Source organism: Tachypleus tridentatus, chromosome 12, assembly GCF_004210375.1.
Source record: "Tachypleus tridentatus isolate NWPU-2018 chromosome 12, ASM421037v1, whole genome shotgun sequence".
NCBI classification, from domain to species: domain Eukaryota; kingdom Metazoa; phylum Arthropoda; class Merostomata; order Xiphosura; family Limulidae; genus Tachypleus; species Tachypleus tridentatus.
Genome location: NC_134836.1, coordinates 98,972,526 through 99,044,614, shown reverse-complemented (window position 1 = coordinate 99,044,614; position 72,089 = coordinate 98,972,526). Strand labels below are relative to the sequence as shown.

Genomic DNA, 72,089 nt, shown 5'->3' with positions numbered 1-72,089 from the left:
AGGCTTCAATAGTATTGTTTCCACATGTTTAAGAGAAAAAACAACACTATATCATGCAATTATTGGAATAGCAAGCCAACATGTTCTTATTACACGTGAATTAAATAAACAGTAGACTCGGAAACTACTGGGACTATTAACAAATCATGATGAACTGATACTTACAGTAAATGTTTATTGCTCATAATATGATATCTTAGTTTTGAACGGGAATGATGATAATGAAACTAAAAGCGTTTTGTGTTTTTTGTAAAAATATGCTGACCGTAATAATGAAACACTATCAAATCTACTTTGAACGATAGTAGCAGAAAGCGTGGCCCTGTTTAATTTATCGTCTTAATGGAATTTCATAATGTTTTCTTTTATTGTAATTCCGTTTTGTACTAGCTTGAAGTCGGCTGTCAGATAAAGTAACTTCACTGATTCGTACTAATAGAACTAATAGCTAAAAATAACTATGCGCAAAGCTACACGAGAGCTATCTGCGCTAGCCGTCCCTAATTTAACAGCGTAAGACCAGAGGGAAGGCAGCCAGTCATCACCACCCACCGCAAACTATTGAGCTACCATTTTTCCAACGAATAGTGGGATTTACTGCACATTATAACACCCCCACGGCTGAAGGATCAAGCATGTTTGGTGTGACGGGGATTCGAACCCGCAACTCTCAAATTACGAGTCGCACGCCTTAACCCACCTGGCCATGCTGGGTCTGAAAACAGTAATGTAAGAATGTATACGCTATTAAATTATCCAAAGTAATTTATTATTCATTAATAATAAACAAAATTATTCTCATTAAACTTAACTCAGCCACATTTGAAATACGTTTACTGACATACATTACACATTTTTGGTAAAATTCTTATCTGACAAACCACTATTTTCGACATCGATCTTAGAGTCTGGATACCTCAAGGAAACGTTATTTCCAACAAAATAATGTGCTTTATTATAATTTATTGCTCTATAATCTCAGCTGGGTAGTAGTAGTTCAGAAATTACACATAACTGAACGTTATAATTTGATGATCAAACAAGTTCATTGACCAGACTCTTGGTCACACATGTTTCAGCACATGAGACCAACATTAGAAGTGCAAGTAACAGTGTTTGAACTCAGTAATGTAGCACATGAAACCAACATTAGAAGAGCAAGTAACTATATTTGATACTGATCAAATTCTTTGTTACTTGTATCAACAACACTGACTTTGGAACCAATATTGGAAGTATAACTACCAAGTGAACTCTACGTCACTAGATGAGACTGTCGTTACACTTTGTTGCGATAGGGATATAACTTTGTTAATTGCTACACCTTCGTGTTGTCTACATGCTTTAAAAGACTAGTTTGGGATTTTCCTAAATAAATATTCGTAAGATAAAAAACACAATTATCGACAACGAAAACCACTCTTAGAAACTAACAAACAATTTCAAGAGGAATAAATACTAAATTATTTACTAATTTATTTTGTAAATATATTTTGTTTGATGACGTGCAGAAATATACCGACCAAAATTTATTTGTTTTGTAATTTTACTTTATAATATCATTGGGTTAACCTATTATTCTGAGAACTTAGATTTAAAATATTTTTTATGGAACTTATTTTTCATTTTCGCATATTCGCGGGTTCGAATCCCTGTCGTACCAAACATGCTTGCCCTATCAGCCGTGGGGGCATTAAAATGTGACGGTCCATCCCACTATTCGTTGGTAAAAGTAGCCTAAGAGTTGGCGGTGGGTGGTAATGACTATCTGCCTTCCCTCTAGTCTTACACTGCTAAAGTAAGGACAACTAGCGCAGATAGCCCTCGTGTAGCTCTGTGCGAAATTCAAAACAAATCAAATACTATTTGCAAAAACAACCTTAAAGGATATCCATTTTTTTAAGTTATTTATAAGAATGCACTTTCTTAGAAAATAAGGAAATTATTAGCCTACCCTGACCTCGTGTGTGTTTTTCATACAGCAAAGCCACATTGGGCTATCTCCTGAGTCTACCGAGAGGAATGAAACCCCTGATTTTTAGGTTGTAAATCCGTGGACTTATCCTGAGCTCATATCATGTTTTAATTCATTTACTCAAAAGTTGTATTCCTACAGCATATGGCGTAAATATGAGTATCTCTCGTTAGTTTTTTTTGGCAAACACAATATATGAGATTCTGACAAATAGAGCTGAAATACCATTTGTTCGCAAAGGTAACATAAAACAGTCAACGATATTAGGTATTATTTCGTAGATTTTCATGGATATTCTAAATTTGTGCGCCACCATTAAAGTAATACCTACTATTCTATTAGAATATTCCGTTTTTCGTTTTGTATGAACCATTCAAAGCTATTTTTGGCCCAGCATGGCCAGGTGTGTAGGGCGTTCGACTTACAATCTGAGGGTTGCGGGTTCAAATCCCCATCACATCAAACATGCTCGCCCTTTCAGCGATGTAGGCGTTATACATGACGGACAATCCCATTATTAGTTAATAAAAGAGTAGCACAAGAGTTGGCGGTGGATGGTGATGACTAGACACCTTCCCTCTAGTCATACACTGCTAAATTAGGGACGGCTAGCGCAGATAGCCCTAGTGAAGCTTTGCGTGAAATGTAAAAAAAAAAAAACAAGCTGTTTCTGATTTCTAACTATATATTATTGGAAAGTTTTTGAAAGCGCGATAGATTCTAAATACTACAATAAAAATTGTATATAGTGAAGAACAGTGTATGATACAGCATCAACTCGATCATTTTCACTAGAATAATGAAACCATTGTAATACAAAATGCAAAATACCTCAAATCACATAGAATTAACTTTGGAAGCATAAGCGCATACTTCTATAAACATTAGAAATATTATTTGTTAATATCCTTAATTATGTCTTTTCCTTCGATCCAAAATTACGTCACGTGAAATGAATTCTAAAAACAAAACAAAAAACCCATTAAACTTTAATTTTACGTATTCATCCTTTACGGTGTAAGTATGTTGAAATAAATTACAGTTATGGAACCTAATTGCATATTCTTTCTAATTGAAGAAGTTTTATTTATTTTTTAACTTAATTGGAAATTGTATTACCAATAATTAACATATATTGAGTTTTTTTTGTAAGAATCATCAAGTGATAACTGACTGATAAATCTTTGACAATATATTTCTTGATACATTTTTATGTCCTTAATGGCAGCCTTAAGGCAAGACAAGTAAAGTAGTTATCTAGAATGTTCGCTATGGTGAAACTTCATAGACTTTTTTTACGAGCGTTTCATAAGATATAGCTGCAAAAAGAATAAACGTGCGATTATCACAATGGCGAACATACCACATTTTATGTTGCACTTTTTTATTTATTTTTTATTGCCGAGTACTGTGAGGGCGCTGCACTTTGTATCTTCCAAGGGCCTAGTGTTAGTTCGTAGTTAAACTTCTTTTTTAACAGCAAGTCATAGCTTAAAAAAATCGAATTTATGAAAAAAGAAAGATATATGTACTATTTTTGTCACTATGGCATGAAGAATCAAATATTGACAGCATATAAAATAGTAAATATAAAACACTATTAGTGTACGTCAGTAATATTATATAAGTGCTAAATAAATAAACATTTTACACAGAAACAAAATTAAATTAAGATCTGTTGTTAATGAAGCACTCTCGAGCTCATTGATTTCCTTTAGAGTATCTAACTGGGGTACCGGTACCGTGGATGTAAGTTATGCAACTTCATGATTAATTAAAGTTTATCTTAGAGCATGAAAATTTGTTTCCTTTATATATAATTTTGAAACAAACAAAACGCCCATTAAAAATAGCAAAATATAAAATGTGAAATAGAAAGCTTCATGTATCTCCTAATAAGCCCAAACAACCTTCATGCCAAATTTGTTAAAGATCCATCAACAGGAGCAAAGTAGTTGTAAAAAAACAAACCAAAATGCAAAATTAAAAATTCGTGTGTATTTACCCATAGATCTGATGAACTTCCATACCAGTTGTGAAGATCCATCCACTCCCTGCAAAGTATTTACATGAACATACAACAGACAGTACTATTATGTTTATATAGATGGCGCGAGTGCATCACATCCGCGTGTGACGTATTAAAGATGTCATATCTAAATCATGAGAATGGAGATAAAAAATAGCTTTCTCCATGACGTAAAACGATGGGAAAACGAGAAAATCTAACCTCTATTACAAGTTTACATGTACAGAGGATAAACATTTCGCGATGTTAGGCGTTGCAAATCGCGTAACAGAAGAGTTTTTCCAATATCATATAAACAAGAGTTTTATTATTGTATGATTAAGTAGGCATCGCTTAATAACAGGACGCTCGCAAGAAAAGTGCTTTGCGGAATGAAGATTTAAGTTCTTTGACTTCAAAAGAGAAACTGGACACAAAGTAAATACTACTCCCGTGACTTATCACTCTTACTTAGAAAAAGGATTCTATATCCTTCGAGTATTACCTGTATTACAAGAGAAAAAGACCATTGTCTATTTCCATACAGTATGTTCTACATAACAGAAGTATTTCCCATAAGAAAGTGCATGTAGAACCCTAGTGGATGTTGTTGTTTTGTTGTTTTGAATTAAGCACAAAGCTACACAATGGGCTATCTGTGCTCTGCCCACCACGGTTATCGAAACCCGATTTTTAGCGTTGTGAGTCCGCAGACATACCGCTGAGTTACTGGGGGGCACCCTAGTGGAATGACATAGCTCTGTAAGTAGCTAAGGCGAGGGGAACATAGCCGCTCCCTTGACAGTCATTCTACATGCACAATACGTATAAAAATTTTGAAGAACACTTATTAAATGGGGACAAGAAACACGTTATTTTTGCATACATAATAAAAACTTTAAAACGCAATAAACTATAATGCAAGTTATGGATAAGAAAACTAACATAGTGTTACAATTACATTTTATTTTCGAAAAAGCTGTACTTTAAGCTTCACAGAACTTTTTATAAAAAAATTAATTTTTTCAAACATTCTTAATACAACTTTAAAAATGTACCTGAACTTTAAGCATAGATGCAGAAGTGTCAGCTATTTAATATATATATACATGTTTTAACCAAAAGAAACTGTAAACAAACTAAGCATAAATATACAAAAACAAAACAGAGCTAATTAACAATAAGGCCCGGTGTGTTAAGACGTTCGACTCTTAATGGGAGGGTCGTGGTTTCGAATCCCGTCGTACCAAACATGATCGCTCTTTTATCCCCGGCATTTTAATAATTTCAAAGAGATTATTTTCTTAAGACAAGAATGAAGGTAAAGATAGACAGTAAATCAGTGGATTTTCTTTTAGAGATATTCTTGTGCAAATGAGAATTTATTACAATGTAAGCAATTTGTTTTGGACATCTGTGCTCTAACCAAAACAAATACTGAAAAACAAATGTTAAATTTAGAAACTCTCAGGCTTACCATTAAGCTACCAGCGGGTTATATTTAGTTGGTTTTTTGTTGTTGTTGTTTTTTTCCCTTCAAGGACAGTAACTACGTATAGATGACTTGAATGTTAAGCCTGCTAAAAAATTTGGTTTTCTATAACAATAGATCAAATCTGAAGTTATTATACTATAAAAGTAAATATGTGTTCAAGCGTATTTGATGCGAATTTCCACATGGTTTGAAACAAAGATTGAATCTCTGTAAAGCCTACAGCGATTCAAAAATACACTATCTGACATACAAGATTCTGCCCGTTATTTATCTTAGCCATCACCAAGATATTTCACAGTCACTGTTAAATTCCCTTTTCTCAAAAATTGGTTATAAGTAAAGACTCGTGCTTATCCGCTGGAGTCTAGACAATGGGTGAATTTGGCATTCAGTCGTATGAAGCTGCTTGCACAATTCACCAGGATTTAAAAAATTACAGATTCTAACGGAACATGATGACATCCACAAAAATGAGTTGAATACATAACTAATGAGATTATGCCAGTTCATATGGAAGCCTAACTTTGTTCAATAGTTCAAGAACAGCGAGCAGTATGAAAAGAAATTCTAAAAATGAAAATCAAAGTGGAGTAGGTCATGCTATTTCTGCGTCCCTGATTAGCTACCTACACTAGTTCACGCAATGAACTTTAACACAATTTTAGTTTAAAAATTACCACAAAGCACCAGCTAACATCTTCACGGCCTGGCATGGCCAAGCGCGTAAGGCGTGTGACTCGTAATCCGAGGGTCGCGGGTTCGCGCCCGCGTCGTGCTAAACATGCTCGCCCTCCCAGCCGTGAGGGCGTATAATGTGACGGTCAATCCCACTATTCGTTGGTAAAAGAGTAGCCCAAGAATTGGCGGTGGGTGGTGATGACTAGCTGCCTTCCCTCTAGTCTTACACTGCTAAATTAGGGACGGCTAACACAGATAGCCCTCGAGTAGCTTTGTGCGAAATTCCAAAAAAACAAACAAACATCTTCACTGCGCTCGACTATTTTATTAGCAAATATCACAGTGAAATTAACATTGTTTATTACAGTTATCATGTGCATTAATAATATTGGACCAATGAAGTAAGTACAAAATAGTTAGACATTATGGTCTACGAGACAAGGTTTGAACCATTATAATAAAGCGTACAAAATCTGACAAAATGAACTCATGGTTTATCTCACAAATTAAATGCTTTTCATAAAGGTTATAACGTTTACTCTATAAACATTAGTTAAGAAGGCGCCCCAAGTGGCTCAGTGGTAAGTATAAAGGCTTTTAACTATAAAAACCGGGTTTCGATACTTGTAGTGGGCACAGCACAGCACAGACAGACCATTGTGTAGCTTTATGCTTAACAGTAAATAAACTCATAGTTGAAGACACATATCTGTATTTATTAGCATTTAATTTTTATGTCATTTTTTGGGTAAGAAATTGAAATGTTACAGTTTATTTAAGTAGACACAAAGGTGTGTTTTAAAGTTCTAATTGCAGGAAGCAAGAATATAGAATATAGTAAGTATTTTATGCAATTAAAATTGCTACATATCATCCTATAGAAACAGAAAGATTCAAATAATATATCACTAACAGATATCACATATTCAAAGAGATTGTGATATTAATTTTAATCACACAGGTAATTTGTCATACCTGAACAATCTAGTACTGTTCACAAAACTAAGTGACTGTAAATAAGGAACAAAATATTCACTAGTAGTATGTAAACACAGCTTTAAAAGTTAATCGAACTATTTAGTTTTGTTTGTTTATTTTGAAATTAAGCTGCAAAGCCACTGTGCCACTTGGGCGCATAATCGAAATTACAGCAGCATCAACAGTACAATTAAAATTTACAGTAAAAAGTAATATTTAAATGTCTCTTGCGACACATTAATGGTAGCTTTCGTGTCAAGTTATAGATGTTTGTGTATAATTTGATGAATGGACCCGTACCTCAATGAATCCACATAACGACTAAGTGACACCACATCCCACAGATTTCTTTATCAATAAGCATCATCTGAACACAGAGAAACCATTGAAGATATTATTAACTAAGTCACTGAGGCACTACTTTAGCATCCTCATAAAACAATACCAGATTCTTATTAATAAACAGAATTGTTTAACTTTTACTCCAAATCCACAAATTGGACAATGTTCCTCAGTTACAGTGCTCTCTCACCATTAGAACGCCACTTGTTCAGAAGCTATTGATTCAAACTACATAAATCAGTTATGTTTTGCAAGTCCTTGCTAGTTTCATGAATGATATCGATTATTTACCACTAGCTACTACATCTTTGTACACTCTCATATTCCTAATGAAGGTTGAATTGCAGTGAGCTATTTCGTTAACAAACATCCAATTCTAGAATATCCTATAAAATGGAACACTGTTCAATATTACTAAACTTGTATTAAAATTCAGTAAATGTTGCTCCATTGTCTCGTTTTACTGATTGGGGTGTTTTTACAGGAGTAAAACTGGATTATAATAATTTTCTTAATTTGTTTGTTTGTATTAGAAATTATACTAGGTCATAGTGTTCTGTTTTGTTTTTTATAGAATTGCTGTATTCAAGCCTACCATGTGTTTTATATCCCTGTTAATATATAAACCTTTCAAGATTTCTGTATACATTGAACATGGAAGTCAGTAAAGAGGTCCAATAAGTTAATCTTTTCCTACTTACTCATGGAACTAGGTCATACAATTAACGTAGCACAAGTATGCACTGTTATGGTGGGAAGGCTGCAGTAGCATAACAAATACAGCGTAGAAAGCAACAGTGATATTTTTCATTGGTAAGTCAGGTAATGATGTCCAAGGGATGCAACATCCCTTGTTTTATTATGAGAGTGACTATTAGTAAAAATGGCTGATTCCGACATCCTAAAAAAAAATGGCATTGCTTTTCTTCCAATATAATGTCATACTTTGTTAATATCGAACAAGATAAATGAGAGAAATTTTTCTTTAATCATTACAAATACTAGTAAAGTCGAAGAATACACTCAAGTAAAGGTGCAAATATACAATTGCTCTTAAAAGCTTTAACTGCTACTTGTAAATGTTAAAAATAAAGATTGTTTCAATGTGTGACACACTGTGTCCAGTTTATTTTTTTGCTTCAGATTCTTTCGAGGTTAAGATAATTCATATTTCCCTCTGCAAGACGTTTTCTGACGAACTACCAATTATTCTGTGACTCCTATCTGATTACTAACATGGAAATCAGCGAACCTGATAGTACCACAAAATAAATCGAGAACAAAAATCCTTTTCCAAGTACCAGGGTGGACCGTCTTTATTTTATAAGCGTTGTATAGATAATGTAATTGGCGTTGGTAAGTATATACATAATGATTTATTTTATCAAGTTTTTGCCCTATCCAAAGTTCATAAGTAATCTTTATACCATTCTCTGAATTTCCCCTACATTAGTGTTTCGATTAATAGACAAATAATAAATCCATCGATACCCACAACTCCCTAAAATCTACCTCCAAACATTCAATCTTTGTAGAACTTGATGGTCCAAAGTCAGAGTTTATGCACAAAAGAAACACGGAACTGATTACGACTCGAAACTAAATACACAGAAATCTATTTCTGTTCCCATGGTTACCTGTACATACTTGAGATCGCCAGGCAGACTACTACCTGTACTTCTCAAGCTCCAAATTCATAAAAAAATATCTTACTTAGAATACCCCTCGTCATCATAAAGTATTGAAACTCTTAACAATGTTGGAGAATTTTTACATTCTTCAACATAATCAGACGCTAAAACATCTTCCTGTTGTCTTATATAAGCGTGCCATCAAACACTAGAATTTATTGGTACATTGGTACACAGTGGTCTCTAACAACCAATATCCAAGAAACTATGAAAACTAACTGCAAAAAAAGAAAAATGCTTCACTCTTCCCACAATCAAAATAAAAAACTAGAGAACATCCCAGATACGTTAAAACTTCTATTTCTGTTAAACCTGGTGCAAAACATTTTAACACCCATTAACACATTTGAGAGCACTTTAAGATCTTAACAATTTTCACGCTTTCATCAATAGAACCAAAGAAGGAACTCCTACAAAACAGTGTTTCAAACTGGTCACCATGAACCCTAATGGCTTCGATAAGCTGCCTAGTTTTATATGATATACTTAAACAACGCGCACACCGTTTTCATTAACAGCCATTCTTAGTCAATCCCTTTTTTCCCCTACAGTTTTATACTCACTATAAGAAAATAACGGTTCTAATTTAAAATACAATAACTTTCCCGTGCTATATTTTTCTTTGCACAATGATCTGTTGTGTTATAATGAATTTTTATTCGAATCAAATATTTGTTTTCCTTTTTATAAGTCGCACATTATAACAATAGATTTGACGTTTAGAAATTGGCTTTATTTCTGTTTTTTAAACACTTTGTAAAATTATTCAGTTAATAATTATTTATATTTCACCTCCCAGTTTCAGTTTCCTTGCCCCTATTCTATTTTTTTCTTTTCTGCTTTACTGGTTGTTTATATTGCTTATTTTTGGTCTTTACAATCTTTTAAAGCACTTCTACTATCAGGTCCTTTTTAAACATTGTCTTAATGTAAGTCTGTACAAATTCATGAAGAATGTTCATTCAAAATATTATAAAATATTTCTTTTAAACAGTGGTTAAATATATTATTATTATTTAATCAAATAAGCCTTGAAAGTATACAGTTTAGGCACGAAGAAAGTATAAAAATACTCAATAAGCTAGGTTGGTTGGTTGATTGGAATTAAGCACAAAGCCACACAAGGTATACAAATGCAGTTTGAGACTGCAGACATCCCACTGTGCCACTAATAAACTAAGTGCAACTTGTGTGCATGTTGAAGCACGAAGTCACTTTTGTTACGTTAAATTAGTACTATTACTTACCATAATTTATCTCGGACGAATCTCCGATTTATTATGTTACATACGTTAAAGTACTACGATTTCAAATAGCCAAAAATTTTAATTTATAAGTTAATTGAATGTTGATATATCAAATTTATGATATTTGCCAACAAAACTGATACACACAATTTTCCTCTTTAATACAAATGTATTTTTATATATAAACAACAACACAATTTATAATAACGGTTATTACAAATAATGATTTATATATAATTTTTTTACAAACTTACAAACAATACCAGGTCTGTAACTGAATATTTTATCGACGGTTCACGATGAGCGAATTAATTCAATGTTGATACACAGTTACATTTCACTTGACGGCTACTCTCACGCCGTTTACAAGCTGACTTTTCTCCGACGAATATATCAAATATCCTCGTAAAAATACTAACATATGATGTTAATTCAATGAAGTCAAACAGTTTGTAATGTTCAAAATCTATAAACGTTTCTGGTAAAATATCTGTAGTTTTCCGATTAATAAGAGTTTATCACAGTTATAGCTTCCAAGGTTTATAGTATACTTAGTGTAGAAAACCAACAAGAATATTATGAAAACTGTCCCTTGGCGAGTCAATTTATAAACTTCAGGCGAGGTTCTCGAAAGCTCAGTTGCAAAATATATATTCTTACTCTGGAGAATACTCTACAAATTTATATAACAGACAAGATTTTCGCAATCCGTGTTTAACAACATAAATTACATGCATTTCTAAATATATATTAAACTGAGAAAAACACAGATATTAATATAAATATATGGTTCAAATATATTACAAGTACATATCTACATAGTGAACTCTTACGAAAATCATGTGTTGTCATGGTGGTAATGGAAGTTGGTGAAAAACTGAAAAGAGTCATTATTAAGTTAATTCAGACCTGCTGAGCATTATTAAATTACAAACTTATATGTGTTTAGGAAAATAAAGTTATATTTACAAACCAACAACTTAAGAAAGTTAAAATTTTGGTTGTGTAGAACTGTAAACTGATGATTTTATGGATATTTACAACCAGTGTAAATTCAAATAATCCAAATTCTAGGTCTCAGAGAAAGGCTTCAAAAATCAAAACTGTATGATCTTCCTTATCTCGAAGGTCGTTTATTTATACCATTACACGTAAAAAGATCTCTCAGCAAGTTATCTATTCATAGAACCAACATTAGTGTCAGGTTCCTTACATCCAAACGTTCCAGTACAACAGACTGTACTTATTTAAAACGTTATCGTATTTCTCATTGTATTATACCTAAATCGAGTGTGCAGCTTCGGCGACTGTCAACTGATACGAGTAACTTGCCTATAGTTCTGTAATAGGAAGCATATAAAGTAATCACGTTCAACCTAATTACTGTACTCTAATATGACCACTAAACTTTGTCACTGGCTACTAGTTATATTGTGGTCAACCATGTGGACAGCTGGAACTACAAACTGGTACTTCCAACATGTAAAAACAATGTTTTTCTTATTTAATTTTCAAACTTTAAACATCCATATATACGTGTGTGTGAGCCATCATAAGCTAACTTATGTTAACACAACAAAATTACATAGTAACTTGTCAGCAGCACCACATGTTCCTATCAAAGAACTTGCTAAAACCTGTTGAATCATAACGCATATATTAACACAATTTATAATACTTTATTTTTAATGACGAATTTGGTAAACTAATGGGTTATGTGTGAGTATTATATCACCATTCAGCGTAAAATTCACAGAAATTTCGTAAATGGCAAACACTAACTTTAAATTAAAATTAGAGACATTTAGAAAAGAAAAAAAATGATATACTTTATTTTCAAATTTTGCACACGTGAATTCACAAAGTAGGTTGAGTTTTCCACTTTTAACAACCTTCTTTTCCGATTTCTTTATTAGAAAGTTGTAGGACGCAAATTAAAAGTAGGGGGCCCAAGGTTTGTTTGACCGAGCGAAACCATAGCATGTGCACTACAGACACGCCCATTTTCGGCCCGGCATGGCCAAGTGTGTTAAGGCGTTCGACTCGTAAACATGCTCGCCCTTTAAGCCGTGTGGGCGTTACAACGTGACGGTCAATCCCACTATTCGTTGGTAAAAGAGTAGCCCAAGAGTTGGCGGTGGGTGGTGATGACTAGCTGCCTTCCCTTAAGTCTTACACTGCTAAATTAGGGACGGCTAGCGCAGATAGCCCTCGAGTAGCTTTGCGCAAAATTCAAAACAAACATACAAACACGCTCATTTTGTCCGAAGTCTATGGCTTCATTTAGGGCTTTGAAAGCTCTTGGGTTCTGAATTGAATGTTATTCATTCTCCTGCATTTCTTGAGAGTGATTTTCCAAATTTGGCACATTTTTACTGGGGCACATTGATAAATGGGGTCTGCTTCCAACGTTACTGAGTAGGGTATATATCAGATCTTACAGGGAAAGCTTCAGACACGCACGAGTTAAGTCCCTGATTTGAGAGTATATACCTTGATCAAACAAGAATAGTTGAAGTACAGTAAAATTATCTTAAACCACACTATTTGGACATTTTATACAGTTTAAATAAATATTAACGACAAAAAACAAACCTGATCACAGGAAGAAAATTTTATTTTCTAATAGCTAATTAATCTCCAGACACAATTATCTGTATGTATATATATATACGTAAAAATTCGGGCAACGTACGTTAAATCTGAAGCAATATAAATATGTAAAAACTCAGACAAAAACACATTAAACCTGAAACGATATAGACATGCAATAACTTTGACAATATATAGACCTGAAACTATCTTTGTGTTAAAACACAGACAACGTACGTTAAACAAAGAACAGTTTGTATGTCAAAGCGTAATACATGTCAGACCGGAAACAATATGTAAAACAAAAACTTAGTAAATCTCTCTCTTTGTGTGTTGTGTATACGTGTTTGTGTTTTCTTATAACAAAGCCACATCGAGCTATCTGCTGAGTCCACTGAGAGGAATTAAACCCCTGATTTTAGCGTTTTAAATCCCAAAACTTACCGCTGTACCAAGTGTGTATGTGTGTACGTTAGCATGTAAACCACATAAGGTGCTTCACACGAAAAACATGCTACAAAAAGTGGAAATTGTTTAGTTTTCCTCCTGCTTTAAAATTGACTACTGTTTCTGACCTTACGAAATATACGTTTATTCGACTTTGATTTAATTGTAAAAAATAACATTTAATATAAGATTTTTTACACATTGTTCGTACTTTTTCATAGGTAAAAGAAAAACCTTTAATTAAAAAGTGTTTCTAACACTCAGAACTTAATCGAAGAAAAGAGCCCTTAAAGACAGAAAGTAATTGTCTCAAGAGTACATAACTTTTATCTTCCCAAGGCTCAACAACAGTATTCCAAAGTCGTTTTCGTCAGCTTCATCATAAAATGTAATAGAATTCAGTCTATGGGAAAAGGTGGACGATTGAGATAGGACATTAAGTAAACTGGGAAAGTTTTATGGAGGGCACTTTATCAGGATAAGAAAGATCCATGAGAAAAGCGACCCCAATGAATCGGTTTAAACTGGTCTTCGTGAAAACAGCTTACGTCTATTTAAAGTTTGATACTCTTGGTATCATAGCTTGAAAATACCGAACCTAGAATACTTGCCTGTGTATCTGATTGTCAACAATTTTGAAGTGTTTACAGTTCTAGCTAATTCTTAGTAAAAGTTGGATTAATTTGAAAAAGAAACTTGTACATTAATGACTGCGACTGTACGTAACAAACTCTGAGAAACTTAATACTATTTAAATCGATTCGCCTAAAAAGAAACTTGTACATTAATGACTGCGACTGTACGTAACAAACTCTGAGAAACTTAATACTATTTAAATCGATTCGCCTAAAAAGAAACTTGTACATTAATGACTGCGACTGTACGTAACAAACTCTGAGAAACTTAATACTATTTAAATCGATTCGCCTAAAGAAACTTGTTAATTAATGACTGCGACTGTACGTAACAAACTCTGAGAAACTTAATACTATTTAAATCGATTCGCCTCAAGAAACTTGTACATTAATGACTGCGACTGTACGTAACAAACTCTGAGAAACTTAATACTATTTAAATCGATTCGCCTAAAGAAACTTGTACATTAATAACTGCGACTGTACGTAACAAACTCTGAGAAACAATACTATTTAAATCGATTCGCCTAAAGAAACTTGTACATTAATGACTGCGACTGTACGTAACAAACTCTGAGAAACAATACTATTTAAATCGATTCGCCTAAAGAAACTTGTACATTAATGACTGCGACTGTACGTAACAAACTCTGAGAAACTTAATACTATTTAAATCGATTCGCCTAAAGAAACTTGTTAATTAATGACTGCGACTGTACGTAACAAACTCTGAGAAACAATACTATTTAAATCGATTCGCCTAAAGAAACTTGTACATTAATGACTGCGACTGTACGTAACAAACTCTGAGAAACTTAATACTATTTAAATCGATTCGCCTAAAGAAACTTGTACATTAATGACTGCGACTGTACGTAACAAACTCTGAGAAACTTAATACTATTTAAATCGATTCGCCTAAAGAAACTTGTACATTAATGACTGCGACTGTACGTAACAAACTCTGAGAAACTTAATACTATTTAAATCGATTCGCCTAAAGAAACTTGTACATTAATGACTGCGACTGTACGTAACAAACTCTGAGAAACTTAATACTATTTAAATCGATTCGCCTAAAGAAGCTTGTACATTAATGACTGCGACTGTACGTAACAAAGTCTGAGAAACTTTATACTATTTAAATCGATTCGCCTAAAGAAACTAAAACTTTAGTTTCTTGTTGGGTAAACTTTCTAATAACGTTATTTCCGACCGTAATTTAAACTACATCCTCAAACTAATAGTTTTATTCAGAGTTTACTTACTGATAATGTATATTTTATTGCAACTTACAGCTTTAATGAGCATATGAATGAAAACATAGTTTTTGTGAAAAGAACGTCACAGTCATAGAACATAACAGAATTAAAATTAGAAAATATTTATTAATAAAATCAATCCTATAATTAACAAATACCAAGGCTCACATACATATATATATATAAATTTAATTTCCCAAACATTCCTAAACTTATGCAAAAATATTGCGTAAAATATTTCTATTTTTTAAATATTTATTTGTCTTTGTACTGTGTTTTGTTCAGCCTTACACAAATAGTCTGTAATGTTCATGCGGATTGATATTTACATGAAAAAGTCACGACATTAAATTCTAGAATTTAAATTCACTGTTGGGTTTTAAATGTTGATTTAAATACTAAAACCTTCATTAGTGTAAAACTTGTGAACCAGACAATGATCATACCAGTGATCCAAACGTTGTACTTGTTCTAAAAACTAATATGTAAATTGTAATTAAATATACTCCCTAACATTCAGTGACAAAGTAATCGTAGATTAGTCCTAACTACATCGTCTAATTCAACAGTGCAAATAATCTTTGTTACGTAATATGATAAATATACTGTGGTACCTCAGTTCTCGAACTTAATCCGATTTGTTCGAAAACCGATTCAATTTTTCCCATAAGAAATGCTGTAAATTAAATTAATCCGTTACAGACCTCTAAAAATTACGCATTATGAAGCATTTTAAGTATAAATATTGCTTATTTATACCTGTATAATAATTCTTGCATGCATAAAGTCAACCACAAAAACTATAAACACAATAAAAAAACAATAAATGAAACTTTAACTGCACTTTACCTGTGCTGAGGAGAGCTGAGGGCGTAAGTGAAAGGTGGTGAGGAACGTGGAGAGTAGGAGGCATTGTCATTGAAAAGGTTTATGCTGTGGTTTGCTACAGCTTTGTCAGGGTGAATTTTTTCACAAAACTTTGTAACTCTCTCCATTTTCCACACATTTCCTTGATTAGTGAACTGGGACCATCCTCCCTTCCCTCCTCCTCATCTGAAGACACTTCCTCAGTTGCCTTCTGTTGCTGCTCCTTCTGAAGGTATTGGAGTTCTTCCGTGGTGAGCTCAGTGTTGTGGTCTTCCACCAACTCCTCCACATCATCACTACTCACATTCAAGCCTATACACTTGCCTAGTAAAACAATATCCTCGACAACAGCCTCAGCCACAAAGTCTCTATCTGCTACTGAGTCTGGCCACAATTTCTTCCAGGATGAGTTCATGATTCTAAAGACACTTCCCTCCAAACTTTGTCTATGATCCTCAAGCAATGAATGATATTAAAGTAATTTTTCCAGAACTCTCTGAGGGTTAACTCTGTGTCAGAGGTCACTTCAAAGCACCTTTGAAACAATGCTTTGGTGTAGAGTTTCTTAAAGTTCGATATGACCTGTTGGTCCATGAGCTGAATGAGAGGAGTCGTGTTAGAGGGCAAGAGTTTTGCCGTAACAAAACTGTACTCCTCCACCAACCCGTCCTCCACGCCTGGTGGGTGAACAGGTGCGTTGTCCATCACAAGAAGGGCCTTGAGTGGCAACTGTTTTTCCGTGAGGTAATTCTTTACACTTTGGGCAAACACTCCATGGACCCACTCCATAAAAAATTGCCTGGTTACCCATGCTTTACTATTAGCCCTCCACATGACATTTAGTTTACTTTTCAGGACATTATTTTTCTTAAAAACCCTCGGGTTCTCAGAATGGTACACAAGCAAAGGCTTAAGTTTTAAGTCCCCACTTGCATTACGAGATAACAATAGAGTTAGCCTGTCCTTCATTGGCTTGTGTCCAAGCAGTGACTTCTCCTCCTTTGTAATGTAGGTCCTCTTTGGCATTTTCTTCTAAAAGAAGCCTGTCTCATCACGGTTGAACACTTGTTGGGGAATAAAACCCTCAGCTTCTACATAGTCCTTAAATTCCCTAATAAATTTATCAGCAGCGTATTTGTTAGAACTGGCACCCTCCCCATGTCTCACCAAACTATGTATGCCACTTCTCTTTCTAAATTTTTCAAACCACCCCCTACTAGCCATAAAGGCATCACTTGTATCAGCACTCGTTCCAGGGGTGTTTTTCAGGAGGTCAGCATGCAACTGCTTTGCTTTCTCACAAATGATGGTCTCAGAAATGCTATCACCAGCTAACTGTTTTTCGTTTACCCAAATCAACAACAGTTTTTCTACCTCTTCCATTGTTTGTGTTCTTTGTTTCGTAAGCACTTTCACTCCTGTTGCAACATCAGCTCCTCTGATGACCTCTTTATTTTTCAGTATGGTGCAGACTGTAGACTTCGCCATACCAAACTGTGTAGCAAGGTCAGACACGTGAATACCACTCTCATACTTCGATATGAAATATTTTTTCACATCTGTTGTAGCTCTAACAACTTTTCTTTTGGTTTGCTGCTTTCATTATCCTTCTTTGACCACATGGTTGCTTATATAATCAGAATATTTAGAAAAAAAAAAGAAAAACGAGAACGTTCACAGCAGATTTTAGCGGGGGTGTGGACTGAGTGACAGGTGCGGGTAAAATGTTTTGGGCAAGCTTGGTGTGGGCCAAAAATGGTCGAAATGTCGTTCGGGTCATCAGTCGGGTTATTTCAGGGGTTCGGACCACGACAGCTTGGTTCGGGAACCAAGTTTATGTTCGACAACCGAGACATTTTTTTCTCAAACAATATGTTCGAAAACCGAATTGTTCGTTGGTAAAAGAGTAGCCCAAGAGTTGGTGGTGGGTGGTGATGACTAGCTGCCTTCCCTCTAGTGACTAGTCTTAACACTGCTAAATTAGGGACGGCTAGCACAGATAGCCCTCGAGTAGCTTTGTGCGAAATTCAAAAAACAAACAATAAAACTAATAATAAATAAGATTATAAAAGGTTACTATTTATAAAACACTAATTATTTGCTATTCATATCTCTGCAGCTTACCAATACAAAAAAACTACGAAAAATTACTCTAATGTACAACCAGAAATTTCTAATATTCATAACAAAAGAACCTGAGTTGAATGTCTGGAGATTTATACTGTAATGTTGCGTCATTGTTTTCATAGAAAAACGCGACTATTAAAGTATTTATGAAAATTATAATATATCTAGGTCTCGTAAAGGATGATTTAAATAGATTTCTTGACACTAACTATGTAATTTTGATTAGTCTGAGATAAAAACAAATGAATACCAGCATATTTTACTGTTTGGCTTGTTTGTTTGTTTGTTTTGGAATTTCGCACAAAGCTACACGAGGGCTATCTGTGCTGGCCGTCCCTAATTTAGCAGTGTAAGACTAGAGGGAAGGCAGCTAGTCATCACCACCCACCGCCAACTCTTGGGCTACTCTTTTACCAACGAATAGTGGGATTGACCGTCACATTATACACCCCCACGGCTGGGAGGGCGAGCATATTTAGCACGACGCGGGCGCAAACCCGCGACCCTCGGATTACGAGTCGCACGCCTTACGCGCTTGGCCATGCCAGGCCTATACTGTTTGGCAGTATATTCAGCAGCAAGAGAATGCACAACGTTAGGCTTAACAAACTGTGCGAGATAAATTATTTTTTTATTATTTATACTTATGGCCATGTTTATCATTTCCTTCTACCATTTAGTTTATCTATGAATTTTTAATCGCATTAAAACGCTAACTCTTCTTCTAGTTAACCATTTGTATTTTGAGTAAACATATATGTATGATGAAACTGACACTATCTTTCCCAGCAGTGACGTACATATACTATTAATACAGCAGAAGATTATGTAAATTTATGATCACGAAGAAACTTTCGTGACCTACTCAGTGAATAAATACCTTGCTAAAAGCTTCACTAAGAGAGAGTCACGAGATCGATAGTGAAACGATACAGTTAGTGAATTATTATTGTATATTACTCGACATTTTATTAATATTAAAAGATTTTTGGGAAGGGGGGAATTAGGTTTTTTTCTTTATAGTTCGTTTTCCCAATTTTATTATTTGAAATAATATTGATATTTATGAGATATTGTGTCAAGTCCTGGCCAGGCACGTGTATATTAACTGTGTTTTGGGAATTATCGATTTATTTTTAGGTATTGTTATAGTTGAATAAACTTGTGTGTGTGTTGTTCCTGTTGTAATTATTGAACCCTGACTGTAGCAGCATGTTTACTTTAGACCATTACAGTTGATAATAAAAAGTGTTCATTAGTACACGCACATATATAAAGTAACAAGAGAAAATTAATTCAAAGTTTCCAGTAAAATACCATCACCCCAACTAATGTAAATAATGCACAGGTATAGATTACAAAAGTAATTTAAAGCTAGGAGCAGCAGTAAGGGGTCTTACTGGGGCTAAAGCTACCCAAAATGCGTCTCGGCTTCCCTTGTAGTCCAACACCCAACGAACTGCTGAAGTTTGTTAATTTTCTAAATAGTGCAGTATACGTGCACACTAATAAATATACATCCGACCCCATTCTTGCTCTACTTCATTTTAGACCCCTCACTAGGTTTGTTCTGTCTTAAATTTTGCGCAAAGCTACACGAGAGCTACCTGCACTAGCTGTCCCTAACTTAGCAGAGGTAAACTAAAATGAAGACAAGTAGTCAACACCATCTAACACCAATTCTTGGGCTACTTTTTTCCAACGAATAGTGGGATTGACCGAAACATTATAACGCTTTCAAGGCTGAAAGGGACCAGTCTATTTAGTACGACGGATTTTCGAGCCTGTGACCTACAAATTACTACTAACCCACCTCAGTCATCTGGAAGAGAGTAGTCTCCCTTGCTTATAGATTTTTTTATTTTTTGGGTTTCACATTGAGCTACACGAGAGCTATCTGGGTTCCTAATTTTGAACTAATAGACTATAGTGAAAACAACTGGCCAAAATCTTTCGATGTTCTTATGACGCCGAAATTTGGGATTTAGCCCCAGCTCTTATAAAAAAAACCCATAGCTGAAATGTGCAGAGCGCAATTTTTGTTTACTGGTTAGTTGGTGAGAAACAAACCACATAACCTAAAGTCAGTTGCTTCTATACTAATCACTGGGTTTGTTAGCCCTTACTTATATAGTGGTGTTACCGAAACGTAAAATAAGTAAAACTACTTTCCATAAACAATCAATACAAAAAGTCAAACCTTCAGAAATTGCTGAGAAGAATATATAAAGAAAAATAAGATATTGCATTAATAAGATAATTAAATAACTAACAATACAAGAACAATAGTGAATAAAACGACTACTAGTACTTCAAAATACTAATCTAATTAAACTGAGGCAAACTGCACTAAATAATCAGTTGTTCCTTAACTTACACCAACTAGTTAAAGGTAACACTCTCGTTCCCCGTCATGTTAAAATCTATATAAATATAACAGTAATGCCCATGCAGTTATTTAGTTATCAGGGCGTGGATGGATATTCACCAAATTTGGTATGGACTTTTATTAGGTTTAAGGGAATAAATACAAATATTCCATTTCGCTAGTTGTTGTTGTTGTTGTTGTTTTACCACTACTTCCACCCTTTTGATGTATCTTAGCCAACTTTGGCAGGAAAGTTTGTTGGGTCCATGGGAAGATGGACACAAATTTACGGTTTCACATTTTGTGTTTCGCAGTTTTTATAGACATTTTTGCGATATTTTACAATTACATATAGGGGAAACCACTTTTCATGTCATAAGATAAATTTTCATTAATTACGAATTTATATAACTTTCTTTCAGAGGAGAGGTACTTCATCTTGTAGTTAAATAAACTGCGGATTACCGACAGTAGCCTCCAGTGGTTCAGCGGCAAGTCTGCTAACTTATAACGCTAAAACCTGGTTTCGCTGCTCGTGGAGAGCACAGAACAGACAGCCACATTGTTTAACTTTGTTCTTAACTAGAAACATAATAAACAACATACCTCAGTGTTTAGTCATGACAGTTGCAAAGATTCGTTGTTACTTTGTGAAAATTTTAATCCCACAAACGACAAGAAAAGAGTCGGGCTTACCACACTTGGAGAGAAATCTGTTCATTTTTTTTAGACTTCGCGCAAAGTTACACGAAGGCTATTTACGCTAACTGTCCCTAATTTAACACTGTAAGACCAGAGGGAAGGTAGCTAGTCATCACCACCCGCCGCCAACTCTTGGGCTACTCTTTTACCAAAGGGATTAACCATCATATTATAACGCTCCCATGGTCGAAGGCGTATATTTAGTGTGACGAGTATTCGAACCTACAACCCTCAGATAACGAGTCAAGCACCCTAACCACCTGGCCATGCCATGCCATACCAGGTCCAAATCTGTTTGTAACAAATACAAATATAGGCCATGGACTCCTAGAATGTTTGATCAATTATATTGTGTCTAACGTGTGTGAGGAATAAGAATAAAAGTTTATTTATGTGAGAGAAAAAAACCGAAATCAAAACGCTTTGTTATACCTGTCAATGCCGACAAAATTTGTTTCGCAACTTGATGTATCTCATCACTAAACTAATCAAATCACTGTCGCTAGTGTCAAGTTTCTTGGATGTTGGTTCAACGCGAAACTAATTTCAAACGGTTATTTGCGTTTATAAAGCTTTTAACTTGTCCGTGGCTGTTTTAGTTCAAAACAAATTCAAATATTTATATCTCAGACGTAAAATAATATATATATATTTCATCCACAAATAAATTTTCATTCATTGTCATAACATGGCTCTTCAAAAACAACATTCCATTCAAGTATTATACAGCAGTTGTAGTTATTAATATCAAAACGAGATAGGAACGTTTTGTCATTTTGTTACAAAACACTGTTGCAACGCTCTCTACCATTGAGCGGATTTTTTCGTTATTTGGTAAAAAAAAATAACGCAAACTCTAATTACTTAGTGGAAGAAAAACGTTGCACATTTAACAATAACCAAATCATATAGTACGCTTCACAAACGTATAACGCAATTCACTCAGTCCCTAATTTCCTAACTCAAACTATCACAAACTCAATAATCAATCAGATATTACCACTAGTATTTTATACTAGTTGATATTTTTTATAGTTCTCATAGTTTCTCATACTCTCAAAATTATAATAACTGAATTATTACTTAAACGTATAGCGTTAAAATCCATCTTACTAATGTCTAAAATTAGAGTACTAAAACAACAGGCTATAATAACACCCTCCTCCCTGGAATGGGGAACCCTTTGAACAATCCTATTAACATAACATAATGCTAAGGGATAACAAGGGGCCTGTTAGTCCATCTAGGCTGTCCCATTCTCCAAGCCAAACTAACACTATTAAATAAATAAATTTAATAAAATAATAATAATTTAAAGCCAGCTCTATCATTCATATATCTTTTAATATTTCTTTTAAACTCACTCAAATTTACTGCCTCCACAACATCTGAAGGCAACCCATTCTATCTGAAGACTACCTTGCCTGAATCTAATATTTGTGTCCCCTGTTTCTACAGTTCTCACTGGTATGAAAACAGGGTTGATGCATCAATATTATCTATGTAATCTTATTATCTTAAACACCTCAGTCAGATCCCTTTTTTTTTTTCAAGATAAGACAGTTTTAAGGATCTTAATCTCTCCTCATATGACAACCCCTCCACCCCAGGTACCCTTATTAACCCTCTGCTGAACTCTTTCAGAGAATTGAATGTCTTTCCTAAGGTAAGGAGCCCAAGCCTGAACACAATATTCCAAACGTGGTCCAACCAGTAACCTGTATAATGAAATCATAGCCTTTTAACATTTGCATTCAGAATTTCTGTATATATAATCTAAATTCATATTCATCCAACCACTAGCAATAACACATTGGTTGAATGGCTTAAAAGACTGACCAACCATTACACCAAGATCCTTTTCTTTCATCACACCGTTAAGGTTATTCCCATCCCAATTATACTTATAATTCAACTTGTGATAACCCACATGCAATATCTTGCATTTATCATAATCAAAACCTGACTCCTATTTATTTCCCCAACTCATTAAATGATCTAAATCCTTTTGTAAAGCAGCAGTATCCTCTTCACTGTCAGCAACACCCAAGACATTCATATCATCAGCAAATGTAATTTATTGTCTCTTCTATCCAGCTAGTTAACTTATCCCCCACGTATATATTATAGAGACAAGTTTCTTTACAAGCCTTTTATGAGGCAATCTGTCAAATACTTTTTGAAAATCCAGAAACACCAAATACTTTCCCATCATCTATAAATGCAGTAACATTGTCAAAGCATTTCAAAAGCAAGAATTTCCCTTAGTGAAACCACAGTGACTATCCAATAAAATTCTAAACTTTGTTAAATTACTTTGCAAAGTATCTTTTACCAGACTTCCCAAAACTTTTCCCACAATTGATGAAAAATTAATAGGTCTATAATTATTGGGACAACCTCTATTACCTCCCTTGAAGATAGGAGTAGCACTGGCTAATTTCTAATCTGTTGGTACTTGCCCACTATTCAAGAACTTACAAAAAAAAAAAAATTGTGGCAAGTGGCTCACATATCCAATCCTTGACTACCTTTAAAACCATTTAGGAAATATTATCTTGCTCAGGAGCCTTATCATTCTATAAACTTCCCTGTTTTAACAAGATTAGAATTTGTACAATTGTCTTGTTCAATTTTGTTTTCATCTATTAATTGTTCAAGATGAAGAATACTGCTTGAGCCTTCATTAGTAAAACCTGAAGAAAAATCAGAATAACCTAACTATTTCATAATCATCAGATAAAAGCCATCATTTACTATCCCTCATGGGTCCCATTATCATCCATCCATTTTGTTTACCACAATTGTGATTTAAAAATCCCTACTCTTAAATTTTATGGTTTCAGTCAAATTTCTTCATATATCCTTTTGGATGTTCTCATTTCCTGTTTGACCCATTTTCATCTGTAATCTTTTATAGTACCACACAATTTAAATTTCTTAAATTTGTGATGTTTCATCTCTTACACCTTTTCTGATTAAACCTGGTTTTTTAGTTGCAGCTGCCTTTTTCTTTATGTAAGCAATATATTATGTTTTAAATACTGGAAAATATTTCTCAAAACATTTTCCATATTTGCTTAGTATTTCCAAATAACTCAGCTGCCCAATTCACAACAAATAAATCTTGTTGCATTCCCTTAAATTTTGCTTTTTGAAATTTGGAATCAGAATATCATTATTCCTGATTTCCACAGGCAGTAAAACATTAAACCTAATACAACAATGATAACTTGTGCCTAGGTGTTCCCCAGTTTCTACAATTTCAACCATTTCTATATTAGAAGTTACCAGTATATCTAAAATAGCATTATTTCTAATAGATTCCTTTACCAACTGGTGAAAAATTCATCCTTGACAGTTTTCAGAAACCTTTCTCCCTTATAGTTTGACTCTAGAATTTCCCAATCAATGTCTAAAATTAAAACCTCTCATAAATACACAAGGAAAATAATGATACATTAAACACAAGTTTTCATAATTAAAAATAAAGTAGTTTTTATCAATTAACAACTTTTGTATTTGTGAACATAGGAATTGCAATAATTACATCATATATGAAAAAAAATTTCAATAAATGTTGTTTAAACAAATTGTTTTTGTATATGCTTATTATCCAATCATCAAGTTGCTTTGATGGTTTTTGTAGACAATGAGATGGCATTTTCCCTATCAAAATTTGCTGGATCGTCACTGAGAGTCTCTTCAGGTAGATGCAATCCACTAGTGGCTCCATTTTTGAGAATACTCAGAAGATATCTTGACAAGAACTTTAGGTCTTGGGCAAAACTGCTTACCATCTTCTCTAAAGCTAACCAATCAGGTAATCTCTTGTCAATGTACTTCCAGAGACAATCATCAAGGATAACCTTTGGCTTGTATTATCCATCCTTCTGAATTCTATAAACCACATCACTGATCCTTTTTACTACAGCATAGGACCTTTCCCAAAATTGATATCCTTTCTTGTACAGCCATACCATTTCACCACAATAATAGTCAATCTTATCAGCATTTACAGACTTTTCATCTTATCATTAGCAGATTAAGTCTTTTAGAGGAAAACATATATGACATCATTGATGTTCCTTAGATTCTCTGCATACTCGTTATAAAACTGCTGAGTGATGATCCTCAGGATGTAAGTGCAGAAGGTCCAGTAGCACTTTGCATCCTCATCTAGTAACAGTGATGCATGTTTGTTATCTGTAGATTCATACATTTTTGTTCAATAAATCATCAGTAGAAGAGAAAATTTTTGATCCCATAATTCCTGGTATTCATCAACATATATTGCTAAACTAATTTAAAAGTTTACTGTTATATCTCTGCCATTCCAACAGAAGATGGATAAAGGGTTATTGTTCTGTTTATTTCATTGTAAAGAATTTGATACGTCTTCATAAAGTTCTGTCTCTGATCTGAGTGAAGCTCCATTAACATTCCAAATCTTAAAATAAATTCACTGAAAAGCTAATTTTATAGTTTCTGGTTAGATACCAACATTGTTTCCTTCATGGATATTTTTGCTCACAGCAAGTTCACAAGATTTACATCAATCTTCTACAGAGTTCTAACATTCAACCCAATAAAAATGTCCTCTTATCTTCCCCACTGTTTTATTAACACTTAAATGTTTAGTGTCCAACTATTTGGAAGGTTGTGAAATTGACAGAGTGCTTCCAATTGAAGTGACTGTAAAAGTACCAACTGAAGCAATAATTTCTCTCCATTTGCATCTTCACATTTTCTACATAAAAAGCCTTTTTGTAGACATACAATTTCCCATTGCACAAAGTAGATCTTTGTCTTTAGACTGTTTCAAACTACTGTATTTCATAAGTATTGTTCAACACTATTCCTAATCTGCTGAATAAGTGGCATCAAACTCATTGAGATATCAAAACAACAGAGAAATGTACCAAAATTATCAATATCAGTAGTACTGCCATTCAATGGAAAAATACAAGTAAAATAACAAATACACAAACTCTTTCTTAGAGAAGTCTTCAACAGACCTTAGTTATTTTCAAACCTGAATGTATTGCTTTCTTTTTTCCCAAATTTAAAATGGTAGATTTCTGCACAAAGAACATCTAATGTTGTTTACGAACTTATCCTAGTTGTATTGTTGGGTATATTTACCACAACATGGCTAGAATCTCAAGTGTGTGAACAAGCAAATCTGCCAATTGGCAACAAATCTACTATAAAAGATAATGTGATATGTAAATGGATAAGTAAAGAATGATCATTTCATGATTACAGCAAAAAGTAACAACAAAACAAATATTTGTTTTAAAAACTCAATTAAAAAGTGGCTAAAATCCCCAATCATAAAAGGTAATGATTAACAACCCAATTATTTCAATAATATTTATTTTTCAACTACTTTATTTATTTATTATTATTAATACTTTTATTTGAATTAACTGTCATTGAGAACTCATAAACCAACAAGCTACACTTTTTTTCTAGCCACATGACCTTAAAATTCCCTCTACTAGTAAAAACACCTTTATTACAAATTAAATGCTGTCATGATTATTATTGATAACGGTGGTTTGAGTCATGATCTAGGTTAATCCAGTACTGAAGCTTTAAAAAGAAGACACATTAACCATAAAATTATTGACTGTCTCATATATCATTCACTACTGTCAGGGTCCACATATTGCATCATACTAAATAATTTTGCTTTGTATGTTACAGCAATAAGCAAAAAACATACAGAAAGAAATGTATTCTCAAGATGACTGGTAAGGGTATTAAAACTTCAATTAAAATATAGCACAGAACAGCATTTTAACCTTTTTAGGTCATCTTCAGGTTAACAAAGAAAGTTTTCAAATTAATATACAATAAAATTTAATATTCTTCTGATATTTGAATATTTTACTCTAGCATTTATTTAAAAACAGTTTTAATTTCAGATTAATATTGATGTTATTAATGAATTTAAATACTATAATTACATTTTAGATGATCATACTAAAGAACACACAATTTTATGAAATAAACGAGTTTTAATTTCAGATTAATACTGATGTTAGTAATGAATTTAAGTGTTACAATTACACTTTAGATGATTATAGTAAAAAACACAAGATTTTATGAACTAAACAATTTTAATTTTACATTAATATTGATGTTATTAATGAATTTAAATACTATAATTACATTTTAGATTATTATAGTAAAGAACATGATTTCACGAAATAAATGACACTGGAGAATCCCAAACTGCAAGACATGCAACAAATTTCTCAAATTTTTGAAAAACCAGTTGTAAAACCTGTTTAAAGTTAAAATATAACCTCATGTTTTTGAATACCAGTTAATTGTTTGTAAAATAAATTGTTTTCATATTATGAAAGCATTTCTAAACATTTGATTCCACAACAAAATACTTAAAAACTTACAATTAATTAATTGTTATTCTGTAATCTGAAATACAGCAGATTGATACTGTATTTATAGTTATGATGATGCATTACATCAAGTTATTATCACTTACAAAACAGTTGAAAGCCCTTTTTACGTAGAGGAACGAACAACGTTTCGACCTTCTTCTGTCAACCCAAACCAGCCGTTTTTACATATATATTTTTCTCTACAAGTGGTTTTTCTCGACATCACTGAGTTGAAAGCTCTCGTGCATGGATAAAACTTTAGTATGAATGGGAAGATAAAGAAGCATTTCACATACACATCTTGATACAAGATATTGGCAACAGCAAATTTTGGATGAAAACAGTTTGAAAAACTATCACACCAAAGAGCTTCAATATTCAATTTTATCTTCATCTTAAAACACTTCACCAATAAAAAAAAAAGAAAAAATTGCTTCAGCTCACATAGTAGGTAATGCTTCTTAACCAGAGCAAAATAAAGCCACTTTACATTTCATCACCTTATTCATGTGCTGCAAAATTGAATGCACATCCAGCTTAACTCCTAATTCAACACATTTTGTTCAGTTTGACTCAGTGATGATTCTTTGGTGAATTAGTTTACTTTAGAATAAAAAATAAACACAGCTGGTGAACAAAGTTATAGAAACCTCTTCTAGAGGTGCTTGATGTTCAGGATAAAGTGAAACAGTTGCCATTCTTAATTCTTGAGAAAAATAATGCAAAGCACGCACTGTGTGAACAGGAAAGACTGCATTAGTTTTGGTTCTTTTTATCTAGTTGCATAGCTACTGTTTTGTTTGATAAGCATACAAAATATTGAGCATTTTTTGTGTTGCACTACACTACAATCTATCTTCATAGAAATCTGTGGTATTTAACTAGCCTTCACTATGATCATCAGTTAGCAATGGGTGAGTGAACTTTTTAAAATATTCAATCAAAATTCATATTTTTCATTTTTTGTGCTATGCAGTACACATTTTTCTACAACAAAGTGTAACACTTTCATTATTAAATGGTAAAGGAAAATGAGTGAAATTTAAATAGAGAAAAAGTTTCACAAATTCAGACTTCATTTTGAGTGCCAGGTTCTAAACAGTTTTATTTTTGAACTATACATCTAATGATGGCAACACAATTTCAGTTTGACAAAAATGCAAAAAATAAAAATTACTACAACAGAAAAAAACAAATTTTATTAAAATGTTTCATTCAATTTTCACCTGTGATTATATAAAAATTCACAAACTTACCTTTTTCTTAAATAACTTACGGTTTGCAAGCTGACATTCTGATTTTCAAACATATTACACATCACTAGATGTTTCAGTCACCTAAGGTAATTTCACACTAAAATCTGAGTGCATTATACACATACACATGCAACACATTAAAGTATACATATTTTTGTTCATAAATTCAAGTTTCATTTTCAGTGTCAGGTTCTATATGAATTTTTTTTTTCATTTTTAAAATATATATAACAAACAAATGTAACACAATTTCAGATTGGCAGATATGCTGAAAATGAGTATTACTACGACAGAGTAGACAAACTATGTTTTATGTCATTTGGTGTTCATAAAAAGTTCACAAACTAAACCATCTTGCAAAGAATTTACAGGCCCATGCTCTATTTTAATTTATATTATAGAATACTAGATGTTTCAGTGACAAAGTAATTTAATGCTAAACAAATCTATGTTAAAGTTCAACAGACTACAAGTTACTTTTCTTTAAGTAATTATGTATATCTAAAAATATTTAACAAATTTCAATTTTCATTTGAAACAGTTAACAAAGTAAATGTTTGTTTTTTTTATGACATGAGAAGAGACTTTCCAAAAAACTAATTTATTACATATCAGTGGAATTACATTTCATTACTAATAGTTTTACATCCATAAACATATAACTAAATGTATCTTATCTAGAATTTTATTTAGTAGTCTTATATTAGGTATGGAAATAACCACTTCAGCTTTAGACTTCTCATTTGTAATAAAAATTGTAGTTTTATTGAACAGTTATAATTTCAAAGAAAAAAAGATTTCATTCATTACAAAACTAAAGATTTATCCCTTCAATTGAAAATAGGCAAAAATATGTATATGTACAAGATTCAATACCCTCTGAAAACATGCATCCAATAACTGGGATTATAAACCGTAATATTAGCAGTGAGGTCATGATAATTTAGGTTTGTTAAAACATTTTATTGAAACTTTTATTAATCTCATCTTCAAATCTTAAAAACTAGGATATCTTCTTCAACACAGATAACCCTGGTCTTCAATTAACCACCACAGAAAAAGTACTGTCACACTAAAATTCTATTTTGGCAAGGACAAAAAACAAACTAAATAAACTGAAAAATAAAACATACAAAAAACGCTGAATCTCTAAGTGCTAAAATTTTCAACTAAACAAATAAATCTATGAAACAATACTTCTAATCTTACACTAAAAGTCTTGAAAGAAAAATTGGCATAAGAAACCAAAAAAAGTATCATGATGGAAGCTTGAGATTCTATTTTTTTGTTAAATTTTGCATTTTTTTAGCAATCTAGTCTCTATTATTCAGTAAAATTAGATAAAAAAATACTCTTTACTGTATGTTGCATTGCTTGTGGTTATTCTTGATTTTGAGGGAATATTTCGGACGGTACTTCTTCAAGTATGTGAGCTGTTTGGAATTAATAGCCCCTCGTCTCTTCCTTGAATAAAAGAAGCACATTACTTAGATCAAAGAAATAAAAAAGAAAGTTTCATATGAAACTGTATCACACAGCTCTGCATTTCTGTGGTGTTAATCATTATTACGTTCAAATTTCTCTGTGGTTTTAGTTGAGCTATCTCTAACCATTATCCACAATACCAATTCACACCCAGTGTTAGTTATATTAACTGCAACACAACTCTAACTCTGAGATAAATGAACATTGAGTGACAGTGAGGTCTTTGTCATAGTGCCTATAGTCATATTAATTATTTGATTCACTTAAATATGTAAAGGAGAAATGTTGCCTAAATGACTGCTTTTGACACCTGCACCTTCTGACTGATCTCAGTCAAATGTGGCATACAGTCCTAGTTCCTCCCTGAGAGTATCATGGGGAGAGAGAGAGTTACACAGGGCCCAGGTGTGTTTCTCATTCTACTTATCTCCACCAAACTCTTAACATACCTTTAAAAGAACTGGTATTTGGATACAATCCACCATTACTTCAGTTTGAAAACCTTGTCTGTGTACATGTGCATTTATCATTATGTCTTTATCTTTGAACCAATCTTATCCTAACTTAGCACAAATTTACCCTATGTAAACAAGACTGATTAAACATTTTATCAATAGCAAGTAATTATCTTATGCAGAGTTTAATCTTATCTGGTAACAAGCAATAAGAGTATGTATACAAAACATAAAATATAACTGACAGTTGTATACACCAGATGCTCAAGAACATAGATGAGGTACTGCTTGAAACTAACTACAGTTTACAAGTCTTATAGATCATAACCGATCATAGTTTGAAAGTCTTTTATTAATCAACTTTTACGATAACTTATGAAGTCAGGTTGTTTTTCTCATTCTACTTTTTCTCACATCAAAGTTGTATTGTTAAGTCACAAGTTTACAGTTTGGTTGTCATTTGTGCAGTACCAACATTTTTAAATTGACTGTTTATTTCTGCTCAACTTGTGAAATTTCACAGAAATTCTCTAGCATTACGATTTAGATTATTCTTAACGTGAAATAAAAGATTCATTACAAAGTTAAATATATCCTCTGTCAAATGTTACTGTATATTTCTTTAACAAATAACAAATTAAATATATAAAAGAGCATCAACAATTATCAAAAATAATCACTTCCTACAATCATTTAGGCCTAACCACTAAACAACAGCCAATCTAACTTCTTTTTTTTTCTCCATACACTGGCTCTAGCAAACAGTCTAAATATGAAAAAAGTATAATGCTAATATGTTACACGATACAATATACATATAACTACATTTTTTTAAGCATACTAATGCACAAAAGTACACGTGGTCAAAAATAATAATAAATAGAACAGATGTAGGGGATATTAACAAATATATTAAATTTTTACTAACAGAAAATAACTTTACTCCAAGTTTCAAACTTTATTTTCACATTACACTTTTCATAACCTACAGATCCTCATAAGTAAGCATCAAAAGATATTTTTGATATAACTACAATTCATCTCTTTTCTCTACCTTACCTCTAACCTCTCAGCGATATGAGAAGTAGAAAGACATTAAATATAATAAATAAGTCTTCTTATTCCTCTGCACTGATGGTAGAATTGATCGAAGAGTTCCAAATTAATTAATTAATTATCAAAATAATTTAAACTCTTAATTCTTGAAACCTGTTTTGTAATTTTTAATTTCGTACTACTGTAATATCAAAATGAAGCAAATCACATCATGAGGTCAAAAGCTGCTTTACATAGATCTAATGTGAGTAATACAAGATCTAATGTCGTGTTTCAAACCAATGCTCGAGATACTGCAACTCTACGTTTCATTTTACTGAAGTTTCGTTAGGCTAAGCTAAGAAGTTTATAATTTTTACATTTCAGTTATTTTAGTTAAAACAATATAATAAACATATACATAATAAACAAATACTTCTAGTAATCACTGCATACTCAAGCTATTTGCACACAAGGAAAAATATACAACATTCTCCACCAAGCCTTGTTGAATCACACAAAAATGGGTGTTCAAAAATATCTCATGCAGCTTTCAAATATGCAGTTTAGAAAACAAAAGATATACAAGGACCTATAAAAGAATATCCCAAAACTATTATAATTTACCTAGCATTCTTTATAAGCTGTAAATGGATTAAAAAAGTTCCATTAGCATTCAGAGCACCATACCAGATCAAAATAAATTGCACAGTTATCACTGACTAAGCAGTAATGGTAGGATAACTAAGTGCAAATTTGAATGATTTATGTAAAGACCTTGCTCTAATGATATAAACATGTAAATCAACAATGAAATTACCTGAAAAGTCAAAGAAAATGAAGCATGGATTTGTCATTTATCAATATCTATAAAGATGCAAGATGCAAATTTAAGATTCTTGTTTGTAAATATGTACAGTTTGTATTTCTAATGAGACAGAAACTGACTGTAGCAGCCCAGCTATTTTAGCAGTTACAAAATTCTGAAGGGGAAAAAGTGGAATTCAGAAGTAATATTTCTTTTCTTAAGATATTAAAACTAAAGTAACATAAACATCTTATTCATTACCTACACTTTCATGACAAGTTTATTGATATTTTGAATGTAATACTGTAAAACGTCATGACCCAGGTTTATAGAAAAAGATTAACATACTAAAATAATCATCACAATACAGTGATGTCTTTTCAAGAATATAAAAAAATTATGTTATGGTTCCAACTTGGCCTCAACCATTCCTTTTTTTTTTCTCCTTATACAATAAAATCAGCATTCTATCATTGGAAAATACATGAAAGAACAGTCTTTCAAAGTCACATACTAAAAATTAGCTCTTTCCGATTTCTTCCAATAAAGAAACAAATACTTAGCATTCAGATGCAATAGAAGGATTACTTCACACATCTTATATGTCATCTGTTTTATGTGTAAAAGTCAGTTCTAAATTAATTTTGCTACACAGAATGTAACAGAATAAGCACTCCATATAAAATACATGTCCCTTCCACCATGACCAAAAATACTGGCATACCCAAAAATTACAGATGTCATCAAAATGTCAGAAGCAGGGGTTGCTATTTGGGATACCAAACTCCAAAGAGTGGAAGTTTTGTAAACCTCCCAATCAGAAAGGAAGATATCAGAACGAAGGAGGAGGTGGGGTGGATGATACTCCATGTTTTGTTGGAGTAAATAGACCACCATACATTTGACCTATAGTCAGTTGGTAAACCTATAAATACATTAATGTAAAAATTCAAATTTCAAGTACAATAAAGTATATATACCTTTAAAATGTCTTTGAATTTTATACAAATTTTTCTATGTGTATGTATAATAGCAATATGTTCTACAAGTATAAAAATATTATACAGTTCATGCAAATTCTAAAGCCCAAGTACTTGTGAAATAATATATTCAACACATACATTTGTATTTCTATTACTTAAATATATGCTCTTCACTACCATTTGCAAAAATCTATAGCTCATTAGAGAGAGTTACTAAACACAAAATATTTCTTGGACAAATTATATCAGTTTGTTTCAATTTTCCAACTCAAAACAGAAAAATTAATTTTATTATTCAAATTTACAAGTTAGATTAAAGTGGCATGTTTGTTACCTAGACTTTTGGTTGTCTGGAATAAATAAAAAACCTAAATCTTCAAAAGTTTCACTGGACATTTTAAATGAAAAATAAAAATAATTTTCTATGAAGGTTAAGTTACATAAAATATGAATGAGATGAAAGCTGGTTATCCAGGTTAAACATGATCAACACAACATAAAACTATTCTCTATCAGTGAGACTTGTAGGAAATGTCTAAAATAAAAGTGGAATATTGTTAGGAATAGGCCAGTATCAACTTAAGCTCCAAATATAATGTGTATATTAATGTATATTTACTACCTAACAAGACCCACAATACCTTCATGTTTCATTCTCAGTTCAGTCATTGCTTACTAGGGCACAGTTAATCATTGACTCATTAATCAAATTAGTAGAGTGCTCCTCCAACTGTGTTATGTACAAAACATTTTGACAGAATGTATAGCCAGCCAGTAATCTTTACTCTAGACATCAGATAAAGATTAGCAAAGGAAGCAGATAGCCTAAGTAGTTTTGTAATAACAAAAACAGGGCAAGCAAGTTAGTTTGCAATATTTCAATTACTTAGATACATGAAATAAGCATCAATTTCAATTAATGATTTTAATCATAATTTTGGTTAATCAAGTAGCTTGCACAACACCAATCAATGTAATTACTGCTCACTGGTAATTGATTAAATCACTCAGCTTTAGAGATAATCCCAAATATAATATTCTATATCATTAAATAAGCCTTACTGTCTGATAAGCTACATGACATTTCCACATTTCATCACCAACTTAACCAGTGCTAGCTAGTCCTTAATATACAATTGCAACAAATGTATTTAATTAATTAAAAAAAAAAGCAACATCTAACATTGTTAATTGTCCTATTTAAAAATATTCACGTTTTGACAAAATTATCTGACAATCAAAACATTTATCAAATCATTCATTGCCGACTGCTGAAAATGAGCCACTGATGATAAATGTAAAAAGAAAGAGAGAAAAGAACATAATCATCAATGTTGAAAATTAAATTGGATATTTGTGATTAATATCAAAAAACTACAAAATACTTTAAAGGAAAAAGTATAGCAAATACCTCAAAGTGACAGTAATACAACTAAATAAAAAAAATACATATATCATAAAAACAACAGTAAAACTGTATACTGAAAAGTACTGTGTGAGCAATTATTAACAGAGAAGAACTGGAACTAACATGATGAGTGACTATATCTAATTGTGGTAAACCAAGCAATATTTTTGCAAAATCTGAAAGAAATATTCAGGTAGCTCAGCAAAATGTTCTAATTACTACAAAAACCTTGACACAAGAATTGAAAGAAAGTGGTCAAGAAATTCACAAGCAAACAATTCAATGATACCTTAACAAAACCAATATCCATCAGTGAAAACCAAGATGCAAAACTTTGTTAAAAACAGGACACAAAAGAAACCAGTTAGGTTTTCCACTGAGTACTTGAATAAACCCAACGATTTCTTCAATCAACTTTACAGTCAGAGGATATCCAAAACAAAACTTTTTTTTTCCCACCAAGGAAGCAATAATATAGTTGTAAGAAAAAGAGAGCTCAAAGTTATTCAAGCCCAGTGTAAACATGATGGAGGTTGTGTGATGATATGGGCTTATTTTTTTTCTTTATCAGGCACAAAACCTTTGTCTTGTAGAAAGATAAATGAATGCTGGAAAAAAATCAAGAAATTTTGCAATCTCATTTACTACCCATCACTAGAAAATTTATTGGATAGAAGATTGTATTCCAGCAGGATAATGATCTTAACTTTTTTGCAAAGTTAACAAAGGAAGATTACAGTTGTGGATTGACCATCGCAGTGCCCAGGCTTGAGTCCCATTGAGATGTTGTGGGCTTATGTGAAGGCTGCTGTATCAACAAGGATATCAAAGTCAATTGCAGAACTTAAGTCTTCATACACTGAAGATGAGAAAAAATATCTGTGGAAAAATGCCAGGAACTGCTTTAAAAATACAAAGAGTACAATTTGTAGAGGATGAAGAGGTGGGTACACAAAATAGTGTAGTGAGGGTTTCCAAACAGTTTTGTCAAAGTACAAAATTACTTTTTGCATGTAGTGTTTAATTTTGTGCATGTTATTTAATAATTTGTTTTATCATGGAGCTGAATTTCTAATTCAGAGTATATTTTTCAATAAAAAAGTAAAGATGATAGAAACTACTCTGTTTCATTTTTCATTATCTTAAATGGCCAAATACTTATGTCTGCAACTGTAATCATACAATATGTATGTGACTAATGCATACTTACTGTCTAATAAGTTCCACAGCATCTTCATACTTCATTCCCAATTCAATTAGTGCTAAAGCCACAAGCACTGGAGCCCTACAATATACATATCAAACATCATTATAAAACTTTTCAACTGCTTATCAAAAAACACCTATTTGCTAAAGGTATTTTAAACAGGCAGCACCATGACCATGTCATTGATTTTCTTAATATAGTTCAGATTTTAATGTAATATCACCTTTCATAAAATCATCACCCAAAAATTGGATTCACTTACACTTAAAAAGTGCTGTGACATCTCCAAAGTATTATTTGATATATCAAAAAAGTACAATAACAAACTCAATACGATTTTTACTGAGTCATAACATCCTTTTATCTTTTCCCTAATTACTTTGATTATAAGGTATATATACAAGATGAATCATATTACATACCTGAAAAAACCGATAGAGAAGAAATACCAACTGCAGATTTGTATCTCAAGACAGCTGGTATGTGTATTAAAACTTTTATTAAAATAAAGTAGAAAACAAAGTTTTGACCTTCATATGTCATCTTCAGGTTAACAAAGGGAGTTTGCAAACTACAGATCTAAATTTATTAAAAACAGCTTGTTAAGGCTAGCCAAACTTAGTTTAAAATAAAGATATCCTGAACAAATAATTCTTTGTACAAGCCTACAAAAACAAGAAACTTTACAAATTGGCTCAAAATTTAACAGAAAATGGGATAAGAGTCCAAATAATAACACACTCACCCTTCATGAAACCTCTTACAACAGCTGTGGATTTTACTCCTAGTATTGAGCTTTTACAATACAAACATTTTATTTGAATAAATAGTAACATTGTGTTTTTAATTACTGGAGTTTCTTGCTTTTCATGTATTTCAAACAAATAAACTGCTGTTTAGTGCAATGCTGCATATTAAGCTATCTGTGGTGTGCTCCCCTATGTTGAATGTTATAAGTACTTAAACCTACTATCAAGCCACCAGGGTACCTATTAATAAAATTCAAACTCATTTAATTGGAAACTGTATTATTTCTGGCTAAGTAAAATTTTAATTCAACTGGCTATCAGAATTGTGATCTATCATAATTGTTATTAAAAATCAATGTAGTGTCTGGAGAGATGGATGAAATGCATTTACCTTTTCTTGTCACAGACACATGCACTTTTATCTACAAATTGTAATTTATCTTTTTTTACTCTCTGATATCTTTACTGTGGTCACAATAAAGGTTGATTTCAAATAACATGAAGCACCCATAAATTAAAGTAGTACCTACTATGTATCAGCATAAAATGATTTGCATTACTTTTTCAAAATATTAAATTTCGTTCTAAGTAGTACTATTTTTTACTTTTCTTCACAATACTTAAAATCCTGACAATCTATAAATTTTAGAGAACACAGTAGAGCAAGAGTATAATGACACATTCATCTGGGTATACAACAGAGTACCAACATAAACTTTACTAGAACTTTACCATGGGTCAAAGTACAACGTCAAACACAACTCACAAGATTGATAGCTCAAATATACCTTGCAAAATTAAAACCCACTTTACCAAGACTGCTTTATCCTGCTCAAACTCAAATCCTAAGGACATAACTAACAGAATCGGCAGATTCTGTGAAAACAAACTCATACAAGTGAAAGCTTAGTTAAAAAACACTAGATAAATTTTACAGTCTGGTGCTAAAATCCATAAAACTTAACTGAAATGTTTAACAATCACAAAAGTGAGCAATAAAGTTGCAATTTATAAGTGTGTTATCAAAAACAATAGGACTTACTCTACATACCATACATCCAAATCAGTGGTTTTGGATTCCCAATTAATAGCAAGATTTATCAATATTTTTCACAGACAAATCAAAGATTGTGTAATACAGAACATAATCAGTATTTATTGAAAAATAATAAGCTTTTGTTCAGTATTTTCTCACTTCTACATATTTACCAAAGTGATAAAAATTATAACTTTTTTTCTGTTACACATTACTTAAGTTTCATCTCACAACTCTGAAAACCTTAAAAGTGATACTTATGCTAATTTAATAGCTTTTACAACTTTAAAAAATAAAATAGAGTAACACTTTAAGAATCTCACTACTGATATTAGAATACTGTAGAGATAAGATAGTACACTAATTTAAAGTTTAATAAACATTTCTTTTCAAACACATTTTAATCTCAGTGATATCATTCAAGTTTAAAAGTGCTTGCTTTTAACACACATTTTAATTTATTATTAGAAATATAACTAAAAGATAAAGAAACTATAAACTCATTAAATTAGATAAGTAAAAAGAAAAAAATTCACAGGAATTTCATGTGAGCTCCTTGTGCACAATGTTACTGAATACTTTGTTCATTACAACTTGGTTTAACAACCAATAAAACAAAATTAACTGAAAGTAGTTGTAAAAAGGTTAGAGGACTGAAAATATTTGGATATGTAATTATAATCATCTGTTACAAAATGCAATTACTCTAGAAAGAAAATTTTGATATTCACTAAACAGGTTCCACAGATTATGCAAATAAAATATGAAAACTGTAATATGAAAAACATTTCTATTCTTAACATAAAAATTACCTTGAATGCAGACTTACTTAGTAAAGGCTTTATAAATTCACAAATAAATGCTCTCAGCTGGGTAAACCAGAAAATGGCAACCTAAGGGAGGTTAAAATCAGAAACAAATAAAAGCCCACTGACAGAAGCCAAGGAAAAGGAACATTTCAGATGTACTCCACATATATGTCTTCAAGATCTCTCCTATGCTAACAGGGAAAGGAAGCAAGAAAAGTTAAAATACACCAAAGATGATGTTAAAAACCATTTGGTTTAACTCATCCAAAGGAGAATATGCCAGTGAGATGAGCAGACACTCAACCAGTGAAAGTAGAAGGGGGAATGAGTTCCTAAGAAAAGGAGGTAAGCCACAGAAAAAACAGGCAATGTCATTGAACAAGGACAGTCTGAGCTGGATAACAATAAACAGCCCTAACTACACATAAAATTCTATCATCAACAAAATAATTGTATAAAGAGATAACAGAAACAAAAAGAATAAGAAAACATCTGATTATTCAATAAGCAGCCCAAGTCTTTGGAACAGTCAAGGAACAAATAAAATGGCCTAATAATGCAGTACAAGAGGCTACAAAGATGTAAATATCTGAACAAAATGATGACCACATGTGAAGAGATAAAGAAAACTAAAAAAACAAAAGAAGCAGTACTGTGTAACAGATGAAAGAAGAGGTTAATGCCACTCAGTAACTAGCAATCATTGAAACAGATAGGACTTCATCAAAAATCCAGGTAAAGCACACACCCTGAAAGTGGATACCTTTCTGGCCGTTCAAGAAATGGCCATATAAGTAAAGGAATCAATCATAATGAGATGTCCCTACCACCAAGACCAAAGACATTGGCATAATGAAAAGTTACAGACATCATCAGATCATTAAAAGCAGGAGTTGTTCCTCAAAAGACCAGACTCCAAAGAGAGTGGAAGGTTTGTCAAGAGCCCATAATCAGAAATGAAGACATAAGAAGAAAAGAGAAAGTGAGGTGGAGGAGGGGAGGATGCTCTGGGATTTGTTGGTGTGATTGAACCACCCTGCAGAGGAACAGAAATATGAATAAAGAGACAGAGGGACAGATAAAAAATTAAACAATACATGCCACAGATTCCCCAAACCCACTGAAAGAGATGCAAGTATATACATAATTTAAAGCCCCCAAAAGCAGAAAACCCTTTCATGCAGGAAGATAAGGAGAATAAAGTGCCTTCAATATCAAATTACAGATGAGAGTCTCAAGAGCCCATTGCAATAGGGAAGAAGAACAATGATCAGAAGTGCTAGGATGAGGAACAGGAGAGGGGATAGTCTCAAGAACTTGTGAGATCAGGTAGCCAACCAAGGTATCCATGGTTTTCAGAGCCAGGAAATCAAGGAAAATTGTTGGTGAACAACCCCAGTGTGAGATTTCAAATAATATAAAAAAACCTTTGTTAAGAAAAAAAAGGAAAAAAGACAAGGGAGATACCATAAACAGAGAAACCAATTTAAATAAAAAGCAGTAAAGAAAGAGATAAAAGTCTGGGGTTACAATGAAGAGCCACTGTGAGTAAATGGAAATTGGAGATATAGCAAAAGAGTAAAGACAAAATGAAGATGAACAAATTGCAGTAAAAAGAGAGTTAGAGGCAGAATGCCTTAAGCAGACACATATGACTTATTAATTTTTTACAATTTATAGAAAGGGTTAAAACACTGCTTTAAAAAAAACAAAACAGTTGGTTGACTTGAAAGGAAATGTTTACAAACAAATACATTTGCATTTCTGCATTTTCTTTCACATGGATTTTTGCATAACAATTACTTTTCCAATTCAAAAATTAAAATATTTAATACATTATACATTCATCTCTATTTTTTCTCAATTCTTTGAGGTTTTGGTTGCAAAAATAGTTTTACAACATATGATTACATAGAGCAAAACCATAGAACAAACCTGCCAAGCCCTGCAACACAATGAACTGCTACACAACTCTCTGGATTTTCCCTGAACCTGGTTCGAAGAAGATTGAACCAACCATCCACAATGTCTGCTGGAGGAGAAGTCCCATCTTCAAATTGCCAATCCTGAAAAAGAAAATTAGTTTTTATTAGTGCAACTCAACTGATTAATTTGAAACATCATTAATATTTCATATTACACACTATCCTGCCAAAAGTATTCAGACATAGCACCAAAGATTTGAGGTCCTAGTTTAAAGTCCTGACACACAAAAATGACCTTTAGCCAAACTAGTATGGCTATTCACCAAAATAAGCTTATATGAATATATTGTACAACGTATCTCTGATTTTCTTTAAAATGATCTATGAATTGATTACAACTGAAAAACAATGTTCTAACCTTTCAAATTAACCCCTCTGGTGTATCCCAATGATTTTCTGTCATTTGAAGAACAGCCATATCACAACAGGCTTGTCCATTTTACACAACCTTATAACTATAGCTCTTGGAAGTACAAATTGTATATAAAATTTGACAAACTTTCACTCTATATATATGTATGTTTTTGTAGACAAAAAAAAAACTTAACCCTTTCACAACAAGTCAAGGTTCAAAGGCCATGTCATTTTGTTTATTGACATACATTCAAAATATCAATAAGATTGGAATAAAGTTGTAGGCTAGAATTCAAACTAATATTATACATGTGTTAATTTCTTAACTGAAAAATAAATATTAAAACAACCCAACCAAATACAGATTTTAGTGAGTCATGTGACATGTTAAATGCAGCACTGTTTAAGATTAGATTTTTTATGTCAAAGTACTAAGTCTACAATTTCATACAAATTAGATACTCAAATTACTAATATTGGCAAGTTAGAATATATAATAAGAACCTCATATCTTTTTATTTTGCTGAGATATGGCTTATGTAGTGAGTCAAACATGATGGCCCTGTTTGAATCTTTCAATTTTTTGAAATGGTCTCTTTTATACTCTCACTACAGTATATGACATGTGAATAAACAATCAACAGTTTAGAATGAATTAAACCTTCCATATATATATAAAAATATACATAACCACAGGAGTGGATCAAATATCAATTTCAGTTTCACAAGTTGCTGTCTAGACAAGTTACTGCAAAATTATTTTACTATTAGAAACAGTCATATTAGAGAAGTAAAAAGAACTCAGTAAGATAGATAAATCTTTCTTAAAAATCCTGTTTAAACATGGAAAATATATTACAAAATTATGTTGTGCTTCCCCAACTTTGGAAGGATGTAACTTTGTTAGCATTTATGATACTCATCTAAAATTCAAGATTCTTTTCCTAGTATAATAGTAAAATGTCAATATCATGTTTCAATTAAGTTTAAAAGTATAAGGCTGAAACATGTTGCAGTTTTCTTTTTTTTGAGTTGTGAGATGACATGAAATGACCCAATTCTTGATGACGAGAAACCCATTTGAAATAAAAATGTATCTCAGAATGGCTGGTAGAGGTATTAACAAATTTACAAATAAAGCATAGAACAATGTTTCGACCTTGCTAGGTCATCTCGCTTACACCTTGTATAGGTATTAACACACTTACAAATAAAACATAGAACAATGTTTCAACCTTGCTAGGCCATCTCGCTTACACCTTGTATAGGTATTAACACTCGTACAAATAAAACATAGAACAATGTTTCGACCTTGCTCAGTCATCTTGCTTTATTTATAAATGTGTTAATACCCACACCAACCATTCCGAGATATTTTTATTTTAAATGGGTTTCTCGTCATCAAGTATTGGGTCATTCCACATCATCTTTCAACTCAATAACAAGAAAACTGCAACATGTTTCAGCCTTATACTTTTAAACTTAATTGAAACATGATATTGGCATTTTACTCTTATACTCAGACAAGAACCTTGAATTTTAGATGAGTATCATAAATGCAAACAAAGTTACAGCATTCCAAAGTTGGGGAGACACAACATAATTTTGTAATATATTTTCCATGTTTAAACAGAATTTTTATGAAAGATTAACTATTCCTTAACTGCATTACATAGGAACTGCTTGAAATGACAGATACACATGAAATTTGATTTTCAAAAAATCAAATTTTGGATATGGCTCATTCATACACATGAAGAATTCCAAAACTGTATTTACTTGGCCAGTGTATGCACCTCTTAAATAATGAACTTTATGCACAGTAATAAAAGACATATTAAAACTCTCTAGCAGCATTTTTGTTTGACTTCTGAAACAGTGACTCATGAAGGTTCTGCACTAAAAGTTATGTTTCAAAGTAACTTAGTACAGCTTAAATGTATGGCCTGGCAATCACATGTGAAAGCATTTATATAAAAACTTTATTTCTATAATAGTCTCTCATCATTCACTGTTAGCTTTTTCAGAAAGACTTGTTGCTGTAGCTTTGTTCTCAGTTTAAACACCGTTTAGCTGCACGATCAATTACTTTATGTGTCTTAATGTTGGCATAAAAAATTACTGACTTGAAAAGCTCTAAACATTTAATGGACTAATCAAAATAGAAGTCAAATAAAAAAACTATGCACAGCTCATAGTAACAAGCCATATATTCGATTTTTAAAACCTTTATCAGATTTCAAAATACTTAAAATGAAGAATTCAATATTATATTCCATAACGTAACTCACATGAACAACTATTCCCTCTTGGTCCAACAAGTCAGTTTTGTAGGTAACCTCACATACTCTGACAAGGTCTTTAACATTGTTTTTCTTCAGGACCTACAGCATACAATAAATTAATATGAAGTATATTTGTTTTATTCATACCAAACAGTTATACATAATTAGATAAATAAATCAATAAACAAATTAATCTTTACACACAAGGTGTAACATTATTTGTTATTCCAAAAATGCATTTTATATTATCTACTGCATAGAACACACACTAACCTATAACAATGTTATGACTTTTTCTATAAACCTTCTAACATCTGAGACGTAAGCTATGTACTGTCTTAATAAATATACAAAGTAAAAAGAATACAATTTCAAAAATCCTCATTTTTACCTTATAGCAATAACGAGCTTAAGATGACAGTAAGTTGTTCTTTGAATAAAATGTTCTCAACTAACAATATATCAGTATCACAATGTTATTTCCTTCTAAATAACAGTTTTTTACAAATCACATAACTATACATTTTAATGAAATTTATCTTACATAAAACTGTTCACTTCAAAAGTGTCTAATAAATTCAATTATTAATTTACTTAAACAGTGAAAGCTAAACCCTAATATAAAACTAAAAGTTTCCTTCCTCTGTCGCTTATACATACATTTTTTATTATGCCAATAAAGTGAGCTTATAGTTCACAATCTGTCTTCCAACCATACGGCCTGTCATCAGGACACATGTAATAAAAATAATACACTACTTTTCTCAAATAAAAACTTGTATCTCAGAATGACTGGTATGGGTATTAACACATCTACTAATAAAGCAGAAAAAACATTTCGACCTTTCTAGGTTAAGGTTAAGATGACCTAGCAAGGTCGCAACGATGTTCTCTGCTTTATTAGTGAAAGTGCTAATACCCATACCAGTCGTTCTGAGATACATTTTTATTTCAAGTAGGGTTCTCATCATTAAAAAGGACAAATACTGCTGTACACTCACAAATTCAACAAAATTTCACTAATTCTCCATCAACACATGCACATTTTAAATAACATTGCACAATATTTTGAAGCAATCATTAGACATTGTATACATCCAGGGCTGAGAAATTTAATCAGTTAACTAGCAGTAAATATTGAGTATCCCATAAACTAAATGATTAATTGAAATTACAATTCAACAACAAATATTACAAAAATAATCGACTAACTGAATTCATAGTTTTTGATTATTCTAAATATTCAAGTAATTGAAATATCATCAATGTGTTTGTTTGTTATTAAGCATAAAGCTACATAGTGAGTAGATGGAAAGCCTTGTAATTTGAATCTCAAGTTCAATTCCCATTACCACTAAAGTTACTCTTCCACTGTGAAATGATTAATGCTAACTGCTGACTAGAGGAAAGAAAACTCTCTGGCTACATGAATATTAAACAGTGTAAATTTACTGTCTTTTTATACACTGTTATATTCATAATTTATAACTGTACAACTGTATTCTTTAATGTTACATAAACAAGCACAGATCTCAAGGAACAATAATCTCTTAAATGTTTTGTTTTCTTTCAGAAATAAATATAAAAAGTAATTGTATAGTATTAAAAACAAATCTTAGAAGTCTGTATTTCATTGGTCTCTTAAAATTACTGTAAAAGCTTTTCATCAGTTTTTTTATTAAATCAACATAGCTGAAGTCTACATCAATCTGATTAAGTTCTCAGTCAATAACTGATCATTTCTAACCAAATACATCCATATGAATATCAATTAAACAATGAAACTGTTAATTTTTATGCATCATTTTTTTTCCAAACACCCTAACAATTTGCATGTACTTTACACTACAGATTTATTTTCAATAACATTAGTAATGCTCAAAACACTTTCAGCTTTCATTAAATATACTTGTTACAAAATTGATTTTTAATTATTGGAAGTTAATACTTGGGAGAATGAAGTTTCTATGTTATTATGTCCAAAATAGTTTAAAATGAAAGATCTATGACTATACAAGTTATGACTTAAAAAAAAAGAAAGAAAATGAACATTACAAAAATTCTAAATATAATTATTACTAATTTTTATTACAAGGTTTGAAATGTTTGTTACTGTTTTTAATTTCATATCAATCACATTACTAAAGATATTAGCTTTGAAATTATTGGGCTGTAACACAAGTGAAGTAAGCTATGCATGAATCATGTTTACTAAAACTATTCCATCTTGCAAGCCATGATATTTATTTCATTTAACTTTTTTGTTATCACTGGTGTTTGTCAAATATATTGATCTCTACATGTGGTTTTAAAGAAATTACTTTCAGCAATAAAGAAATTATTCAATTAACTTACACATGATGTAAATGTAGCTGAAACTTTAAATATATTTTAAAAGTAATAGTTTATTTGTTGTTTGAAAATGTCACAAATAATTTACTTTCATCAACAAAAATTCAGAAGAGAAACTCATAGTTGATTATTAATTTATATTAGTTTCAAATTGTTGCAGAGTTTGAACTACTTGATACATGTGTTATGCATTTTCAAGTACATCAGTTCAGGATGAATAAAAAATAACTTATTCCCAAATTACTGTACCTGAAGACTTAATTTTCTCTCGCTTTTTATGTAGTTTTGTTACAAATATTAAAGCAATTTTATATACTGATTTTAAATGTTTAAACATGTTAGAACTCAAAAGTACTTTAGAATTGATGTTTTATTATATTCTGACAATTACTGTAACTCAAGAAAAAATTTTCATTTCTGCTCAACTGCAAAGAGTTTTGCCTGTAAACAACATTTACTTTTTAATTTTTATTTTTTTGCTTAAGAATTTTCCTACCCGTCCTAAAGAAATTTTACTGAGAAGCTATAACACTGCAAATGTTATCAAGTGTTTCCAAGTACAGGCCTGATATTGTGTCACATCCAATGGTTTTATCATTTACTAATAAAACACAGCTTTGAAAATAGATATAAAGATTAAATATGAGTGGATAGAGCAAAAATTAAACTATTGCATATTACTAAAACAGATGTACAGTTTTAAAAATGACTTATTATTTTTTAATAAATATACTTGGTTTTACTGAGTTGCAGTTTTTGTAAACATGGTGTTGTTTTATTATGATCACCAAATAAAATGAAATTTTTGTCAAATCAGGTATGTTTACTGTATGGTAGACAACTGCAAAATGTTGTGGTGACTCAAAGATTTATTGAATGTTGTTTCTATACTTTTCCTTTTCAAATAACATATATAAATTGTCTAAATGGGTGTTAAATTACATGTAATTCTAAAAGATGTTTTAAATAAAAACAATATCACCTTTATCACAAGAATAAAACATTTTTATTATTCAATAATCAATTTATAGAACTCACTAGTCTGAGATTACTGCATACTTGAAAAAAGATAAATGGAACTGCATAGAGGCATTTAATCAAAATAAATAATTCATCCATATCAAGTAAAAATGCCCATAAAGTATGCAAGAAAATATTTGTGGCAAAAACATGTTTTTAACAAATATGTCAGTGCCAACCTTGAGGTCTATCACATGAAACCAAAATAAATTTAAAATTACTTTAAAAAAATTGTGTAAAAAATAAAATTAATGTGATGTTTGAAGTTAAGACAGTAAACAAATTCCACTTTTATTTTAAATTGCTTGTATGGATTGTGAGAAATGTGGTTTACTAATTGTTCAATCAAATGTGATCAATTAATAAGTCCACTGTTTAATCAAATAGAAAATTCCAGCTCCATATATTGCCTGTGTCCACGACAACCTTGAATAAAATATGTACATATAAACAATAATTATTATATCAAAAATATAACAGAAAAGAAGTGTGAATTGTGCTAATTAGGTAGTCTTGTACCTTTAAGAAATACTTCAGAAGAAATGCAGATTCTTCTGTGTGTGTACATGCACACTATATTTTGTACTTTTAAATCATTGATTGATTGATTGATTTAGTGTTTTATGGCACAAAGCAGCGAGGCTATCTGCGCCAGACATTCGGTAAAAATGTAAAAAAAAATATAAATAAATAAATAAATGTAGTAATAGACATAAATTGAAATGAAGGTAAAACAAAAAAAGTATAAAACCAATGTTGACACCTAGTCTACAATGTTAAGATAGAAGGCAGAGTATAAGAAGTTGTAAGGTATTTACTCTAGCAAAATGGTAATGATCATAACCCGCCAGGAAGACTAACAGGTAAGTTCAAGAACCACCGTCAATCACCTGAAGTTGGCCTTTCCAGTCCTGGTTCCAGGTTATGTGTATAGCAGCTATTATCAAAATGTAAAGAATAAAAGTTTTAAAGACACTCCAGTAATAATGAGCAGCCAAATGTCAGTAAAAAGATAAAAGTCAAGTAAATGGAGTAAAATTTGTAAAAGTAATTGAAGATAAAAGCAAAGCGGCAATTAAAACAGAAAATGGCGTAAAACCAATGTTGACATCCAGTCAACAAAGTTGTAAGAACTACCTGTAACATAACCAGCCAGGAAGACTAACAGGTAAGTATAAAACCACCGTCAGTCACCTGAAGTTGGTCTTTCCAGTCCTGGTTCGGGTTATGAGTCAATATAGCCAGTACTAAAAGTTAAGTAGTAAAAGTGTGAAATGATATGCAGCAAAAGTATAATAACAACTTCGCCAGGGCGACTAACAAGTAGTTCAAGCGGATAGTTCAAACAGTAGCGTTAGTCACCTGAAGTTGGCCTTTCCAGTCCTGGTGTCGAGTTATTTAATGTTCTGGCCATTGTCCAATGTCAAATTGAAGGAGAGAGATTAAAACTGTAAAAAAGGAACCACAATTAAAAGGTGTAATGAATAAATATGCAACACTTAAATGAGATTAAAAGATTAATGGCCATTAAAAATTAAAATCATTATCAAGGTGGACAGGGTCACCATCACCAATAACTGTCCAATGTTACAGACTGACCCTGGGAAAAAATATGTTTAAAATATTGCCTTCGTTGAGAATTGTAATGATGGCAAGAAAGTAAAACGTGGCTGATAGTGATTTGAGTGTTACACAAACTACACACTGGTGCATCAGTTCCAGATAAAAGAAAATGATGAGTTAAAAACTGTGACCAATGCATAGCCTAGTGAGAACAACTTCCTCCTTCGAACTTTACGGGCTAGATGGCCAAAGTCCAATTTTGGGTTTGATTTGAAAGAGTTTGTTGTCACGTTGCTCACTCAAGTGGACTGCCAGCTGGCACGGAGCTGAGCCTTGAAGACAACACCATAGTCTATGTACGGAATAGGCATAGGAGTGATGGTGCTGAAGCAGACATATTTAGCTGCCATGTCTGCAAGCTCGTTCCTGCAAATACCAACATGGCCTGGTATCCAAAAAAACTGGATTGAAGTAGCTGCTAATGAGAAATGGGCCAGTCGGTTTCGAATATCAGTGAGAATAGGATGTGAGCTAACGTGTAGCGATTCCAAGGCAAGTATAGAACTAAGCGAATCAGTATAAATAGTGCAGTTGGAGTACTGCTCAGCTGCAATATGATCCAGGGCAAGAGATATAGCATACAGTTCAGCAGTGAACACAGAAGCTGTAGAAGGGATTCTGCGTGCAACAACTGACCCATAGCAAACCATAGCAGAGCCCACTGAATTACCTGATTTGGAACCATCTGTATAAATGGGAACTGAATGATTGTTTGAAAGATATTCATTGAATAAAAGATGGTACTTCCAATCTGGAGTATCTGCCTTTTCTAGATGACTGAAAGAAAGGTCACATTTGGGGCTGTAATAAGCCATGGTGGGATGGGCCAACCTGTGGAATCTGCAATGTTATCAAGGACAGACCCAATTCATCCAATTAGCCTGGATGCGAAGGCCAAGCGGAGCAATGACAGATGTCTGTTCTGAAAAATTACTGCCCACCGAGGAAGGAAAACACATTTCCAGGTGGGATGCTTTGGTAAGGAATGAAGTTTGAAGTATATTGTAAAGATAGTTGCAAGCGGCGAAGGTGTAGAGAAGGTTCATGAGATTCAATGTATATACTTTGAACTGGAGAGGTGCGGAAAGCCCCAGTGCAGAGTCAAAGTCCTTGGTGATGAATGGGGTCCAGCATCTTTAAGGCCAAGAATCTGGCAGAGCCATAGATCATTGATCCATAATCGAGTTTCGATCTAATAAGAGCACGATATACCTTTAACATTGAACAGCAATCTGCCCCAACTGGTAGAAGAGAGAACACGGAGGATGTTCAGTGCTCTTGTGCATTTGACCCGAAGCTGCTTTAAGTGTGGTATAAAGGTCAGTTTACGATCAAAGATAAGCCCCAAGAACTTGGGACCACTGGCAGCAAAACTTCACCGATATGAAGTTCAGGATCAGGGTGAATACCCCGTCGACGGCAAAAGTGCATGCATACAGTTTTGAAGAGAGAGAAATTAAAGCCGTTCGCCAGAGTCCATTTCCATTACACATTTGAGGGCGGTTTGTAGTTGCCGCTCAATATATCTCATGTTTGACGACTGACATGAGATGTGAAAGTCGTCGACATACAGCCCATTCACAAAAGTGAGACGGAGTTGTTCAGTGATGGCATTTATCTTTATACTGAAGAGTGTAACACTCAATACACAGCCCTGAGGGACCCCAAGTTCCTGTACAAAAGAACGGCAAAGTGTCGAACCCACACGAACTTGGAATCTCCTGTCCATTAAAAATTTTTTAATAAACATGGGTAGATAGCCACGTGACCCATATGTATGGAGGTCTCGCAAAACGCCATACCTCCATGTTGTGTTGTAAGCCTTCTCTATGTCAAAGAATATTGATACAAGATGTTGGCGGTTGAGAAAGGCTTCTCTGATAGATGTTTCAAGGCAATTAGGTGGTCTGTGGTGGAGTGCTGTCGACGGAACCCACACTGGGTGGGCAAGAGGAGGTTGTTTGATTCAAGGAACCAAACAAAGCGAGCATTAACCATCCTTTCTAATGTCTTACAGAGACAGCTCGTCAAAAGCAATTGGACCGTAGTTTGAAGGAATCTTGGGATCTTTCCCTGGCTTAGAGAAAGGTAAAATAATAGCCTGGCGCCAGGCATCAGGAAAAACATTCTCCTGCCAGATCTGGTTGAAAACAATCAGAAGGACATCAAGAGAAGCAGGAGATAGATGGTGCAGCATGTCATAATGAATATCATCAGGTCCAACAGATGTACTGGCAGACCAATGAAGGGCCATTTTAGTTCCACCAGGGTAAAGGGACAATTATAGTCAAAGAAACAGTCAGTTCGAAGGAAAGAGGTGATCGCTCTGCCCGAGTCTTGATGGCCAGGAAGGTGGAGGAACAAGCAGAAGTGCTAGATACCGGCAAAAGCTTTCACCTAGAGTGTTAGCGATGTTCCGAACATCAGTCACCTCCTGACCATCAGAGAGTAAGATCGAGAGAGGGACAGAATTGCAGTGCCCATTAACCTTTTGAATCCTGTCCCATATGATCTTGGAACTGGTGGTAGAAGATATGCTGGTTGTGAACTTAATCCAAGATTCCTTCTGGCTTTGACATCTTACCCACCTAGCATGTGCACGGGCCCGTTGGAAAGCAACCCAGTTTGAAAGTGTGGGATATCTCGAAAAGTATCCCAGGCCCGCTTTTGAGCCTTCCGTGCTAAGTGGCAAGCAGGATTCCACCACGGACGAGGATATCGTGGAAAACGTGTCGAGGTTTTAGGAATACACTGAGCAGCTGCATGTGTAATACAGTCAGTTACCGCTGCTACACAGTCGTCTATTGATGGCTGATTTACGATGGCAGGATCAAGTTCTGTGAGAGCAGTGAAAGTGGACCAGTCTGCCTGATCCAGCTTCCACCGGGGCATGCGGGTAGGGTGGCATCGACCACAGCCAGTCTCTCTCAAAAGGATCGGAAAATGATCACTGCCTAGTGGATTACTGTCAACCCTCCATGAAAATGGGAGAATAATGAAGGGGAGCAAACTGAGAGATCAATAGCGGTAAGGACTGACTAGGTGCATGAAGGTAAGTGGAAGAACCAGTATTGAAAAGAGAAAGATTGTGATCAGAGAGCATCCACTCTACAGATCGGCCCTCCCATCAATAATAGCACTTCCCAGAGGGGATGATGTCCATTAAAATCCCTAGGATTAGAAATGGAGATGGCAATTGTTCAACGAGAGCATCAAGATCTGATTGATCATATGTCTCTCCAGGGGACAGGTACAGAGAACAAACAGTGATGGTATGACCCAAGGAAACACAGGATGGCTACAGCCTCCAAGGGTGTGTTGAGTGACAAAGACAGGGTGGGCGCGTGTTGATCAACCAACAGTGCCACCCTCCATGTACTCGACCATCACACAACCTGTCATTTCTGTACAGAGAAAACTGCCGAATGGAGACAGTATCAGCAGTTTTGAGAAATGTTTCTTGTAAAGAAAGACAAACAGATTAGAACGTAAACCTCGACAGTTCCATTGTGTCAAGGTGGCCATTATTAAGAACAGGTAGGTGAAGTGGCTGGAGAAACCCTTCAGTTTACGACCACGTCTTTTTTTCTTTACTGTCTTTGGTGGGAGGAGGTCTATCAACCTCCATGGATCCTGCTCTGGGTCGGGTGGGCAGGTTTTGTTATTGGAAGGGGAATCCAGTGACTGAGGGCGTGAGCGAATAATTGTTTTGTCTCTTGTGGTGGGAGAAAAGATGTATCAGAAGAAATGCCTGTATTTGAAACTGAAGGGCGTGGATCTTGAGGTTTGTTGGAAGGTATGGGAGGAACAGAGATGGGTGTGGAAGTCGATTCATCAACCTTTTAACCACGGAGGTCAAAGGCTTTTCATTTGTTTTGAAAACGATTCTCTTGGAGGCACAGAGAGATCTGTCTGCACTCCCACTGTAGTTGTGGAATGAAGTGCAGCAGCATATGTCGAAATGGAGTTGTGGACAGCAATTTCCGAGCCTCAGGATAACTAATGTTATGTGTCGTTTTCAAACACTGCACCTCTTTTCCTCCAACCATTTTGGGCAAGAATGAAAGTAAGAGGGGTGAGAACCATTGCAGATTACGAAATGTGGGTTCTTGTCACAGTCATAGGCATCGTGGTCCTTGCCTCCACAACGAGCACATGTCAGGGAACCACAACAAGATGTCTTTGAGTGGCCGAATCTCTGACATTGGAAACATCGAAGAGGGTTTGGTATGTATGGCCGAACCCTGCAAATGAGATAACCTGCCTTGATGGTGGCAGGTGCACGTGGTGAAGTAAATGTTAAAACGAGGGTATTTGTTGGCAGTGTAACTCCATCTTTGCGAGTGGAGATGCGCCTCACTGCAGAAACTCCTTGAGTGGAGAGACCAGCAAGAATCTCTGACTGGGGAGCGTTCTTCAAATCCCTTTCAACAATAACTCCTCATGAAGAATTCAAGGTAGCATGGGGTGTAACCTCAATAGGTATATCCCCAATTGCCTTTGAATTCAAGAGGAGTTCACTGTGTTGGGATGTGGATGTTTCAACCAATATGTCACCAGATCGAAGTTTCTTTACTGACTTTGGAGAGCCAGCAAGTCCCTCTAGTCCCTTTTGAATAAAAAAAGGGGACATTTGCCCTAAAGGTTTTCGAAGAGAATGTAATATAAGAAAATGAGGTACGTGTGTTACTGATGTTGAAGATTGCTGTTCTGAGTATTCAAGACGTGGTCGCTTACCCATTGACTGTTTTTTTACAATTTTATTTAAATTTTTTAGAGGATCCATAGGAAAAAGAAAAAATTTTGGTACCCACTGACCCCACCCATCATGGAGCCCTACAAGGGGACGCACTACAAAATCATGCAAGGACAATGCAGCAACACCAGGGTTTCGTGAGCACTATACCCAAACACCAGCATCAGGCACAATGTCCACAACACCCATTGAGAACTTCCAACACTGGTACTTGGTTGACTCTAGCCCAAGTGGACCAGCCGATTGACCCAAGGGCCACCCAAAGGCGCCTACAGGAATTGAGGCCAAAGTGGTGTGTTAGGGTTGGACCCTCAACCACCAGGATCCTCTCCTCCCCTTCATGGGTCGCCACGCACAACAAACATGTGGATGGATGTTTAGATCCCAGAGAAGGTAACCAGATAGAACAGAACCTTCCCTGGGAGGTCCCCTCACCACTTACAGGAATCCACACCGAGGGGACTTTTAAATCATTTGAAATATATACATAAATTTATTTGCTTGATAAATGTAATAATAATTTGAAATGATTTTTTTAAATTCTGAAAATAACACAAAAAGATTTAACTTTAATTCTTCACTAAAATTTCATCTAGCTTCCATTTCTACATGAGAATACTTTATGACCCAAAACAATATCAATTTATGTTTTAAAATTTGTTTCTAACACTTAACCAACTGTGTCACAATAAAATATTGTTCATTATAAACAATACACACTCAGGTACTAGACAATAAAATAGAAAATAAAAATAAACAACAAATAGCTTGGATACTTCTACAAAGCATCAACTATCAGGAGAATGTTTTATTTGTCAAACAAATACTGCTAGGCACATATTATACATAACATGCATTTTTATAACAAAAAATACTCACCTCTAAAAAATCTGGGAGTGTAGAATCTGATGGTCGATCCAGTATCAAGAATCTCATGTTTTTGTACGAAATTTCTGAAGGTGCTGGTCGAATCCCTTTACGTTTCATAATGCTCATTACAAAAACTTTGTACAACAACAGAAAGTTAAATCCTTTTTTTTTCCTATGTAGAATCAAGTTCTAAGATTTATAAATGGGCCAATAAAAGCCACTTTACCTCAAACTGAGAATTGTAACAACTTATCAGTTCGTTAATATCTTTGGCTTTATGATTCACTCTACTTTAACCAAATTCCATGGAGTCAAAAGACCAATTACTAAGATGTTCTGACAGAAATTTCACTTATGCTGAGATTGACAGTACTCTCCTGCTGTTTTCAGAAACTCCATCAAGGTATGGTGTCTCCTGACTTCAAAAGGGAGCAGAAGGGGAACCTTAGCTGACTAATCAAAAAAATTGAAATAAAACAATTGCTTGAAATAATATGCTCAAATTAACCTTATAAAGTGCAACTTTTATTTTAATTTATAAAGTACAAAATTAAGGAATTTTAAAAATAACTTTACCTCGACAGTAACTTTACTGCAAAAATTTAAAACAATATACTTCATTTATATTCTAAATCTAAGATTAGGGTGACAGAAAACACTTTACATAAGGTTTTTAAGGCTCACTTCATGTACACACAAACATCAGTTCACTAGACAGTCTACATTTTGTAAGCTCATCTAGTACGTACTTTACTAGTTTACTTTATCAGTATTTCTAGATCTGCAGCTCACTACTACAACCATCTTGTGTGCTTACACTGTACACTGAACAGAGCTTTTACCAAATATAAAATAAGCAATCTGTATACAAAAGAAATAGGATGACTCACTCAAAAGCAAGTGTTCAGAAAATTAAAAACACTTAAAGAACCTTAGCTTAACAAATATGTTTTTCCTACTCAGCACTTAATCACCTTATCTTTTCATGTACTAGACATTAGTAAACAGATTACACCAGCTTGAGCAATAGACTTGTGACACTAGCTCAGCCTACACCTCACCACGCTGTTTCAAGGATCCAACTGTAGTAGGAATGTATTGATTTATTATTGCACCTCTTCCAGGAATTAAATGATGTAATAGTAGTGAAAACACTTGGTTTATTGATAAAAAACTAATGTTTCAAAACACTATTTTAGTAATAAAGCCATCAGCATAAAATTATTTTTTTAGAATAAAAACAAACTACTGCTCCTTTTCAAACATGTTAATTTAACTCAATTTTTATTTTTTGTGTTAATTACATTTTAAATATAGCATGAGGCTGAATGACTACCAACTTAAAATGCTTCTTGCAGATAACTGTAGTTACCAATACATAAAAAAACACACTAAAATTAGTTTTAACGTTCACTCAATCCTACTGAATTATAAATAAACCTGGATACATTAAAGGTCACTTTTTAAAACCTGAACATTCATAATAGCTGCTTCCCCAACTTTCTTACAGTATAGAAAACAAGAACAATAACCTTGTTATGAGCTAAGTTAAAAAAAAAAAAAAAAAACTTTTAAAGCCTTTACACTGAAGGAAAGTAATAAGAGCTTGAAGACAGCTTTAATGAGTTATTGTTTTGAATTAAGCACAAAGCTACACAATGAGCTATCTGTGCTCTGCCCACCACGGGTATCAAAACCCGGATTTTAGCGTTGCAAGTCTGCAGACATACCTCTGAACCACTGGGGGGCACTTGAATGAGTTAAGAAAAATTTATAAATGTACAATGTTTCACTAAAATTCATAATCAGGTACTACTGGACAAGTGAGTGAGCATAATAGAGTAACAAGAGTTCAAAAGAATGGAGGCATGTTTATTATTATTATTTACAAAAAAGTTAGCAATGATGCAAATATAACTTTTGACAATAAATTTAACTTTTTTGCCCTTAAACAATCAACTATAAAATCAATTCACCTTCACACTCAATAAACAATATTAAGGTTCACTGATGTTCATAACAAAAGCCACAATTTTCTATATAAAAATTTAAAAGAGTAAATTGAACACAAAGTAAAAACAAACATACTCTGAAACATAAAATTCTTTACTGAAAACACAGTACTGTTATCAACACTGGCTGTATTTTTTTAATACAATTGACTAAACTATAGCCATTAGAAGAGTAACAGCAGTCTTGAACCAACTGTTATTAAAAACATAAATTTTACTCGCTTCTAGAGGAAATTAATGAATTCAGGCAACAATATTTCTCTCGGTGAATTCTAAATAGTCTTTTTCCCATTATTAGACATGAGCCATACAAACAAATTTAACCAGTGGAAAAATCATAAACTTCCCTCTTAAATAACCAAGGATATGACATATCAAGGTTTATCTTCTAACACATATTAACAATCAGCTCTTAACTGTATGAATGCTCACCATTAACCACCAACACACATAATGCACAATTCTGCTATCTGATAACAGTAACTTTTATACATGGTTTTCACTGAACTGACTCGATGGCATTAGCAATCAATATGTCAACAACATATAGTTAAGAATATTTAGATTTCTTCAGTGACTAAGCCTACATCTTGAGATTATATCAGTAGCTTCAATAATTTGCATTTAGGTACAGAAAAGATACAGTCAATATTGAAGTTTGAGCAATTTGGTAAATTTACGTAAAGTTAAAAGTGGTGTTAAGCGTTTCCTATAAACAGCCATCAAGACAAAAATCTTATGAGAAAATCTACGCCTTCAATACTACATACTAGAACAGTATTTCCCAAGCTGTGCAGTACAATAACCAAGTGGGCATTTTTAAAATTCAGGGGGCAGTAAACTTTAGGGGGATAAGTAAGGGGACAGACAGAAAAGTTTCCAGAATTTCCACATTATATTTGTTAAAATTAAACCATAAGAATTGATTGTTATTGACTGCCTTACAATTTTCATTTTAGTAAAATATTTTAATGGTCTAAACATTTATTAAAGAGGAGCACAAGCACTCACATTCTACTGAAAGGGGTACTACAGTGAAAAAGACTGAGAAACACTGTACTAGAATCAGTGACCACATACAGAACTGCAAGATATACCCCAATGAAGTTTCATTACTTAGCATGAAAATCAATAAAGACTTGAGATCAGAAGCTCAGATGGGACCTTAGAACTTACCAAAAAAAAAAAAGGAACTTGAATCAAGCCAAAATCAGCAATCAAGAAATCCATGCAACATAAGCTCTACTACAACACTAGCCTAATATGAAAGTTTTTTAGGAATCTAGAGAGAGACAACAGAATAAAAATTCTACCTGCAGCCAAAGGCAATACCATATTATTTATAGGCAAAGAATAGTGTACCAATGTATTACAAATTATATTTGAAGTTGACAGTTACAGGATCAAATCTAACCCAATAACTAATACAAGGAAAGATTTAGTCAACTTCTTAAAAAGACCTAAAAAAAGGAACATTTTGAAGTGAATTTCCATAAAGCAGCTATCACAGTATTTTATTCAGATGCAATGAGGACACATTCTTAAAATATCCACACATTACAGACAAGGTTCCAGATTTCATAACAATATAAACAGAAAATATCTAACAATATATTTTACAGTGAAAAGATATAATGATCATCCAGATAAATATATAGTTTATATAGAACCTACAGACACTCCATTAGCATTATTACCTGAATCCTTTGTCATTCTTCTGCTTCAAACAAATCATTCACTATGGATAGTTTTAATAGATTTGTTACTTCAGTATTAGATTCTTCTAAAATAAAAACATTTGAGAAATAAGGGGCCCTTTATCCTATCACAGCTGTCCCATGATTTCAACACTCATCTGTATATATATCCAGCCCTGACTCATCAAGCAGTTGATTAGCACCTCTATTGAACTCTCTCAAAACTGTTGCATCTAGAAGATCTGAAAGCAGTCTATTCCAAAGATCAACCATCCTATTTGAAATAGGAAATTGCTTAATTTTCAGACACATTTTACTAAATCTTAAACCTATGTCCCTACCCTGATAATTCTTATTATTAACACACAAATCCTATCACAACCCCTTTATAATTTTGAACAATTTAATCATTTCTTAACCTCTTTTGTTTCTGAAGAAAAAAATCATTTTTAAAGACTTTCAACTTGTCCTCATATGGCAGACTCCATCCTTGTTGTCCTCTTTTTTCATGATTCAGTATTCTGTAAGGTGACAAAGAATGAACACAGTAACCTAAGTGAGGCCTAACTGGAGATATGTACCAGGAAACAAACAACCTTATTTTCTCCCTCACCTTAAATTCACTATTCTCACAGATAAAACCCAAAATCCTGTTTGCTTACCTACTACCATTGATTGCAACACATTGCATGAAAGGCTTAAGAGACTAATAGACCAAAACATCAAGATCATTTTCTTCTACAAAACTAACAAGTTAGTTTCCCTCAACAAGTTCCTAGCCATGGAAGTATATGAATGCAAAATCACAGCTGTAAATATATAAATAAAATACTAATCGCTGTACACCAAACGACAAAAGAAAAACACCTACAGAACTAATACACACTGAGTTTGCATAATTTATTTCAAGGCAACAATACTCCCACTATAATAAATCAGCTTTAAAATAATAACAATAGCTAAACCTTTCTTCCACCATTTGACAAAAATAAGTGAGCAAATGTTAAAACCCAAAACAAGGTGTCAGTTCAAACTGGCTGGACCAATAAGGATCAGTGATGCATCAAATGATAGCTCTCTTCATGTTCTACTTTGGTCTGGATGGTTTAATTGGATCCAGAAGCATTTTTTGCTTAAAATCACACAAGCAAAACTTTAAAATCATTTACGATTTTCTTCAAACATTGAATTTGTTGAAAAAAAAAAGCCATACAATAACCTTCATGGTGTTCATAACATAATGTATAAACTGACAAATATATGTGTGCCCAAATAATTCCAAAAGCATGTCAAAAATGAAGAATGGGGATTGGAAATAGACTACATGTTAGCTTGGAAATAACTTATTTTATATCATACCATCAAGCATAAACAAACAGTAGATTGTCTTGACAACAGTTTGCTACACATTTTATTGTTAGGTCTAACTAGAGCAAAAGTACATACGCTAAAACAGTCTATTATGAAAAAGATAAAAACAGTTTTTAAGTCATGACATGATATGAAACAGGTGGAGGGTATTACTGGTATGTATCTATCAACCATGTTATTTTAAATTTATAACCAATATGTTAACAAAATTTCTCCTATACTTTCACAGGTTGAACGACAGTCCATACTTAATTTTTAGCTCTCGGTTGTTAACAATTTTTATTTCATTGATCCATGTATTATAAATCCATGAGTTTTTTGAAACTGATGGATTTTATTGAAACTACAATTTAGTTTGCCTTAAAATGGGTTTCACACACACTTAGGTCACCAGTTAAAGTTATAAGTTGATATCAGTTACTGGCATTTTGTTAAAACTGTTCCAATGGAAAGGTTGCATGGTGTGGAAGCTCAATTTACAGGTACAATTTTTAAATATTTTTCTTTCATTAATAATAACTATATAATTGAACTTTTACTGTAAATCTACTATTTTTGACTATGGAATTCAAGGGTGATTTTTTTGTCATTATATTAAAATCCTCCAAACTCCTCCTAATTGTAGTTTAAGGTATCTTGCACACTTATACACTTAACATAGTTAAATGTAAAATAACAGCACCCTCCTTGTGTCCAATTATAAGCTCAAAACTTAATGTTGTCGGCACTCTTGAAAAATGTTAACTAATACTTTATAAAGAATGTTAATGCATATCAAAAATGCTAAGTGTCCCAACACAAAGCCTTAAAGTGCCCTACTTGTAACTCTAATAAAATTTAACTAAGCTCCATTTATTACAACCTTTTCTTTCTTTTCTTCTTACCATCTTAATCCACTATGCTAAGTCACTGAATTCCCCACACCCATGTCTTTTAGGTGGCACTTTGTCAGAAGTCTTTTGAAAATCTACATATGCCAAATTCATAAATTTACCCTCATCAGCATAACATTATAAGTAGTGACATCTACAGAGATGATAAAAAGCTTCTTGAGACATGATTTTACCCAGTAAAAACCATGCTGGCTGTTTAACAAAATTGTAGATTTGTTAGTTACCTTTCCAGAAAATAGAAGTATGGGGTTACATTTCATATTTAAAAGCAGAGGATATTACCTATCTGTGTAGCAAAAGTATTAAGTTTTCCACTCAAACGTTTTCAGGCATTATTCATGTTTTAACCCAGGGTTAAAAAAATATTAAGTTGTAACTTGCTGTTCCAACAGTAATAGCAACAAAAAAGTATAAGCTGCAGTCAGACAAGGGAGGAACCTTAAAAAAAAAAACATTATCTTGTCAAACAAGTAATTGTTATGAATCACTTATATTATAATACAAACTTAAGTTACATGTAATTATAATGTAGGGTGCATTGGTGTTTAAAAAAAAAAAAGTCAAAATGAATTTAGCCTGTAGGGTTATTGAACTTGCTCCAAGTGTAATTGACTCAGTTTTCAGAAGACAACTTGATAAAACAAAACATGAATGTGATAATAGGAAGCATTTAACAAATGTTTTGGAAATCCCACAATTCTACCATCAGTAATCAAGTGATACAAAACAAACAATATTAGTAATTACAACATAAATATATAAGTAGGAGTAAACAATATGAATAAACAAATATATGTCAAGAAAATAAAAATATGGGCTTATCAATAAAAACTGGAAGTTACAACTCCCTTCCCCAACTCTTGCTATCGTTCAGCACAAGATAGAAACAGAACATTTCTTTCTCTCTCTAACTTTAAAATTCTCTCAACAGCCAACATGATATTGAACTTATTATAAAAAAAACATTGTACATTACTGATGCTTCCACTCACCTGGTTAGTTCAATAAGATATAATGAATGCTCTCAGTGTATTTATTATCAGAATTCCATTTCAATTTGGTTTTATATACCACTCATTTCTGTAAAATTCATTATATAGCTCCATACTGCTACTGGTTTCTGCACTTTCTAGTTAAGTACAGATTGTAATATGACTTTGCATGTTTATTAGATAAATTTTCAGAAAACAGTTAAGCTCTCCTTCCATCTCTAAATAGTACAGTCTTCACTAAATTTAAATTTTCAACTATTTCAATTGTGACACGTTTTCTCGACTTATAGTTGCTTATTCAAATTTCTCAGTCTTACATATATACTTCTGCTGTAATTACAAATATTGTTTGTTTTGTACCTCGAGACTACTGAATATGAAATTGTGAGGAATCAGAAACGTTGAATAAATGCTTCCAGTTATTATATTCGAGTTTTATCATTACGTGTTCTTGTATATGGACAGCTACTGTTAGTATTACGTCTTTTATGGTATTTCACGTTTTGTGGCTACAAAAGCACACCTAATTACTATTTTATTTTAAACAACCAAATGCACTGTAACCTTTGAAAAGTACTATATGTTGTAAAACGTTTACTTTTACAGACAGCACTTATAAAACCTATCGAACACAATAACTCTAGAAATAGGCCTAATTTACTTCACTACAACAGTATAACTAGTAGTTATCTCATACGACTGAAGTTAACTGTGTTAAGAAAATATATTATAAAACTAATCTATAATTTCAATTAAATACTCATTAATCATTTATTCATTTACTTTAAAATTATCTTAATTAAACGAAAACTTTTCCAAATAATGTACACATATAAAAATTCTTACGTCGTTTATACTGCTCATTGAAATATAAATTTCCCTGAAGTACAATATCAACCTCAATTCCGTGTAGCGATATCAACTAAGTTTCATTCAGTTGCGAAACATAGACGGCTAACGAAAAACGTAAATTTCACTGTTAAAAAATACAAATATTTCAGAGCTACTCTTTTATTTTTGACTTTATAGCTATACATAATTATCTGTTCTTTGCTAATTACTATAATGTGAAAATATATACGAATAGATACTTAAATGCACATAGAAAATAAATAGATAGGTTTATTTCTTCGTAGTTTAATTAATCTCACGAGGAGAAACAGCTGAATTATGAAAACAAAAGTACTGAATCACTAGATAAGATATTTCGACATATAAATTAAAACTAAGTAAGATCTTCGTACATTCCAAAATTTTTATATTATGTTTCAATGTTTAGGTTACACACCTTTACCAAAAAACTTTGTACCAGGGTGATAATTTTGGGGTATTCACGTTCCCAGGACTTGAAATGGAGCGGGATGAGACAGGAAGCTGTTAAGCTTCCTTTCAGAAAAGCTCGAAACCATCCTTTACCTTTCAGAAGCCTATAATCTTCTCAGAAGGGAAAGATTCAACAAAGCAATACAGAAATTTATCGAAAGAGCTCTTTCACTTCAGGATGGGTTTCTATGACCGAGTCGTAACCATAAGAGTTTCCTACTATACCTCGTAGCAGTATACATTAGTTTATACTTAATTTTATTGCTTTATTGTTCTATGAACCATCTTTCACTGATAAGTCTGTCATACAAGTTGTAAATCACTCGGCGAACGTGCAGTTCATATTATCTATCAAATTACGTTACGCACAAACTGCTCACGAGTACACTTCATATGCTAAGTGAATAAACACAACCGATAACTCTATCAAAAACGATAATTGAAGTTTAAATTGCTGGAAACTCAAACCAATAATCACCTATTTATACGTTGTTTATTTCATTATTTATGGTAAAGTCACTAAGTTTATTTACCATCTTCTCTAATTATGAACAACTGACCAAAACCAGTCAGCAGCACAATATCACCCACCATCTATCTATGCCAAAGGATTGACTGTCACTCTTATAATTCACCCACAGCAATAATCTATGGAGAATATATTGTTTGTTTGTTTGTAATTAAGCACAAAGCTTCACAGTAGACTATCTGTGCTCTGTCCACTACGGGTATCGAAACCCGGATTTAGCAGTGTAAGTCTGCAGACACATTGCTGAGCCACTGGAGGAGCAGAATATCTTGTAATATAATAAGCATTAAAACCTGGCTCATAAGCTCCAAAATCCAGGGCTCTATCACAGAACTAGTCCATGGCCTAGGAAAAGATTAAATAAATAAAATATTTGTTTTCAGTAATAAACGTTTTCACTGTTACATAGTCTTTAGTAAAAATGTATAACCAAAAACTGAGACACATAACTAATTCTAGATTTTAAAATAGAATATTTATTTTTATACGAAAAATACTGACAATTGTACATTTTCAGATATTTGTGACATTGCAAGGAAAAAAATCATTTACTCACACATATATATGCAATTGCACATCACGCTTGGTCAAGAAAATCATTACAGTAATATTTGTTCTTTTTTCAATCCCTTGGAGATAACACCTAATCTGCACAAGTGAAGCATGCTTACTTAATATGAAAATGATATTTACTCACAGTGACTAACTCTACCCACATAACTGAATATATTCATTAAAATCCACGGGAAACTATAAGCTTTGGATATCATTTGGCCTGCGATTAAAGGAACTAGTTGTTGACATTTTTTCACAATGTGTAGCATTACACCCATAACTATCATGGGTAGAACATTTGTTATATCTAGAAAATGGCAAAGGTATCTAGAACAAAACCAACTTCATGTTTTTTTTACCGTGTTTTGGGATAAGTTATTTTCAAAAATTCTACACTAAAATGAGATGGTAGAAAATGCGTGATATACCCATTAACCAAGTTTTTCCTTTTATCTTTATTTCAAACTTGTCCTTAGACAGTAAATTAAATTTAAGTTTAAAACCAATTAACTTCACCCTTGTGTTGTAATCAAGAGGTGTGTCAACTTTAGCTTATTCCCAAAGTCCACATCTTTTTCAAACTTAAAGGATCTATCTATGCTTTTGTCCATTTGGCAGCTATTTTCTCGCAGTACTTATAGATGAATATCAGCTATAACATGAGCTGGTTGGTAATTACATTGGGTTATTTGGTCAAGAGCTTCACAATTTGCTGTCTTTAGGCTTAATTACGGGATTGTTTAGTAGGTGATGTCTTGACGACTGTTGGAATAGAGATCTCTTGTATCATTTTTCTGGACTGGATGGTGGTTAGTTGGACTGTCAATGTTGATGCCTTTTCATGTATGATATAGATCTTTGATGGTAATGGAGGAATAGAAGATGCCCTCAAGACAGTGACTCGTCTACACTGCTATAATGGTGGTGATGGAAACGATAGTAGTGATATCAATTTTGGCAGTCTCATTTCCAGATGTTGTGTGTGTCATTAAGGGGACCTATATTGCTCTAACCATCCTTAAGCCTAGTCTATTGACAGAATACAATTTCTGGATATTGTTCTTAAGTTTTAGTGTATTAAGTCCTTCTTAATGATGTAAACACATCTGTCTACATTTGTCCTTGATCACGAAACACCTTTCAATGGGGCATTTTAGAACTGGTTCTTGTTTTTAATAGTTAATGCTGCTGACTATTTCTTCCTCTGAATCAGCAATGGTGATGGTGTCTGCAGATGGTTCAGTTCCAAGCTCATTACCTTTGAGTGTAATGAAGCAATTGTTGCTACTGTTCTTTACATGACTGGCACATCTACCGTATATACTTAAGCTGATAGGCATGCTCAGTTCCAGAAGACTTCAGTGCTAACTCAGCAACATATGCAGTACTGTGTCAAATGCTAGGGCAAGCAACACATCTTCATTCATAGGTTTAGCTAGGAAAAATGTCAGGCCATCACTAGGGCTAAGAGGATTCATTACATAGTTCACCTTCTCATTGAATGAAAATCCCTGGGCATAGTACTTGTGTTCAATTTGATGGTCCATAATGCAGAGGAAAATGGCTGACCATTGGCTGGTTGAAGAACAAGATAGCCAGAATGGTCAATGAATTGATCTTGAATGACATAAATTCAGACTGAAAATTAAGGTAAAATGAATTTAAATTCAATAAACGTTCAGCCAGATGTGTAGGTTATAAAGGAACGTGGCTGCTCGATTATAACCAAAACTCATACTAAACTCCTTTGATAAAGTAGCATTTTCATGGGTTATAAATATACTCACAACCCACATTGCCTGTAAAACTTCCTTATTTTCGAGTATCATTTAATCTCTTCATAAAATATACCTTCAGTTGGAAGCTGTCCTCTGTAATTCTTGCCAGACAAGAACCAATACAGCTAACTCTCCAGCCCGTCCTCATTTCTATTTTTGCTGTTTGGTTTTAACATGGATAGATTATGGTTCCAGCAGAAAGGAATAGGGTTTCAGACTGTAAAACTGTTTCCTATATACATTAGTTTACTTGGGCTAGGCAGTTCCAGCCCTTGCTTTTGACTGTTTAATTCACTATTGTTTACTTGTCTTTCTTCAGGAGCCTAATGCTGGTTACAAGTTTAATTCTAGCTTTTAGTACGAGTTAAAAAGTTTTACCATATATCTCTAACTTTCTTTTCCCCTTTAATACACTTACATCCTACATTTTGATGAATTATGACTGCTGCTTATAGTGAAATAATGTTAAGATAATATCTATATCCAGAAAAAGTGTGCTTGCAAAATATTTTAATCAGCATAACTAAAAATGTCCCATTGCAACAAAATAAAACACGGTGCACCAAGTTTACATTTGTTACTATATCTAAGCTACTGTCTGTGAAGTTAACTTGCTGTTGATAATTTCAACCATTTATTTATATTTCAGTTTAATTCAACTGAAATATCTTGTACTTCTCTCCATGAAAAATACAAGCTTAAACTGTGCTTTCCCTCAGATGTAGTATTTTTGTGTGACTTATCCTACCATAAGCATTCACTACCTATCAAATATTTCAATGTTAAAATGCAAACATTCTCTCACTAGTATAACTGATAATAATAAATGCATTGTATCTTTATATAATACCTCGTAAGTCAATAACCACTCTTAAATTGGCATCACAAATTCCTAATACTCAAATCAAATTGTGTATTTCCCTGCACATAGTACTTATTATTGTTCTGTTTGTATAAGTGATCCATTCGTGTTATGTTGCACTCATGATTGAAATTATACAAAGTTCATATAGTCCCGGCATGGCCGGGTGGGTTAAGGTGTTCGACTCGTAATCTGAGGGTCGCGAGTTCGAATCCTCCTCGCACCAAACATGCTCGCCCTTTCAGCCGTTGGGGCGTTATAATGTGACTGTCAATCCCCCTATTCGTTGGTAAAAGAGTAACCCAATAGGTGGCGGTGGATGGTGATGACTAGCTGCCTTCCCTCTAGTCTTACACTGCTAAATTAGGGACGGCTAGCGCAGATAGTCCTCGAGTAGCTTGCCGCGAAATTCCAAAAAACAAACAAAGTTCACATAAAACTATGCACACGTGTATATATATCACCATTACACACAGACACATAATCTAGTAGTTTATAATAGACTGTCTTTGGCTCCCTTACAAATTACGTTAGTAACAATCTCAGGTTACTTTCCAAAGTTACTACTCAGTACCTGTAGTCCTTAATATACTGTTATTTGGTAACCATAAAACTCCACAAGTTTTTCCTATCAAGCATCACAACATTAATAATTTGAGATGAAATTCACTTGACATGCTTGTCTCTGGTGTGAAAAAGATCGTTTACTTGAAACATCTCCAATAAAGTAAAATATTACAGTAGTATATCTTTCACTTCAGCATCCATAGGATGCTGACACGTACTGATTGGCTGCGTCAGGGGAAGGAGGTGATGTCATCAAGTTATCTTATAACAACAGAAGTATAACAAGAATTGTACACTAACATGTACGAAAGTTAATTTGTTCCATACATATTTCAGTTTTGTGAATATTAAAGGTTATTATGCTGTCAAATACAATTAAAGTTCTCCTGTCCAGTTTTGTATAGTTATAAACCAGTGGGGAGTTGACATGAGTAACCTGTTCTCTAAGTTTAATATTAAAAGATATAGAAAAGGGGTCACTGGTTATGTTAGAGTGAACCATGAAGTTCCAGGTAATAAGGTAGAAGAAAGTAAGGATTGTAACAACGTCGAGGACTGTCAACATCCCATTTTATGTAGAATTATATCTTAATATAAACATTCACTGTTTGAAAATAATTAAATTTACTGTGATAATTAGTGCAACGTGTATAAGCAGAGTTCAAATTTCATTTTATTCTAAGCAGATTTACTTTACTAAGCACCAACAGAAGCATAAAAAAGTTTATACATTAACCTGTAAAATATTGAGATTATACATTTATTGTTTAGTATCGCTATGTAATAAATAGAACTATAACAAATATTTAGAATACATTATTCTTGTGTAATGAACTTATACAAATAGCACAGTGTATTATTATTGCATATTAATAAAAATAATTTAAACAATTTGTAAAGAACTATATTTGTTGACTTTTAAATATTTTTAAAGTTAATATTAATTATAGATTATTATTATAGCAACTGTTGCTTTTTTTGCTACAAAATGAAATTGTAATCAAACCTTTAATTAGTTGGTTTAAGGACTATCTACGTACAATTGTGGACTAATCCTATGAGTTTTTTCTACACAGTTGAGCAGCACAACACAAATCACGTGGTCAAGACTAAATCTGTCCTTTTATCATTCTTAATCAATTTTAAAAAAGTTGCATGTTTAGTATATTTGGTTTGTTAAAGCTTCGTGACGTCATAAAGTGTTATCATAATCCTTTCTTGTCAAGTGTTAAACAGACTTCTGTTCATTCTTGATGATGAGAAACCCACTTGAGATAAAAAAAATGTATCTCAGAACGGCTAGTATGGGTACTAACATTTTATTGATAATGATAGAATAACGTTTCGACCATCCTAGGTCATATTCAGGTTAAGAAAGAGAGAGATTGAAAGTGGCCGTTGTCGGACACATGTCTTAGGGACGAAACTATAAATCCTACGGGATTGTAGGAGACGTTGCAAGTGGTTGTTAGGTTATTAATTAGTATAGGTATAAAGGTGTTCCTTTATATTGGTTTAATTTTGGTTTTAGTTGCAGTATAAGTAGAGGTTCTTTGATTTTGCGTGTTGTTTATATTTTCTGCCCCACTTAATATCTGGGTGTTTTCTATGATTACGTTGTGTTTACTTAAGTTGCAGAGTTCAAAAACATGCGAATGTATGTGTGTGTTGTTTTTTTTCTTTGAATCTAGTTTCAATTTTTTTGCTACTTTCTCCAATATAGAAGTCATGGCAAATGTTGCATTGTATTTTATAAATTATGTTGGTGTTGTGTTTGTCAGTGTAGTTTTTACACATTATGGACTTTAGTTTTGTATCTGGTTTTTGAATAAATTTTGTGTTTATTGGAATGTTGTGTTTTGTTATAAGTATTTTACAAATGTTGGTTATTTTTCTCGCTGTTGTCGGGAACACATTGTATACAGCAGTATAAAGTTTTGTAGTTTTTTTGTATCTTGGGATTTATTGTTGGTCCAGGTGTGTGTGTATAGTTTTTATCACGGTTTTTTGAGGAAATTTGTTGATGTTGATGAAGTGTTGTTTTATTTTGTTGATTTCATCGGTAATTTTATCGGATGAACATAGTTTCGTGACTGTGTTTATTTGGTTTTTTAATATGTCGAGTTTGTAATCAGTGATGACGAGAAAACCCACTTGTAGAGAAAAATATATATGTACAAACGGCTGGTTTGGGTTGGGAAAATTTTAACACTCCTACCAAAAAATATTTACATCCACTAAAGTGATTTTGGGGCCTATCAGGCCCCATATATTTTTCCAATAGAAACACAGTGATTTAGCAACATTCATTACAAACAACTTTAGAATGGCTCTGACAAACATTTTTTTTACAATTTGAGCAAACAATTTTCGACTGTCTATCTTTTGATCTGCCGCACAAATGGCATCGTCCTCTTTTTGCCCTCTTTGCAGGCGGTTCACATGAGGTTGTTTTGTCATTATCTTTGCAGTAAATATCTTTAATTTCAAGTACCAATTGCCGTATAAATTCTCTTCTGACTCTTGATTTATGTTGACGAAGAAATTCTGGATGTTTTGTCGAGTATAGAACGAAAGCATTGTACGCAGCAAGATCTAGAATGTTATAGAATATGCAGACTGACCAGCGCTTTGATCGCCTCTTTGTTGTATAATATCTCACCAGTTGATCGAGAGTGTCGACACCTGCCTTCGTTGCATTGTAAAGATTGACGATTTCGGGCTTTCCATTCTCTTCTACTTCACCAGACTGATGCTGAGAACTCAGTAGTAGCACATATTTTCCTGGTTTGTCTGAGTGCCTGAGAAGAGTGATGTCGTCATGGTAGAAAAACTTTGGTGATAACTCTCTAGATTTTGCATTTATTTCAGGAGGCAGGAAGGTTCTTGATTTCCGTATGGTTCCAACAAGTCCTGTTCTTTTTTGTTTGTAGGTACTTGGCAAGTGTCATTGTTGTGAAGAAATTATCTGTCCTTATTGTCCTTCCTTTTCCAAGAAATGGCTGACTCAGTTCTCTGACTATTCTTTCTCCTTGATTTGTTTCTGTTGTATTTCCAACCTTTCCAGTATAAATTTGAGCGTTGAGGAGGTAACTTGTCTTTGCATCTGTTAGGCACCAAATCTTTATTCCGTATTTGCCTGGCTTTGTCGGAATGTATGTTCTGAAGCCAACTCTTCCTTTGAAGTTACATAGTTGTTCATCCACTGTCAGGTATTCGCTTGGGTTGTAACTGTTTTTGCAATTTTCAATGAAAAAATTCCAGACTCCAGAGATGGCGGCATCTTTGATTTCTCTATTTCTTTGAGAGTGGATATCAAATCTGATTTTTGAGCACATTTTTTTGAATTTGTCTTGTGTAATCAGTTTTCGCAAAAATGGCAAACCGAATTCGGTTGAAAACATTTCGTCTATCGATGCATTTTTGGATTTGCTTATTCCAAGGAAAAGATTAGCTGCGATCCATTTCCAGAGGTCTTCTTCAAAAATTGGTTCTTTCATGACGGTGTTTGTTGAGTGAATGATCTGTTCCATCATATTATCAGAAATGAAAATTTTGAATGTTTCGAAAGGTGTAGAGACTCTTGAAGCAGCTTGCCTTGTAATGCCTGGGTTCCCATTGAATATATTGAGAGATGCGGTTCTTCTGTTGAACCTTGAAGGTGTTGTTGAATAACTAAAATTCTTATCTTTGGACAAAAGTTTGTTCACTGGCATCGTAGTAAGATCTTCTTGATTACTTTCTTCACTTTCAGAAGGGTACGGCACGATTTGTTCATCATTTTCGGCTTTAGAAGGATCATCATCACAACTTTCAGAGTAGTCTTCGACATTATCATGTTCACTTTCATCGTCGGATGGTTTTGTCAGTAAATGTACAGCTTCATCAAGAGATATCATTTTTGACACGGTTTGAAGATTTCAGCTCCTATATATATAGGATTTGTGGATTCTTTTAGAATATTCTACAAGCTTCAAGAATATTCTAGATTATTCTAAATACTTCTGTAAAGTTTCTAGAATGTTCTAGAACAGGCGTGGGCAAACTAGGCAATAATCAGGACCGTCTAAAATTATTGTTGGAGTAGAGTTATTATCCTAAATATCCATCTTTTGAAAAGAAGTTGTAAAATTAATATATTTTTACTATAATTTGTTTTTCTCGGTTGCCCAGGCCTGTTCTAGAATTATTCAGGAAATAAATAAAGTAATTTTTATGTTTTTTGATCTGGGACCTAATAGGCCCCAAAATACCCTTAGTGGATGTTTAAAAAAAAATTTTAAATATTATTTCGCAAATGTCTGAAAATTCAAAATATTATTGCTCCTTAAAATATAAAGGGATAGGGTCAGTTAATGACAATTTCATTTAAATACAAAATTATTAGCCTAATATTAATAACCTTTCAAGTTGCTCTGAAGCCTATTAGGCCCCAATTTTCGTAGGAATGTTAAGTTTCTTAGTTTCTTTACGATCGTATGAGCGTATACTGTTAATAGTGGTGTAAGGTATTTTAGTTCAGACATAATGGTTACATAAATAAATACAAATACATAAAGAAAACACAAAGACTTACACTTCTCGTGAACCTGACGATGACTGAAGAAGGTCGAAACGTTGTTCGCTCCTCTACATAAACATTTTCTCAACCCAAACCAGCCGTTTTTACATATGTATGTCGAATTTATGTTTTGTTTTATGTGCTGACTCCCATGAAATGTGTAATCCAGTATGGGTGATTTTTATGTGGATTTCTATTTTAAATTGTGTATCAGTTCTCGTGATTTTGAGGTAAAGAAATGTATTTAGTTAGTTTTTCCTGTTCACAGGTAAATGTAATATTGGGATGTATCGAGTTAACGTAATTCAAAAACTAACTAAAAATAAAACAACACTTTATCAACATCAACAAATTACCTCAAATATCCGTGATAAAAACTATACACACACACCTGGACCAACAACAAACACTGACAAACACAACACCAACATAACTTATAAAATACAATACAACAACTGCCACGACTTCTATATTTGACAGAGAAGCAGAAAAATGAAAACTAGATTCAAAGAACACACAAAAAACACCTTCAAATGTTTTTGAAAATTGCAACTCAAATAAATACAACATAACCATAGAAAATACCCAGATATTAAGTAGGGAAAAATATAAACAAACGCAAAATCAAAAAAGCCTTACTTATACA

The 72,089-nt window shown here is 33.1% G+C and overlaps 1 protein-coding gene across 10 annotated transcripts; it reads right to left on the bottom strand.

Annotated features, from left to right (window-relative positions):
- Positions 1-28,905: 28,905 nt before the first annotated feature.
- LOC143234135 (PRL-1 phosphatase-like) lies at positions 28,906-62,698 on the bottom strand. 10 transcript variants are annotated; one of them, XM_076471234.1, is made up of 7 exons: positions 62,557-62,698; positions 54,313-54,756; positions 43,689-43,781; positions 40,994-41,124; positions 36,468-36,542; positions 30,443-30,547; positions 28,906-30,163 (listed from the first exon to the last, which is right to left on the bottom strand). In XM_076471234.1, exons 2-7 carry the CDS (start codon positions 54,427-54,429, stop codon positions 30,151-30,153), a joined length of 534 nt encoding a protein of 177 aa, XP_076327349.1. In that variant the 5' UTR covers positions 54,430-54,756; positions 62,557-62,698; the 3' UTR covers positions 28,906-30,150. The 10 variants fall into 10 exon arrangements, with proteins under 10 accessions (XP_076327349.1, XP_076327341.1, XP_076327348.1 ...); XM_076471226.1 differs by lacking the exon at positions 62,557-62,698 and adding an exon at positions 62,115-62,266; XM_076471233.1 differs by lacking the exon at positions 62,557-62,698 and adding an exon at positions 58,013-58,148.
- Between the last annotated feature and the right edge of the window lie 9,391 nt (positions 62,699-72,089).

Bases quoted from the DNA above. Each gene is read 5' to 3' on its own strand.
- LOC143234135 (XM_076471234.1), bottom strand. From the start codon at position 54,429: ATGAGCATTATGAAACGTAAAGGGATTCGACCAGCACCTTCAGAAATT. The intron at 43,782-54,312 runs GTGAGTATTTTT...TGTATGCTGTAG, and splicing joins CACTCCCAGATTTTTTAGAG to GTCCTGAAGAAAAACAATGT. The intron at 36,543-40,993 runs GTTTGTTCTATG...TGTATATTGTAG, and splicing joins TGTGTTGCAGGGCTTGGCAG to GGCTCCAGTGCTTGTGGCTT.